A 72,089-nucleotide genomic window follows, 5' to 3' on the forward strand; every position below is an offset into this window, starting at 1 on the left:
TTGTCCAAGAATGGAGTCATGGAGATTTGCAAAGTTTTGTGAAAAAACTCCAAGAATCCACAAAATCATGGAATTGTTCTTGAGTTATGTTTTTGTGTGCATCCCAGATATAGCAAATAGGAATGAATTAACTTCAGATTATTCACTATTGCTGAATATTGGTATTTGTTTACATGCCTCCACGGAAAAACATGATTTTGCACCATGTGGTTTGTTCATCATGTGTAGCTTGCCAGCCATGTGTTTCTTGTTCTTGTCATTTTACATTTCACTCATGTGACCATTTTAACCCACAGAGTATGAGCTTTTGGATGTTTAACCCACAGAGTATGAGCTTTACTGGATGAGCCAATAAAGTTGGCTACTGTATGACACTTTAGTCTGCCTTATTTATGGGATTAATTCTCCCAGATCCCCCTGCCTCCAGAGCAGTAAACAGAATTCCAAGTTTATTGGCAGGGGTGGGGAATGCTCTTTGTTTTATTTTGTTTGATTTTAGGGTTTTTTTATTGGGTTGTTTGTTTGTTTTGACATTGTTTTCTAAGGCTTTTTTGATGTTTTGGTTTAGACATATACTTTAGACTGACAGACATGCAAACAGATTGATGGATAGGAACCAAAAGGAAAGGAAAGAGAAAGTAAGAAAAGAAAAAAGGAAAGTAAAAGGAAAAAGAATATGAAGAATATGGGGAGATGTGAAGGTTAGGGGATTATGGGAGGAGTTAGAAGGGAGGAAGCAATCAAACTACAGTTTGCAAAAACACTTATTTAAGAGAAATAGTGATAGAGAGGTACTTTAACAATTCATCATAGAAGACTAGGCCATAAAACAGTTGTTCTTTTTCTGTTGCTCAGAAAGTACGCTGATAAATGATCTCAAGCTCTCTCTCCCCCACATATCATCAGAAAGAGAATTTAGAGTAATGAAAATAATCTTAGCCATTCTGACTGGTGTAAGATGAAATCTTAGGGTTGTTTTGATTTGCATTTCCCTAATGACTAATGAAGTTGAGCATTTTTTAAGATGCTTCTCCGCCATCCGAAGTTCTTCAGGTGAGAATTCTTTGTTTAACTCTGTACCCCATTTTTTAATAGGGTTGTTTGGTTTTCTGGAGTCTAACTTCTTGAGTTCTTTATATATATTGGATATTAGCCCTCTATCTGATGTAGGATTGGTGAAGATCTTTTCCCAATTTGTTGGTTGCCGATTTGTCCTCTTGATGGTGTCCTTTGCCTTACAGAAACTTTGTAATTTTATGAGGTCCCATTTGTCAATTCTTGCTCTTAGAGCATACGCTATTGGTGTTCTTTCTGTTCAGAAACTTTCTCCCTGTACCGATGTCCTCAAGGGTCTTCCCCAGTTTCTTTTCTATTAGCTTCAGAGTGTCTGGCTTTATGTGGAGGTCCTTGATCCATTTGGATTTGAGCTTAGTACAAGGAGACAAGGATGGATCAATTTGCATTCTTCTGCATGCTGACCTCCAGTTGAACCAGCACCATTTGTTGAAAAGGCTATCTTTTTTCCATTGGATGTTTTCAGCTTCTTTCTCGAGGATCAAGTGGCCATAGGTGTGTGGGTTCATTTCTGGATCTTCAATCCTGTTCCATTGATCCTCCTGCCTGTCACTGTACCAATACCATGCAGTTTTTAACACTATTGCTCTGTAGTATTGCTTGAGGTCAGGGATACTGATTCCCCCAGATTTCCTTTTGTTGCTGAGAATAGTTTTAGCTATCCTGGGTTTTTTGTTGTTCCAGATGAATTTGATAATTGCTCTTTCTAACTCTGTGAAGAATTGAGTTGGGATTTTGATGGGTATTGCATTGAATCTGTATAGTGCTTTAGGCAAAATGGTCATTTTAACTATATTGATTCTACCGATCCATGAGCATGGGAGGTTTTCCCATTTTTTGAGGTCTTCTTCCATTTCCTTCTTCAGAGTCTTGAAGTTCTTGTCATACAGATCTTTCACATGTTTGGTAAGAGTCACCCAGACAGCAGGTGTTGGAGAGGGTGTGGAGAAAGAGGAACACTCCTCCACTGCTGGTGGGGTTGCAAATTGGTACAACCACTCTGGAAATCAGTCTGGCGGTTCCTCCAAAAACTGGGCACCTTACTTCCAGAAGATCCTGCTATACCACTCCTGGGCATATACCCAGAAGACTCCCCACCATGTAATAAGGATACATGTTCTACTATGTTCATAGCAGCCCTATTTGTAATTGCCAGATGCTGGAAAGAACCCAGGTATCCCTCAACAGAAGAGTGGATGCAAAAAATGTGGTATATCTACACAATGGAGTACTATTCAGCCATTAGAAACAATGAATTCATGAAATTCTTAGGCAAATGGATGGAGCTAGAGAATATCATACTAAGTGAGGTAACCCAGACTCAAAAGGTGAATCATGGTATGCACTCACTAATAAGTGGATATTAACCTAGAAAACTGGAATACCCAAAACATAATCCACACATCAAATGAGGTACAAGAAGAAAGGAGGAGTGGCCCCTGGTTCTGGAAAGACTCAGTGAAACAGTATTCAGCAAAACCAGAACAGGGAAGTGGGAAGGGGTGGGTGGGAGGTAAGGGGAAGAGAAGGGGGCTTACGGGACTTTCGGGGAGTGGGGGGGCTAGAAAAGGGGAAATCATTTGAAATGTAAATAAATTATATCGAATAATGAAAAAAAAGAAAAAGAAAATAATCCAATGTAGGACTGAAATTTAATATAAAATTTCTTAATGGTTATAAAACTATCTACTTCCAGATTATTCTCAGAAATATGACACACAGTATAAATACTTCAGTATTTATAAGGTCATCTCATAGAATCAATAGTTCATATTAAATGCTGTCACTTTAGACATCAAAAAAGCAATCTAAAAACCTTTCACCAAATGTTCATACTTCTGAATCCAAAGCCATAACATTGTTTTGTAGTGAATCAGAAATTTTCCAAATAAACTTAAAACAAGCAAAAAATATGTGCAGTGTTAGCACATATCTTGAATCCTTTGAGAGACAGAAGTATCTGGATTTCTATGAGGTCAAGGCCAACCTGGCCTACAGAGTGAGTTCAGGACACACATGCATATATAGAGAAACCAACTCTAGAAAATTTAATTAATTAACTAATTAATTAATTAGGTAATTAATTAATTAAACAGCAGTTATTTTCCACTGCTTATTCAAATATCTGATACATTGGCAGAAGAAAGAAGGGCTTGTGTTTGCAAATAAATCTAACAGCATGGTTTTAAGGTTTTTCTATTTCTAGGTTAATGGCTTATGTTTCCAAAATAAACTTAGTTTAATTTGTTCTTGGTAGATAAAATATCTGTAGGATTTGAGGGTCTGCATAATCTCATAAATATTCTTCCATTGTCTGACAATAAGATGCAAACATACATACATACATACATACATACATACATACATACATACACATATATCTATACATATCTCCAACTCCAGGCAAGTTTGTGAAATAGGACAAGTATATCTGGGATGTTTCATTCTCCTTAACTTACCACTTTCATAACCCTGTACCGTGGAAGTTTGGTCTGGTTCTTCCTTTCAGCCCCATGCTCCTAGAAATAAGACTCAGACTCAAACTATATTTACAAAAACCTTGGGCATACAGACAGGCTCTTTTCTGACTAGATGATAACTACCAATAACCCATTTTTTCATTCTACTTTCTGCCACATGGATAGTTACCTGTACTCAGGTACCATTCATATGTCTTTTCACATATTCTGGGACAAATCTCCTTGTTTCTTGCTCTATCCTAGAATTCTTTTTTACTTCCCAGATATCTCACCTTCTAATTTACTCTTCTCTGCAGGCCATCCTAATTTACTTGAAAGGTTCTACATCCAAACAGGCACAAGTTATTCTCTCCATAATTCTGCTTTTTAGTCCAATAAAAGGGGTTTTCTTTCAAATATAAATAATATAATAATAATAATTATTAAGGCTATCATATATGCCTTACATTATAAAGTCTAGTACATAGTATTTAGCAATTTGGAGACGATATTGTACCATGTATCCTATCTTGATGAGTTAGAGTTTTGTATATAAATAATTTTATATCCTAACTTATCATCCTACAAGTATCTTCTTAGACATAAAAATATATTAATTCCCAAGCAACTTAAGTTGTATTGTGAGACTATAACTTTCTCGTCTTCAACCAAATCAGAGACCTGATAAGGAATAAATGTTATTTGAGTAGGCAGGGAATACAAAGGAAGCATCTTCCAAGACTATGTATTGACAGACAGTGATTGTCTTGACAGCTAACCAGAAGTCTCTATAAAATTGGAGCATCCATCTTCAGCCTCCTGCAGCAGAATATGTGACAGAAATATTTGTGAAGCAGGAATTATGAAGGAGTTGCTTATGCTGTTTATTCAGAATTTGACAGTCGACTTCCCAGCATCTATTTGTACTCCCATAAAGTTATTTTGTCTGTAGTTGAAGCATGGGCATTTTCTCAGCCCAGTGGCTAGTTTACCACAATGAACCAACTCCATATGGAGGTACTGATGCTCATCATCTTCTTTGAAATAGAATGGAGGTTCTGTCAGCAGCTGACCTGTCTCAATGTCAAAAACAAGCCTTAATTAATAAAAAACATTTTAAAATACCATATTCTGAGAGTCTCTGAGGTTTTGAAGACCTTCTGTCTATTTATATATTATCTGAAAAAGCAAACATTGCCTGATTCATATTTCCATAATAATCCAGACTAGTATCTGACATAATAGTGAGTTTGAAAGGTGTGTAGGTGAACTGATGTCTCCCTCCTTCCTCGGGATTAACCTCATTGAAAGTAAGTTACAAATAAAATAATTAGAGGAATATTTTATGTATTCTTTCTCATTCTAAAAAATGTTTTCTTGGTAAGATTATACTGAGGTTTTCTACTGAGTTAAATAAAGATGATATAAGTGTCAAAGAACTGTGATGGTCAGACTTATGAAGATGTCTAGTTGTTCGTATGATTCACTAATTCAAATCTTTTATTAGTAGTTTTCTATATTTATGTTTGAGTTGTTTTTCTTTAGTCCCTTGTAAGAAACACAGGATAAGATTAATATGCATAATTCCCCTAAAACTCTATACAATGCAAACAATAATACCAACAATATCACTAACTCTATCAAGCAATCTAAAATGAAACAACATTTAGAGGATATAGCACAAAGATGTTTTAAGAAACTCAGTGCAGTGATAACAAATATAAAAACACTAAAGATGTCTAAGATAAAAAAAGATCAGGTGACAGCATATGTTGGCAAGAATATGGAGAAAAAGGAGCACTTCTTTATTGCTGGTGGGACTGAAAACTGGTACAACCCCTCTGGAAATCAATCTGGAGGTCCCTTAGAAAATTGGAAATAGATCTACTTGAAGACCCAGCTGTACAACTCTTGGGAATATACCCAAAATATGCCCTACCATGCCACAAGGGCATATGCTCTATGTTCATAGTAGCCTTATTTGTGATAGCCAGAAGCTGGAAACAACCCAGATGTCCCACAACAGAAGAATGGATACAGAAAATGTGGTTCATTTATACAATGGAATACTACTAAGCCATTAAGAATGAGAAGATCCTGAGTTTTGCAGGCAAATGGATGGAACTAGAAATATCATCCTGAGTGAGGTATCCCAGACACAAAAGAACACACATGATATGTACTCGCTGAATAGTGGATATTAGCCCAAAAACTCGCAATGCCCCTTGTCTTAGTCAGAGTTTCTATTCCTGAACAAACATCATGACCAAGAAGCAGCTTGGGGAGGAAAGGGTTTATTGAGCTTACACTTCCACATTGCAGTTCATCACTAAAGGAAGTCAGGACTGGAACTCAAGCAGGTCAGGAAGCAGGAGCTGATACAGAGGCCATGGAGGGATGTTTCTTACTGGCTTGCTATCCCTGGCTTGCTCAGCCTGCTCTCTTATAGAACCCAAGAGCACCAGCCCAAAGATGGTTCCACCCACAAGGGGCCCTCCCCACTTGATCACTAATTGAGAAAATGCCCCACGACTGGATCTCATGGAGGCACTTCCCAACTGAAACTCCTTTCTCTGTTATAACTCCAGCCTGTGTCAAGTTGACACACGAAACTAGCCAGTACACCCATGATACAAACCACAGACCATATGGAGATTATGAGGAAGGAAGACCAGGGTATGGATTTTGCAGTCTTGCATTGAGGGGAACAGGGTGATTGAGGGAGGTAGAGGGAGAGGGGGAACTGGGAGGGAGAGAGGATAGGAAGTAAATAAAGGAGGAAAATAGGGAGTAAATAAAGTATCAGACACTGGGGATGGGAGAGAGGTGCACAGGGTCAGAAAATAGCATAGAAATATATATAGCTGAGGGTGATGAGGAACTGGGCATAAGTCACTGGAGGGTCCCTGATAGCAGGGAAACTAGAGACTTCCAGGACCAACAGAAATGACTAGCTGAAATGCACAGAGAAGGAGAGATAGAACCAGTAGAGGCCACCTCCAGTAGATAGGCATCACCAGTAGAGTGATGGGTCCATCCACCCATTTCAAAGATTTAACCAAGAAATGTTCCTGTCCAAAGGAAGAACAGGGACAAAAAATGGTGCAGAGACTGAAGGAAGGGCCATTCAGGAAGTACCCCACCTGGGGATCCATCATGTCTGCAGATACCAAACCTGACACTGTTGCAGTGGTCAAGAGGCGCTCACTGACAGAGAACCTTGTGTGGCAATTGCTTGGAGACAGCCATCAGACTGACCTCAGAGAACCTGGTGGAGGAACTGGTGGAAGGCCTGAAGGAGCAGAAGGGAATTGCAACCCCATAGTCATAGGAAGAATAACATCTGCTGGCTGGACATCTTAGTGCTCCCAAAGACTAGACCACAAACCAAGGAGTGTACCTGGAGGGCTGCAGATACATATGTAACAGAGGCTCGTCTTACCTGGCAGCAAAGGGAGAGGAGGCACTTGGTCATGTGGAGGTTTGATGCTCTAAAGTGGGGGGGAGGTGGTGCTGGAGCAGTGGGGCAGGAGAGGGTGAGTGGGTAGGGGAGCACTATCATAGAAGAAAGAAGGTGGGGGGTGGGGAGAGGGCGGATATGGATTGGGTGTTTATGGGGTAGTTGGGAAGTAGGATATCATTTGAGATGTAAATGAATGGAATGATTAATAATTTAAAAAAAAGAAGGGAAAAAGTTGTCTACAATGTCTACAAATCTTTCTGTGAAATCACACTCCTGTGGATGCTGCTTACCCACAGCTGGAAACTGACTCAGTGCAGCAGTATAGGGCAAAACCAGAACAGGGAAGTGGGAAGGGGTGGATGGGAGAACAGGGGGAGGGAAGGGGGCTTATGTGACTTTCGGGGAGTGGGGGGGCCTGAAAAGGGAAAATCATTTGAAATGTAAATAAAAAATATATCGAATAAAGAAAAAGAAGTTGAGAAACTTGCATGTATTGAATGACATGATGTTCTGAAAAGATAGTAAATGCCATATAAGATGTAAATATAAAAGTTCAAAAATAATCTTTGTTTATATGTAGTAGATGCAAGTATATTTCCGTGGAAATGAAGCTTTCTCTTATCTGGACTTGCAGGCAGCAGCCCATGTCAGCTCCTGCATTCAGCCTACTTGCATATTGGTGAGTGAGTGCATATAAGGGCAGGAACTTAACTATTAGCAAGGTCTTCTGTGTTTTCACCTTAACAATTTCAGGGGAAATTCCCAGTGCTGCTTTAAATACTTTGCTTTGCAACAACTCCAAGCCAAGATGTATAATTTTCAGATTTTACTGTCGAAAAAGTGCTTTCTTTTATTTTTATTTTGTTCTTGTTATGTTTTGCTTTGTTTTTATACACTTGACCAAAACAACCTACAGTTAACAGGATCTTTTATGAAATTATGAAACCAGTCTTGATTAAATATTATTTTCTATGACTGTTTTAAAATTATAGGTAGTCATTGCTAAAAATGTTCAATAGAACAAAAATGAATTAAAATAATAAAAGTTAAATTCTTCATAAAAATGAGAAACTACAAAATAAGTATTATTTGATAGATATTTAAGTAAGCATTTAATCAGCCATTAACATAGTAAAACAAATATAAAAAATATAATTCTCAAATGTGAAATGAATAAGTAAATAAGCTTTTTAAACTACTAAAAATGAAATAAATAAGGTATGAATGTTGAAACAAGGATTTTTGTTCACAGTGCTAGGAAGTAAGTCCCATTCAAGTTCAAGGGACCTTAATCTTATGAGTGGGTCTTTTAGTGTTTCCTTAATATTGTCTTTTGTATATAAGTTTCTGCTTTGCAAAGTTAAATGCAATAAAGAGCCACAAACTTAATTCTGAAGTTGCTTACTGACTATAAAGTTTCATATACAGAAAAATAGTAAAATTCAGACATATACACAGTATCAGGTACATATTGTAATTTTTGATTATGTATTTTTATTATATAATAAAATTGCATTGAAACTAATCTCAAACTAAGTGTTCTTAACTTGCTGGAAAAAGAAAAAAAAGTCAAACATGTTAAGTACAGAATTAAAATAATGCCTAAAAATTATTGTTTTCTCAATTATAATTTTTAAATTAACTATTTTATACATGTACCCAATACACTGGAATTATATCATGCATACCTCTCTTACCCCACCCTGGACCCCTGCCAGCCCCTTCTAGCAAATTCTGCTCTGCATCCCTGTAACATTTTGTGTGCAGATCTTGTACAGGACATCAGAGCAGCTGTTTGATCTTCTTTGCTGTGGCCATTACATATGCAATTGTGTCCCTGCCTCCAGGATTAAAGGCATGTTTAGATGCTGTGAAATTTCTACCTAAAATAAACTTTTATGAAGAATGGACATGCTGACACTCAAGCATGCACATTCTATAGTCCAGTCAGAAGGCTTGATACATATTCAGAATCAGGACCCAAAATGGGCAAAATGAATCTAAAAGTGTGTCCACAGGAAGACACAGCTAGCTGACCTTTAATTTTTTTCCTACAAGTGTGATTAATTGTTTGATGTAGAAATAGTATCAGCTGAGGAATCTGAAATGAGACTATTTTAAAACAATTTTTTTGTTGTTGTTGTCCATAATTCCTCGAAACAGCAAGAATCGCTGCCACTACTGTTCTTGCAAGTGTTTTGTTTGGTTTCCTTTGATGTGCTTGGGGCAGAGACATCATATTTACCCTACAACAGATTTAAAGTTTAAATATAAACATGGCTACCTCTGGTCACTAAAATGTTATGTCAGTGTGACATGTAAAGATACTGAAGGAGCTAAAGGGGTTTGCAACCCATAGGAAGAACAACAATATCAACTAATCAGACCCCAAGAGCTCCCAGTGACTAAATCACCAACCAAAGAGTACATATGGCTCCAGCCACATATGTAGCAGAGGATAAACTTGTTGGACTTCAATGGGAGGAGAAGCCCTTATTCCTAGGAAGGCTCAATGCCCCAGTGTAGGAGAATGCCAGGACAGAGAAGCAGGAATGGGTGGGTGGATGGGGGAAAAGCCTCATGGAAGCAAAGGAGGGAGATAGGGAATTTCCAAAGGGTAAACAGAGGAGGGGGATAACATTTTAAATGTAAGTAAATAAAATATCCAAGAAAAAAGAAAAAAAGTCTAAAATGATTAGTATACTTAACATGATTTTAGGATTTTTTAATGCTTTTTACTAATTCCTTGAGAACTTCATACAATGAATTTTGATCATATTCAGCACTCCCCCTCCCCCTCTCCCTCCCATATCCACCCTTATCAACCAACTTCCCGTTCTCTGCCCCTTAGAAGTTCAATTAAAATATAATTGTATCATTCCTCCTTTCTCTGTCATCCCTCCCACCTATCTGAGTCCCTCCAAAAGGTGCATTGTAAAAAAACAAAACATGAATTAGTCAGCATATATATATAGAGATGATATAGATAGATATAGATATAGATATGGATATGGATATGGATATGGATATGGATATGGAGACGGAGACGGAGACGGAGACGGAGACGGAGACGGAGACGGAGACGGAGACGGAGACAGAGACAGAGATAGAGATAAATATAGATAGATAGGACCTGCTAAATCCCTTGAGTGTGGTTGCATGCAGTGTTCCTAAGGCTAATAGCTCAGCACTACATATGGAACAAGAAGGTCAGGTTCTCTGCAGGCCCACCATATGTTATGGTAATTCTTCCAGTTGTGTTTGAACAGCTGTTTTGCTATGATCTCTTTTTTTTTTACTTTCTTTCTTTTTTACTTTTTCTTTTTACTTTCTTTTTTGCTTTCTTTCTTCTTTCTTCTTCCTTTCTTCCTTCCTTCCTTTCTATCTTTCTTCTTTCTTTCTTTCTTTCTTTCTTTCTCTTTCTTTTTTTCTTTCTTTCTTTCTTTCTTTCTTTCTTTCTTTCTTTCTTTCTTTCTTTCTTTCTTTCTTTCTTTCTTTCTTTGGAATGTTTAAAAATGCTTACGATATCAATTCCTATCTGAATGAATCCCGAGGACTAGAGAATAACAATGCTGTTTTACCATGTGTCTTTCTTCAGAAGAGTAAACTGAAGGAGGATATCTACTCCAGACTGTTCCCCAGGATGTGATATTTGTCCCATTTTGGAGTTGCTAGAGGTTAGTATGCAGTGTTGCAAATGGATAACTTGGGGGTAGAAAAATAATTTTAATTAAAATAACATTTCTATGACACTGAATGATTGCTTACACTGTAATAAATGGATTAAGCACTGACTGGTCCAGGAGGAGTGGGGGCAAAGAGCTGTTCCCTCTTCCCAAAACTTGGAGTATGTTTGGCTACTATTCTACTGTAACTAAACAGTAACTGCTGAATATGCAAAAACAGTAAATAGTTATCAGGATTTAATGATTTAGGTCAATAAAACTAAGGGCCTATGCAGGTTGTCCTTCCATGATGAAGTCCCTAAATCTGTATTTCTATGGGTTAACTGAATGATCCAGCAATAACTGAACTCCTGTTGTCCCATTTTCCTTAAATTTTGCACTTAGCTATCCTACATTTGACCCATTTAATTGAGTATTAGTGGTGAAATTGCAGATGTAATTTTGGTTGGAGTAGATAACTTGGCCTCAATAGCACAAATCTAGCTGTCTTGCTGTTCAGGCAGAGGGAATAATCATTAATCAGGGCAACATCTGAGACACCTGGCAATAAATCTTCTTCTGCCCTTGTTATGGTTTATTAAAAAACATACACCTTTTTGTTTTATTAAAAATATCATGCATTCCAATTTGAGTTACTCAGCTATTCTTGGGTATGTTGCTTGTCCTCAAATTCAGTTGACCTACCAAGAGTAACATTAAAGAAAGCTGACTTTTCCTCTGTCATCATCTATTAAGTACCTGAAGAAAACCTAAGACAGACCTAGTACAAAAGAAAAAGAAACACAAAAACAAAAAACAAAACAATGAAGACTGGTTTTTCCACTTCTCTTTATCTCTCCCCCTTTCAATTTTGAATAGTTTAAAAGTTAAAGAATATTTTCTATAAATTCTAACTAAAGAATACACATGGATGGACCCATGGTTCCAGCTACATATGTATCAGTGGATGGCATTATCTGGCATCAATGGAGGGGGAGGCCTTTGTTCCTATAAAGGCTTGATGCCCCAGCATAGGGGGATGCTAGGTTGGTGAGGCAGAAGTGGATGGGCCCATGGGGAAGCACCCTCATAGAAGAGGGGGTAGGGGAGGGATTAGGGGGTTTGCAGAGGGGAAACCAGATGGGGTTTAACATTTGAAATGTAAATAAATAAAATAACCAATAAACACTTTAAAAAATATTAACAATGTAACTTTTTGTTATTAGATATTTTCTTTATTTACATTTCAAATACTATCCCCTTTCCTGACTTCCCCTCCAAAAACTCCTGTCCCATCCCCATCCCCCTGCTCACAAACCTACCCATTCCTAATTTTCTGTCCTGGCATTCCTTTATCCTGGGGCATCCAGCCTGCTCAGGACCAAAGGCCTCTCCTCCCTTTGATGTCCAACAAGGCCATCCTCTGCTCCATATGCATCTGGAGCCATGGATCCTTCCATATGTACTCTTTGGTTGGTGGTTTAATCCCGGAGCTCCTGGGGATACTGGTTGGTTCACAGTGTTGTTCCTCCCAAGGGACTACAAGCCCCTTCAGTTCTTTCTCTAGCTCATCCATTGGGGACCTTGTGCTCAGTCCAATGATTGGCTGAGAACAGCCACCTCTGTATCTGTCAGGTGCTGGCAGTGCCTCCCAGGAGACAGCCATATCAGACTCCTGTCAGCAAGTTCTTGTGGGCATCCACAATAGTGTCCAGGTTTGGTGACTGTATATGGGATGGATCCCCAGGAGGGGCAGCCTCTGGGCAGTCTTTCAGAAGCATCTAAAGGAACATTCAACATCCTTAGTCATCAGGAAAATGCAAATCAAAACAACCCTGAGATTCCACCTCACACCAGTCAGAATGGCTAAGATCAAAAACTCCTGAGACAGCAGGTGCTGGTGGGGATGTGGAGAAAGAGGAACACTCCTCTACTGCTGGTAGAATTGCAAGCTGATAAATCACTCTGGAAATCAGTCTGGCAGTTCTTAACAATATAACTTAAGCCTGAAACTATTTCCATCAAATGGCACCAGTCCTATAACTCAGTTGTCAAGATCTAAACTATTAACTCTGTATCTGCTGGAAACTTTCAATTGACCATGGATTTCAGTCAACAAAGTATCAAGGGACTGGAGCCTATACACTGTTCTGCATATGGTATGACAAGAAGCTCACTATAATTAGTAGATCAGTTGCAAGAGGCAGATGAACAAGTAGAAGTCATCAGAGAATGTGCATCACTGAGAGGCAGGAAAATATGCAAAATGGTTTAGCCTAGTTTTATAGTGTCAAACTGCTTTGGGCACTGTAAGGTTATATACAGTTTTTGTTGTTGATTGCTGGTTGTTTTTGTTGCTGTGTTGTTGTGCTTGATTAATAACAATTCTAGTATTGTGTACTTCATCTAAAAACATGAAACTCTGTATTGGATAATTACCATGTGGTAATAAAACTTTTAGTGAAAACTGTTTGTGTTTTCTTTGATTTTCATATAGTTCTAAATTTTCATTTTGGTATCCTCAAAGCCTAAAACTTGAAATAATAACCTTTCTAATTTCCTAAGTGGGACTGTCATTTCATTGTTTATCCCTTTCTTCCAGGCCCTTTCCCAGCCTTCTTTACTTCCCATTTGCTGCACAGTGATGATTCTATTTTCTAAACCACTTCCCTGTATTATTGTAGAGGTGTAACCCATAAAAATTGGGTATTTTGCTTATATGTCATTTTCAATAAATTTTATTGTGCTATATATTTTGAACTATTAACTATTATTTTTTAGCAGTTCTATGCTGACAATCATTATGCCCAATTTCTCACTTACATTCTTTCTTTGCACAGTAATTCTTTGAAATGCACAACTGTTCATTGCATATTGACATACAATTTCCAGTATATGGTGCCATGATAAATTTGTCAGAAAATATCACCTAGAATTGTTGTCTGTGCAAACATCTTAGATGATTTCCAAGAAACGAAAGCCCACAGCTCAGTACATGGATTTCCAACAGTTAACAAGGATTTTGTGCATTCACTGCAGCAGAGAGTATTTGGGTAGCACTCCACCAGGTGTCATAATCAGGTCTTCTCTATCTTTGATAATATTCACTGTTAACCATTTCCCTATCATTGCTCCATATGGTAACTATTAGTAGTATTTCTCTTTTCCTATAATTCAAAACATCTTTTCATATACTTCTTAAGTATGCAGCTTCTAGTATGTAGATAATTTGTTATGCATATGCCAAGTGTTGCTTAGTTTTTCATCCTATTTTTTGATTTTTTTGTTTGTTATACTTTGTATTTAGCTCCTCTGTTCCTAAATATAAATTAACAAGCTGGGAGTAGTGGCATAAATCAGAAGTCTCAGCTGCTCAGGTATCTGAGGCAAGTGGGTCACCAGAGTCATGTAGTGCTGTGGGAAATATTAGAAAAGAGGGACCATCTTGGCTAGCCCTATTTGGTGGTTTTCCCTGCTCCAGTTTGACTGCCTCAGAGCTGCCTGTCCCTTCTCAGCCATCTACCCCCTTGGGCTACTTGTCACAAAACCCCTTAACCCAGTAAATCAAAACTCTAGAAGCTTATAATTCATCAGTCAAATTTATATATTAATAAATTCTCAATTCACAAGATATGCACACAATAATCTCAGAGCCATTGATAATTGTATAAATTGCTCACCTAGATAAGACAAATTGTCCTGTAATTATCCCTTCCTCATAAGATATTCATAGCTACTTGTGGGTATTTAAAGCCATACAGAATCTGTATCCTCTTTTCCTTCCTCCATCTTCCTCCCTTCTCCTCTGTCTTCTCTGTTCCCTCCTCTGCTCCCCCAAGCTTTTCAGCTCCACCTTCCCTTCCACTGTCCAACCACTCGCTCTAGCCTTTATTTTACAAGTTAAGGTGGGAAGAAGATTCAAAAGAAGTCACCTGTGTACCTTGTCCATCCAAAGCCCCTCCTGGAATAGTGGAATTAGCATCAAAATACAAACAGCACCAGGAGTATCCACAACAACATAGGAGTTTAAAACTCCTCTGTGGTGTGTGTGTGTGTGTGTGTGTGTGTGTGTGTGTGTGTGTGTGTAAAAGAGAGATAAAAACATAACCTGCAGACTTTCTTATCATTTCATACTTTTCCCCTCTGTGATTTGTGTATTTTGCATCTTGCTTAGGAATTCTCCCTATGACAACCATGAAAATTAAATTATGAATTTTCATATACTCTTTCTTTACCTAACTCTATTATAGTGTCTTTAATTCATTTGTTTACAAACATTTTTATAATTGAACCCAGAACAATGCTAATAATTTAAGTGAATTTACTTACTCTTTGATTTGTGTCTACTAAACAAATATTTAAGAAAGAGTCATTTTCTTTAACTTGTATTTAATTCATCACAAAGTTGCTCTAGTTTAAAAGGGTGTTACTTTTATTACAGAACTGACACTAAAACAAAGAAAAAATTGTGGTGTTTTTTAGAGGAGGTCATTTGCAAAAGGGGAGACTCCAATTCAGTGAGACTTGAATTTATGTGAAGCAGGGTATATTTTCTGCATTTGATGTAACAGCAAGTCTGCTAGATATTTTTACATTCAAAAATATTTTAGATTCTCCAAATAGTCATATTATATTACATCTATTATTGAAGAACAATTTTAATTCAACAATATGTCTGCTTTGGCAAAGAATCATATTCAAAGACCTTCTAGGTCTGTTTAATCCAGATGGAATACAAACATGACACACACTTTTATCACTTCTGGCTGGAATATAGATTAAGAGTCTTAGTCATACATTTAATTCCAAAATGACATCTAATTGAGGGATGAAGTGAGAAATCAATGAAAGATTTGACAGAATGTGTTAGAAATAGGATATACCCAATTCTTGTGAGAACAGCAGAGTAAGAGAGTTGACTTTGGAAAGCAGCAGCAACAGAGAGAGAGGAGGGAAGGGAGAGGGAGCAGGACCAGAAGTGGGAGCAGGAGCAAGATAGGAAGAGAGATAAAAGGAGAGATAAAAGGAGAGAGAGAGGGGGGGAGGGAGTGAGGGAGAGAGAGAGAGAGGGAGAGAGAGAGGGAAAGGGAGAGAAGAACAGGAAGAGAGAGATAGAGGCAGAGAGGGAGAGTTTTATGAGCCAAAGAATGAGAAGAAGCCTGAAGATTAGAACAGATTAAAAGAGTTAGTTTAAGGCCAATCAGAACAATTCAGACAGAAACCAAGAGAAGCCAGTCTGAATCAGTTAGCCCAGAGAGGCATTTGAGCCAGGAAAGCTGAGTTTAACCACCTTGCCAGACTTCAGAAAGAACTAGAAAGTTTGAACTTATTCAACAGTATGTCTCTGAGGTTACAATTACATCAAGAGAATAAAATTTACATTTATCTTTTATAATTTTCTGATTTCTTTCAATGTCTAATCGAAGTAGCAATTTTTCTATTAGTGTTAATAGATTATTTAGCCACATAGTACCAAGACTAAATGTGATAAAAAAAAAAGCACATTGTTTTTTCACTTTTTTTTATTCGATATAATTTATTTACATTTCAAATGATTTCCCCTTTTCTAGCCCCCCACTCCCCGAAAGTCCCATAAGCCCCCTTCTCTCCCCCTGTCCTCCCACCCACCCCTTCCCACTTCCCCGTTCTGGTTTTGCCGAATACTGCCTCACTGAGTCTTTCCAGAATCAGGGGCCACTCCTCCTTTCTTCTTATACCTCATTTGATGTGTGGATTATGTTTTGGGTATTCCAGTTTTCTAGGTTAATAACCACTTATTAGTGAGTGCATACCATGATTGATCTTTTGAGTCTGGGTTACCTCACTTAGTATGATGTTCTCTAGCTCCATCCATTTGCCTAAGAATTTCATGAATTCATTGTTTCTAATGGCTGAATAGTACTCCATTGTGTAGATATACCACATTTTTTGCATCCACTTTTCTGTTGAGAGATACCTGGGTTCTTTCCAGCATCTGGCAATTATAAATAAGGCTGCTATGAACATAGTAGAGCATGTATCCTTATTACATGGTGGGGAATCCTCTGGGTATATTCCCAGGAGTGGTATAGCAGGATCTTCTGGAAGTGAGGTGCCCAGTTTTCAGAGGAATCGCCAGACTGAATTCCAGAGTGGTTGTACCAATTTGCACCCCCACCAGCAGTGGAGGAGTGTTCCTCTTTCTCCACACCCTCTCCAACACCTGCTGTCTCCTGAATTTTTAATCTTAGCCATTCTGATTGGTGTAAGATGAAATCTTAGGGTTGTTTTGATTTGCATTTCCCTAATGATTAATGAAGTTGAGCATTTTTTAAGATGCTTCTCTGCCATCCGAATCTTTTCAGGTGAGAATTCCTTGTTTAACTCTGTACCCCATTTTTTAATAGGGTTGTTTGGTTTTCTGGAGTCTAACTTCTCGAGTTCTTTATATATATTGGATATTAGCCCTCTATCTGATGTAGGATTGGTGAAGATCTTTTCCCAATTTGTTGGTTGCCGATTTGTCCTCTTGATGGTGTCCTTTGCCTTACAGAAACTTTGTAATTTTATGAGGTCCCATTTGTCAATTCCTGCTCTTAGAGCATACGCTATTGGTGTTCTGTTCAGAAACTTTCTCTCTGTACCGATGTCCTCAAGGGTCTTCCCCAGTTTCTTTTCTATTAGCTTCAGAGTGTCTGGCTTTATGTGGAGGTCCTTGATCCATTTGGATTTGAGCTTAGTACAAGGAGACAAGGATGGATCAATTCGCATTCTTCTGCATGCTGACCTCCAGTTGAACCAGCACCATTTGTTAAAAAGGCTATCTTTTTTCCATTGGATGTTTTTAGCCTCTTTCTCGAGGATCAAGTGGCCATAGGTGTGTGGGTTCATTTCTGGATCTTCAATCCTGTTCCATTGATCCTCCTGCCTGTCACTGTACCAATACCATGCAGTTTTTAACACTATTGCTCTGTAGTATTGAAAAAGCACATTTTTATAATCTAACCTTTTATTTTGATTTGTATAGGACAGCGGTTTTGATGGGGTTCTGACAGATTTTTGCCACTAAGAGATTTTTACTTCAAGTAAAGGCTCCAATATAGAAGTTAGATTTGCTTCCAAAATACATTAAAAAAAAAAAAAAGCTAAGAGAAGTGGGATGTGAAAATTCTGGAAAGAGGGAAAACTTGCATTTTCTTTTTCTTTAATTTTGTAAAATTATAATATAATTGCATCATTTCCCCCTTCCTCCTCCAACTAAACCTTCCCATATACAGTGCCTTCACTTTGCTAAATTTTCACATTTTTTACATATATGTGTAGATGTTTTCTCTCCAATTTTTTATTGTTCCATTTATGTGTGTTTAGCATCCTAAATTCTCTTACAGTTGATCTCATTACCACTTGTACATGTATGTCACTGCTTTTTTTGTTTCTTTAACTCCAGCATTTCTCAGAAAACTCACCTTGATGATATCAATTCATTGAAAAATCTGTCTCTGTGCCAAACCCTGTACACACATTGCCTGAGATTTGATAGCCACACTCATTCCATTTTATATCTCTTCTTTAAAAAAGAAAGTATGGAATAGAATACAGTCCAAGATCATATGGGTGTACTAGAGACATAAATTATTTTTCTGATTATAAATCTCTGCTGATTTGGGGGCTATTATTTTTACCTTCTGACTCATCCCTGGATTTCTCTTTTTTCTTTCTTTCTTCCTTCCTTCCTTCCTTCCTTACTTTCTTTCTTTCTTTCTTTCTTTCTTTCTTTCTTTCTTTCTTTCTTTCTTTCTTTCTTTCTTTCTTTCTTTCTTTCTTTTTTGATCTTTACAGAAAAATTCCCATACTAATCAAAATAGACTTTATTTTAATTTAACTCAACTAATGATGTTCTTTGATTGTCTTACAAATGGTTTGAACTTAATTTAAGTGTCTTAAAATATGGCTTGTTTTGGACACAATAGTTTTGCTATATCTCTAACAAGTGTCTTTCAATTTTTAATTTTTCCAGTTGTTTAGGTGGAGAAAGCATTGTTTTGTTTATTTGTTTACTTGTAAGTAAAGCTTATCCTATCTAATTTTCAGGTCAAAATGTTTTTCACTGAAATATTTATAACTTTTTAAAAGTGAATATCTACTCAGTAGATATTATCTAACCTCTTAGGCAATCACTATATAGTAGGAAAATTGTATTTGCACTGGCCAAACAGAATAAGTTGCTTTTCAAATCATACTACTGATATCTTGGTTACATTTTGCATTCTTCATGGCTTTGTGCTGGTATCTTCTGAGACAATGAATATTTCCCTTCTTTTATTATGTTATTTCCCAGAATATATATAGATCATGCACATGCTCATTTCAGTTTTCTTTCATAGAGTACATACTATTTTCATTTCTGTTTTTCATCAGTTTTCTCTATTGTAAAGCCTTTCTGTACTCTTACATTTTCTCAAAGGCTTCAAAATGCCTCACAAATATCTCAGAACAAAATATATGAAGATTAAAAGTGCTGTTTCAATAAAATCCATTTCTTTCCCAAGATTATATTATCAGGTGAGATATGCAGATTGAATTCCTGCATATGTCTCTAGCATTTGTGGCCAAATAACTAGGATTTATTCTATAAATTTAGTCCATTTGTATATGTATATTTCAATCTGAGGTATAAAGCTCCACCAGAACATGAATGTTCTAATAACTTGCTCCTGTTAGAATAATCAGTCCTAAAATTCTTGACATGATAGAGAATTGTAAGATTTAAGAGTAAAATTATTCTTTTGTATAACTATATTTTAAGCCCAGTACTTCCATTTCTTTTTTCTGCTTTTTATATTTTCCTAGCCTGTTTAACTACTGCAATTACTTGGGATACTGGCTATGATATAGCATATCCAAAAATTAGAAGAACCAGGAAATTCATATCAGTCTGAGAAAACAGCATACTTTTAAGTTCCAATGTATTTTAGAGTGTGAAAAGCAGTACTATATCTAACCATATACAGAAATCTTAAAGTAAGCCCATTGACTAGTTGAAAATAAACAAAGCAACATATGACATTTGAAACAGAAATGAGAGAAAGAGCAGGATGGTCAGCAGGCAGATATATAAGGTTCTCATCTTCTGACCACAAGATGAAGAGATTTCCCAATAGGTTTTTTCCAAAAAAATTGAATTTTATGTAATAAACTATTTTTTCCTGTCCTGAGTCATATCTTCTGTTTTCTTCAAGATGAAGAATAGGAATCAAGTTCGTGACCTAGAAACATAGACATTTTGCTCATTTTTCATTTAGTAAAGTCTTAGTGAAGTTGATGAATGCTTCACCTAAGAAACTGGAACACAAGAATTTTCCACCTGGTCAACATCCAACTTTGCTCTCTCAATCCTATATCCCAATCAAAGCATAGATTCAGTTCATTTAAAACCTCCAATCTTCAATGCTGTCACTTTGCAGAATGCAGCCCTTTGTCTTAACAACCTCCTGAATTATTTGGGTATTTCCTTCCAACCACCTTTGGCTAACAACTCAATTGAATGCAAGCAATTTCTATCACTAAGAAATCTTGCCTGGGTATAAGAGATGGGAGTTAAGATTCCATATTCCCCCTTACTAGAAATCATCATTAAGATCACTTTCATAGATTACAAGAAGTTCTACTGGACTAGGATTCCACACCTTGCCAATGCCTCCTCCCATAATCCCTGCTATCCCTTACAACACTTTTTTTTCCAACCCATCTCTTCAGATCTGGTCCTCCTAGTGCACTTCTCACCTTCTCCAAGTTTGTTCATAAAATCTATTCTATTTCACATTATGAGATAAATCCAAATGTCTACCTTAGACCATTCCACTTTATATAACATCTCTGGGTCTGTACATTGTCTTTTGATTATCATTTATTTAATAGCAAAGTCCCACTTATAACTGAATACATATCCTCCTTATCTTTCTGAGCTTGATTTACTTAACTCACATTTTTTTTTCTATTACGTCCATTTGCCTGCAAACTTCACGATGTTATTTTTTTAACAGATGAGTAATGCTCCATTGTGTAAATGGGCTACATTTTCTTTATGCATTCTTCTTTTGTGGAATATCTTGGCTATTTCTCAGTTTTAGCTATTAGAAATTAAATACCAACAAACATGGTTGACCAAGTATTCTTGCTATATCTTGGGTATATGTCCAAGGATGATATATTTTGGTATTGAGGTAGACCATTTCCCATTTTTTTCAGGAATTGTTATATTTATTTCCACAGCAGCTGCATAAGTTTACAGTATTCCTTGCAATAGCAGTGTAGGGGGGCATGCCTTAACTGAGTGGTTCCATCTTGCTTTCAACACATCTCCTATTTTACTCCAGTTATTTTCTAAAACTGAAGGTGTTACTTAATAACTTTTCCAAAATCTCTTGCTCATTCCTTTCAACTATACCAGGGTCTTCTGCCTTATTATTACATATGTGGATCTTTCCAAGAAGTTAAATTTCCAGGATAATGGTATGCTACTGTTATCATGAAAGCATTGGCAAATCATAAACCACATGCAGGGGTTTTGATTAACTTTCTGGTAACACCCCAATTGATTAATAAAATCTTACTATCTAGAATAATATTTTATCTTCTATATCTGGATATATTATTTATCCTATAGATTTTTTTTGTTTTTTGGGGTTTTTTGTTTTGTTTTGTTTTTTGGATTTGTTTTTTTCGAGACAGGGTTTCTCTGTGTAGCCCTGGCTGTCCTGGAACTCACTCTGTAGACCAGGCTGGCCTTGAACTCAGAGATCCGCCTGCCTCTGCCTCCCAGAGTGCTAGGATTACAGGCATGCTCCACCACTGCCCGGCCCTATAGATATTCTTAATGTTACCTATTTGTTAAAATTCATTTATCAGCAATGGAGGAGTGTTCCTCTTTCTCCACATCCTCACCACCATATGCTGTTACTTGAGTATTTTATCTTATCCATTCTGATTGGTGTAAGGTGGAATCTCAGGGTCATTTTGATTTGCACTTCCTGGATTACTAAGAATGTTGAGCATTTCTTTAAGTGGTTCTCAGCCATTTGAGATTCCTCTCTGGAAAAGTCCCACTTTCGTTCTATGCCACATTTTATTATTAGGTCATTTGGGTTTTTTGGAATCTAACTTTTTGAGTTCTTTATATATTTTGGTTATTAGCCCTCTATTGAATATAGGGTCAGTGAAGATCTTTTCCCAATCTGTAGGCTGCTGTTTTGTCCTATTGACAGTATTTTTTGCCTCCTTTGCTGGCGGAATTGCATACTTGTAAAACTATGCTGGGAATCAATCTGGTGGTTTATCAGAATATTGGAAATAGTTATATCTGAGATTCAGCTATATATGGTGGACAGATGCTCCACCATACCACAATAATTTGTGCTCAACTATGTTCATAGCAGCTTTACTTGTAATAGCCAGAAACTGGAAGCAACCTAGATGTTCCACAACAGAAGAATGAATATAGAAAATGTGGTTCATTTACACAATATTAAATTTAATAGTATTAAACTATCCAGCTACTAAAATGGGGACATCCTGAATTTTGCAGGCAAATGAATGGAAGTAGAAAATATCCTCTTGAGTGTGGTAACTCCAACCCAAAAGGATATACATAGTATGTACTCACTGATTATTGGATGTTAGTCAAAAAGTATAGATTATATATGATCCATCCCACAGACCCTAAGAAGTTAAACAGGTAAGGCCCAAGTGAGTATGCTTAAATCCCACTTAGAAGGGGGAGCCAAATAATCATGGGAGGCAAAGGGAGGGAGAAAGGCAGGGATGTGGGTAGAAAAGGGAAGAGGTAGGGGAAAGGGAATCAGGATCAGGTGTGTGTGGAGACAGGACAAAAGTTCAGAGTTCCAGGAGAATGAATGGAAATATGCAGTTGACTGGGGTGAGGGGAAACACTAGAAAGTTCCAAAGTCCTAGGATGGGGGACCCTTCCAGGACTCAATGCAAATGACCTTATCTGAAATTCTAAACAGTAGGAATATTGAACCTGAAGAGTTCCCATTCAGTACTCAGACTCAATCTTCCAGTGGAGGATTGGGAACACCAATCCACCTATAGAACTTCTGACCCAAAATGGCTCCTGTCTAAAACACTTGAAGGGACAAAATGGGAGAAGAAATTTAAGGAATAGCCTACCAGTGACACTCCCAACTTGGGAATCATCCCATGGGCAGGCACCAAATTCTGATACTATTGCTAATGCTATGTTGTGCTTGCAGAGATGCTGTGCGACCTCCCATGGCTGCCCTCTGAGAGGCTCTGCCAGAAGCTGACTGAGATAGATGTAGATACTCACAGCCAACCATTGGAGGGAGATCAGAGACTCTGATGAAAGAGTTAGTGTAAGGATTGAAATAACAGAAGGGGACAGCAACTACATAGGAAGACCAACAGTAACAAGTAACCTGGATCTCTGGCAGCTTCCAGAGAGGGAGCCACCAACCAAAGAACATACTGAGGCTGGTCTGAGGCCTCTAGAACCTATGTGCCAGAAGGCTACCTTGTCAAGCTTCACTGGCAATTTTTGAGATGTAAATAAATAAAATAATTGATGCTCATCATAAATACATCTCTGTTTAGTTTTAATCCCCTTGGTTCTAATGTCATATTTGTAGGCTCTTTTCAGAACAATTATACTTAAACTTTAACTCTGCTTGTTAGTTTTCTCTTGGGAGCCTGATTGACTAAATGTTGAAATGAACCTTATTTCTTATTGTTTGCTCCACTGGATTTGATATCTGGGCAAAAGAGAAATATTGAAGATTAAATCATTGTAAACCCTTACAAAATTAAATACCCACATAAATGGATTTAAAAACAAAACGCACAATCATCTCAAGAGATACAGAAAAAGCCTTCAACAAACTTCAAATGGCTTCATAATGAAAGTCCTAGCGAATATAGGACTATAGAGATCATATATTAATGTAGCAAATTCTATATATGAGAGCCCGTAGCCAACATCTTTTTTATTCTTTGTTTTACTGGATCCTTTATTTATTTATGTTTCAGATGACATCTCCTTTTCCAATTCCCCCCCAAACCCCCTAACCCATCCCTCTCCTCTTGCTTCTATGAGGGTGCTTCCCCCTCACCCACTTGCATTCCCCTACACTGAGGCATCAAGCCTGTATGGGACCAAAGGCCTCTTCTCCCATTGATGCAGGACAAGGCTATCTTCTGCTACATATGTAGCTATAGTCATTGGTCCCTCCATGTGTACTCCTTTGTTGGTGGTTAAGAACCTGGGAGCTCTGGTTGGTTGGTATTGCTGTTCTTCCTATTTAATTGCAAACCCTTTCAGTTCCTATAGTTCTTTCTCTAACTCCACCATCAGGGACCCCATGATTAGTTCAATGGTTTATAGCCAACATCTTAAATGCAGAAAAGATAAAAGTAATTTCTACTAAAGTTAGAGATGAGAAAAGGATGTTCATCATCCCCATTCCTTTTTATTATTATGCTTGAAGTAGTACTTAAATCAGTAGGTTAAGAGAAGGAAATTAATAATAAAAATAAATAATGATAAAATTAAAACTATGGTAAAATAAATAATAATAAAAATAATAAAAATAATGATAAAACAGTAAAGTTATGCATCAAACTGTCCCTATTTGTAGATGACATGATATTACACATCAGAGAGACCAAGAATTCTACCAAAAAATTTTTATAAATATTAAATAAATTCAGAAACTTGGCAAGATACAGAACCAACATTCACAAATCAATAACTTTGTATGTACTACCAACAAATTTCCACAGAAAAAGATTGTGGACACACTGATATTTAAAATTGACTTAAAGAAATAAAATATCGGAAATAAAACAAGTAAGTAGATGAAGGTAAGAGAGTAGAACTATCATCTTACAGAAAACAATGACTTCATATAATTTGATAAAAAAACCTATCTCATTCTTCATAGTCATATAAAGAACTATCTAGCCACTTAAATGAAATCATAAAAGATATAAAATAGCCATCATAATCTTGGCAAAAAGAACAAACAATGCTGGTGGGATTACTATTCTTTATCTCAAGTGCCATACACTACAGTGCCATAGTGAAAACTTAATATATTAAAACAAAAATAGATATGCAAATGCATGAACAAATCTGAAGACCCAAATGTGAGTCTGAATAATTATAGTCATTTAATATTTAACAATGATCCCAAAAGTAAACTGGAGAAAAGAAAAAAAAAATACCTCTAACAAATTTTGCTGGAAAAACTGGATGTCCATATGCAGAAGAATAGACCAAAAACCTACAATATGAAATCTGAAACTTCTAGAAGCAACTTAGTACCCTCATGCTAAAGAAGCAGGAAAGGATTTTATAAAAAAAAAAAAAAAAAGACTATGTTTGTCCCATAATTAAAGCCAACTATTGACAAGTAGAACTTCAAAATTTGGAAAGCTTTTGCTAAGCTAAGAGAAAAATCAATGCAAAGAAGAAATTTGCAGAACGGGAGAGAATCTCTGCCAGCTATACACCTGAGAGAATTAATATAGAGAATATATAAAAAACTCAAATAACAAAGAGCCAATCCATTTCAAATAATGGGATTGAGATCTGAACAGAGCATTCTTTTTTATTCCCCACAAACAGGACTTTTTATTGTCATTATTAAAAATCGTGGTTCTAAACCAACTCTTGGACTGGTGGTTCATAGCCATCAGCTCGTTCCACCTTAGCACCTGTCACCAGCTGTTTTCCAAGAACTGCCACCTTCACCGTGGAGCTCTATGAGCTTTCCCAATTCAAACTTGGGTTTCTTCAACATTTTTACTTTTCTAATGAAGACATTATGAAGAGGATAAATGGACTCGCAAGTCTTTTCTGTCTTTCCCAATGCTGTCTGGAATCAGTTTATTAACTACTTTCTTCAAGTCATTTGTTTGCCCTTCTTAGGTCATGATTTCCATCATCTTCTTCCAGATATGGCAGACCTGCTGGTGCTGTACTTAGGATTTCTTTCACTTTTTAGTGAAACCAACACAGAAAAGTCAGAGCAAATACCTATTGGTTGTCTTGACATCAACATAAGCTTAATCATGGTCTGCCACTTTGAACATGGATTACATCTTGTCCCAAGTAAGATCCATGCCATGGGAGTTGTCAGACAGTTTTTTCAATGAACATCCTCAGTAATTAGCTTGAATTATCTAAATGCAACTTTATCATTCTGTAGATCAGAAGGCTCACTTCAAGCACATGACCCTTGAGGCCATCAGAGACAGTTTTGGTTCCTTGAGTCCTTGTGACTGGTGTTTTCCCAATGTTCCTAATATTGAACATTGCAGGAGCTTTCACATCATACCAGTCTTTCTTAGAAAATAGATCAACCACTTTCTTCTTCTCTCCCTTCTTGTCATCTTTCATCAGGTGCTTGTTTTTGCCAACCTCCATGGTCCAATCAAAGAGACAAAAGGATGAACAGAAAATTCTTAAAAGCAGAAAAAAATGGCTAAGAAATATCTCACAAATGTTCATTGACCCTAGTGATTAGGATTAGGGAATTGCAAATCAAAACAACTGAGATTTCATCTTACCGAAGTCATAATGGCAAAATCAACAAAACAAGCACAACATATGCTAGATGCAATGTGCAGAGAATGGGCACCGCATCCAGGGATGGAGGGATTCGAACTGCTCCAGCAATTATGAAAATTAGTGTGTAGAACCTGCCCAAAACTAAAACTAAATATACCATATGACACTGCTATATCACTCATTGTCACATGCCAAGAAGATTCCACATCTCACTCCAGGTAGTTGCTCAGCCTTCCTCATTGCCATTCCTTTTACAACAACTAGGAAGTCTAAACAACCTAGACTTGCTTTACTTGAAAGATGGGTAATGAAAAAGTGGCACATATACACTGTTAGATACTATTCATCTGGAAAGAAAAATGTAAGTGGAGGGTACTAGTAACAATCATATGGGTGCCCAGACCCATAAACACAAACGTTATTTCATTTTCTCTGAAATCCCATGTTCCAATTCTTTAGATATTATTACATATGCTGGAATAAATTCATGAAACAAGAAAAGTAAAAAAAAGAAAATTTTCAGATGAGTCAATAGAGGAAAGAATAGCAGGACACAAGTTAGCTACACATGCTAACATTGAAAGGAGGATGGACAGTCATAGGATTTTGTTCCAAAAAAAGAACTACAGGCAACCATGGAATTCTGGGAGTGAGAGAAATAATCTTTCATAGGAAAGAGAACACTACTTGGTTAACCAATATCATATTGTCAGACATTAAAAATGTACACACACAAGTAACATTATTATACAGACAAAAAATGTTGTATTTATGTATTTAATGTTTGTGTTTATATGTTTGTCTCTGTGTGTGTTTGTGTCAGGGGTGGGGAATGGTGGGCTCAGACCAGTTCATCTCTGCTGCCAGGTTGGTGGATCAGTGTCTGTGAACTCCCAGGGATCCAGTTAGTAGAGACTGCTGCTCTGGAGGAGTTTTCCTCTTTCTATACATCCTTGCCAACATCTGCTGTCACCTGAGGTTTTTTTTTTTTTTTTATCTTAGCCAGTCTGACCGATATAAGATAGAATTTCAGGGTACTTTTAATTTGCATTTCTCTGATAACTGAGAACTTTGAACATTTCTTTAAGTACTTCTCTGCCATTCAAGATTCCTTCATTGTGAACTCTCTGCTTAGATATGTATCAGATATTTTAATTGGAACATTTGTTTTTTTGGAGTTTAGTTTCTTGAGTTCTTTATATATTTTGGATATTAGCCCTCTATTGTATGTGAGGTTGGCACAGATCTTTTCCCAATCTGCAGTTTGTAAATTTGTTCTATTTACTGTGTCTTTGGCCTTATTGAAACTTTTCCATGCCATGAGGTCCCATTTACCAATTCTTTATCTTAGAGTCTGAGCAACTGGAGTTATGTTTCAGAAATTTACCTCTGTGCTAATTAGTTTGAGACTCTTTCCTACTTTCTTTTCTATTAGATTCAGTCTATCTGGTTTTATGTTGAGGTCCTTATCCACTTGGACTTGAGCTTTGTGCTAGGTGATAAATATGGATTAATTTTCATTTTTCTATATATATAGACTACTAAGTAGACCATCAATTTTATTGAAGATGCTTTCTTTTTTCCATTGTATATTTTTGTCTTCTTTGTCAAATTTCAAGTGTCCGCAGGTGCATGGTTTCAGTTCTGGGTCTTCAATTCTATTTCATTGATTAAATTGTCTATCTCTGTACTAAGACAATGTGGGTCTTTTCATTATTTCTCTGTAGTACAGATTAAGGTCAGGGATTGTGATTCCCCCAGAAATTCTTTTATTGTTAAAAATTGTTTTCACTCTTCTGGTTTTTGTTTTTCCAAATGAAGTTGAGGATTGCTCTTTCCATATCTGTGAAGAATTGTGTTACAATTTTGAGGAAATTAAAGACTTTCTAAAGTTCATTAAAAATGAAGACACAGCACACCCAATGGGATACAATGAAAGCCAGGCTAAGTGGAAAATTCATAGCACAAATTTCCCTCAAAAGGAAACTGGAGAACTACTACACTAGCAAATTAACAGCACACCTGAAAGCCTTAGAAAGAAAAAGACGCAAACACACCTACTACAAGTAGGTAGCAATAAATAATCAAATGCAGGCTGAAATTAACCAATTAGAAAAAAAGAGAATACAAAGAATCAATAAAACCAAAAGCTGTTTTTTTTTTGAGAGAATCAACAAGTAGATAAACCCTTAGCCAAACTAATAAAAGGATCAGAAATGAAAACAGAGACATAAGAACAGAAACTGAGGAAATTCAAAATAAAATATATCTTACCATAAAAGTCATTACTCAATAAAACGGGAAACTCTAGATGAAAGAAGAGCTAATACCAGCACTTCTCAAACTATTCTATATAATAGAAACAGAAGCAACACTACCCAATTCATTCTATGAGTCCAATTTGTCTTATACCTAAACCACATAAAGACTCAACAAAAAAAGTTCAGACCAATTTCAATTATGAATATCAATGTAAAAATATTCAATAAAATTCTCATTGATGCAGAACTTGTTCAATATACAAAAACTCATTAATGTAATCAACTATATTAACACACTCAAAAAAATTCACATGATATCTCATTAGATGCTGAAAAAGCATTTGACAAAATACAATACCTCTTCATTTTAAAAGTGTTGGAGATATCATAGATATAAGGCCCATACATAAGCATAATAAAAACAATATATAGCAAACCAATAGCCAATATCAAATTAAATGGAGAGATACTCGAAATAATTCCTCTAAAATCAGGGGCAAGACAAGGCTTCCCATTCTTCCTGTATCCATTCAATATAGTACTACAAGTTCTAGCTAGGAGCAATAAGCCAAAAAAAAAAAAAAAAAAAAAAGCACGCAGTCAAGTAGATCTAGTCAGAAAAGAAGATGTCAAGGCAACACTATTTTCTGATGGCATGATAGTATGCATAAATGACCCCCAAAATTCTACCAGAGTACTTTAATAGCTGATAAAACAACTTCAATAATGTCACTGGATATAAAATTAACTCAAACAAATAAGTAGCCTTTCTTTTTAAAAATTATAGACAAGCTAAGAACAAAAATAGGGAAACACCAACCTTCACAATAGTCACAAATTATAAAAACTATCTTGGTGTAACTCTAAACAAAAAAGTGAAATATCTGTATGACAACAACTTCACATCTCTCAAGAAAGAAATTGAAAAGGAGCTCAGAAAATAGAAATATCACCCATGTTAATGGACTGGTAAAATTAACATAGTAAAAATTGTCATCCTATCAAAAGCAATCTACATATTCAACACAATCTCCCTCAAAATATTAGCTCTCTAACATGATTAATTGAGCTGTTGAAAGGATTAAGTAGTAGAGGTGCATACCTCTAAGACTGAGAAGCTAAGTTCTACACTTTATCATCATAGTTCAACGTGCACATGTACCTAAGTACATACTCAGATACACAATGAATCTACAAACTCAGGTTACTATAAGGAACAATACCTGTAATTCTAAGGAAAGTATACTTTGCTTATACATTTTGTAAGAGTCATTGAAAGGTGTCCTGTTTTTTTTTTTTTTTTCTACTGCTAGGATAATGAACATGACCAAAAGAAACTTTGGGAATTTGATGTCTACTATGAATGGTCAACCTCACTTTCTATAGAATAAACTAATACCCAATCTTGTTGGCAGATCTCAGAAGGAATCTCATGAGTAGATCATTTGAAGTAAGAAGACCTACCTGAATCTTGTCCGAACTTTCTGAGGAAAAGCAAGCTTTTTTGCCTTTTGCCTGTTTGTCATCACTCATGATGACAAGTTAATCTCTGCTATATTCCCTGCTTGGTGTTAGAACCTAGTTCTAAAAGATATTATCATAGGCTGAAGGCCAACTGGGATATGCAGTTTCAAGGAATGGACCAGATTTCTGGACTTTCTACAAAAAGACAGCATTGTTTATATATATATTCAGTATATTTTTCTATATTAGTCCATTTTCTCTTTTAACAGATTCCCTGACTAATACAGAGAAGGATGTTTTTATTTAGTTTGCACATCCCATCACAGTCCATCTTAGAGGGAAGCCAAAGCAAGAACTGAAGCAGAGAATGTGGGGAAAACTGGCTTTATCCCCATGGCTTATTTAAATTGCTTTTATATGTAGCTCAGGATCCTCTGCCCAGTTTTAGGGATCTGGGCCCTCCCACATCTATTTAATCATTAATCAGTAAAATGTCCCTACAGATGAGCTTACAATCCAATCAGATAAGGACTGTTTTCTTAATTGTTCTTCCATATTCCCAGATATCTCAAGTTTAAGTACACTTGACAATAAAATAACCAACAAAGAATATTTGGTGAATAACAAGAGTTTAAAAAATAACTACAATTAAATGGAAGATGTGCTGAAAGCAAGTAAGACAAAAGCCTTTCTTAAACCTGTGCCTATGTCTCTGGCTTCTTCTTTGTCCTGTTGGTGATTAAGAAATTGCTAATATATGATCAAGTATTTGTATAGTAACTGTTATGGCACCTCAAAATGGTGACATTGAAGTTGAAAGAAACCACTACATATATTAATGAAGATAAGAGCTGCTAATTGTTAGAGGTAAGAAAAACTATTCTTTGATGTCTGGTTTAGAAGTACATGCTCTAATCATTCCCTTTGCACAGTTACCATCTTTCCTTTAATCGTCTTTGTTAAGGCTGAAGAAACCTAAAATTCTCTTGTGTTCACACAGATGCTTCCCCAACCCCAAGCTTGACAGCCAATTCAATGTGTTTGGTTTTGATTTTACTCAGAACTCAACGGAACAAAAATTATAAAGGAATAAATGATACCACCTAAATAACCAAAACATAAGAAAGGTTGGTTTTAAAGAAACAGGACTGATGTCTGCAAAAGGTATAAGTTGTAACCCTAGGTTCAAAGTCTTTGATCATGACAAGAGCATTCATTCTTTTATTCACTCATTAAGTCACTATTTGTTAGCCATAGCCCACAAATCTTTGCTCATTTTAATGCCCAATTAAAAAAATTCTTTCTATTCCTTTACTATTTCAGAAAATATATTGTTTTTCACTTTTCAATGAAGCTTTTTTTCTAAAACTCTAGATTTCTAAATATGAGTATCCCTGAAACATCACAATTTTTTCTTAAATGCCTGTTTTCCATTTATTAGTGTCTTATAAGCATAAATTCTTCATATAGTTCATATAACCATATTAAGGATACTGGGTTTCAATTTTCAGTGCTTTTTTTTTTGTAAATGGATGCTATATATTTGAACTCTCATAATTAGAAACACATTTCCCTGATACAAGACACTTGAACATAAAAGCTGATAAACAAATCAAGTCCAAAAAACTAACTTGAGCTGTTCTTTGGAAAATGAGAACACTGAAGTCCATTTCAACTAACAGGCAGCTTTGGCTTCCAAACTGCCATTCTCCACGTTCTATACTGCTCTCAAAAGAAAAGGGGAAATCATTTGAAATGTAAATAAAAAAATTATATCGAATAAAAAAATTAACACATATGCAAATTTAAAAAAAAGAAATTTCAGAGCCCTCAGAATTGCAGGATAGGAACTGGGGCGAGACTGCAAACTATAAGATCACTTCCTCCATTAAGGCTCCTCCTCCCTAAGGATGCTTTACATCATCACCAATATAGCACAACCATGTCATCTTCTGAGCCTTTATTGGATATTTCACACTTAAATCATAATATATACATATATGCTTAGGTATATATGTATACATACATATATTTTGATATATATTCCCATTGTGAGGCTAATCAATGTTATTACAAAAAAGCAACTCTTTCTGGTTATAATAAAAAATATTCTACCTTAAGAATAATCATCAAGTATTTGCATACGGTTGTGTTCTTTTCAGCTGTTGACTATTATGAGTAATTATGCTATAAATTATGCTGTGCTTTTCTCTTGGAGCACATTTGTGCTGTATTTGCTTGAGAATGTACTAAAGATGCAATGGTGTGTGACAAAGCATAGTGTGCTCAGCTTCGGTAAACACGATGAGCCTCCCAAATCACTTGTGCAAATAAATGCTCCCTGACCAGTTTGCAAGATTCCAGCTGTGCTTAGGACCTCCTTCTGCCTCAATATCTACTGTTTTAATGAGAGATTCTTTTGGCAATGCACTCATCTTTGCATTGTGAATTTGGTTTATATTTCTTTGGATGAATGATGAAGCCAATATCATTTTCATTAAAAGTTTTATCTTTAATTAGAAATAGAATTTATATATATATATATATACATTCTGATTATGATTTTTCTTCTCTTTACTCCTCCCAGTTCCTCTCAACATCCCATCTCATCTAGATCTACTCCCATTTCATCTCTCATAAAAAACAAATAGGCCTCTAAGAAATAATAATAAAATATTATATGTTAATATCAAACAAATCCTATCACACCAGAGTTGGACAAAGCAAACAGAAGTAGAAACAAATCCAAAAGAAGATACAAGAAATAGAGACTCACACTTTCACACATTCAGAGACTCTCAAGACTCAAAGGGAGGGACCTTAGATGAAATGCCTGACAGTAGGGAGTGGGAACTTAAAGAGACTACCTTCAGCAGGAAGACAGCATCAAATGAGGGAGGGGGCATACGACAGTCACAAACCGGAGCCATAATTAATTGTTCCTGTCTGAAAGAATTACAGAGATGGAAATGGAGAGGAGCCTAAGGTCCAGCAACAGACCCAAAGTGGGATCCAGCTCAAGGGGAGGTCCCAAGGCCTGACACTACTACTTAGGCTATGGAGTGCTCACAAAAAGGTACCTACTCTGGAAAATGTTACAAGCAATGTCAGATGTAGATATTTGCACCCAACCAATGGACAGAGGCAGCTGAATCCTGTTGTTGAATTAGGGGAGGGTTAATGAAGCTGAGGAGAAGGGCAATCCTGTACGAGGACCAGCAGTCTCAATTAATCTGGAACCCTGATATCTCTCAAACACTGGTCCACCAAACAAAGAGCATACACCAACTGATATGAGCCCCCCAGCTGACATACAGTAGAGGACTGCCAGTTCTGTATTCATTTAGAGATGATGTATCTAACCCTCAAGAGACTGGAGGCCCCAGGGAATTTAGAGGTCAGATGGAGTAGGGGGGGAGGGTAGGGACTTCCATGTGGAGGCAGAGGTATGAGGAGAAGGTATGGGACAGTTGGAGGGGGGATGGGGGAAGAAAATATGGAGTGCAAAAAAGTAAATTATTTTAAAAATCCACTAAACTGGAATTTATAACACATACAGAAAGGACCTGTAAGGTATAAAAAAATAGCAATAAGCAAAGAATATATATCTAAAATAAAGTAAAAATAAAAAATAACCAGAGAGATGTTAATATCTGGATTAGGGACGGGGACTTGTTTCTACTTCTTTGAGCTTTAGGACCCCATCTGGTCCAGACGCATGCGGGCTCTGAAATGCTGCAACACTTTGTTAATATGTTTGTCCATCATGTTGATTTGAGGATATTGTATTCTTGGTGTCCTCCATCCTCTTCAGCCTTTATATACTTTCTACTTTCTCTCTATATGGTTATCTGAGCCCTGGGTGGAAATAGTTAATAGATACCTCATTTATGGCTGAGTGTTTCAAGGTATCTCATACCGTATAGTGTCTGGCTGTGGATGTTTTTATTTGTTCCCATTTGCTTCAAAGTGATGCTTCACGGATGATGGCTGATCAAAATTCCACCACTGAGTATATAGGAATGCCATGGGGAATAATTCTGTTGTTATTTTATCAATCCATCTCTTAATCTGACTCTGACTCTCTGTATATTATCTTTTTATTTATCTATTTATCTATCTACCAATTTATTTTAGAACATTAGTATCTGGATTTACCCTACATCCTTGGGCTACCTACACTCAAGATCTTAGTTTCCCAAGCAATGTCAGGTATTAGTTCCATCAAGAATATATTGGTATATTTTGTAAGAGACAATTTTGTAACTTTATTTGAAAAATCTCTATTTAAATATTTCCTTATGTGTTTTAGTGGGACCTTTCTCTCTTTTTTCTTCCTTTCTTCTTTGTTTGCTTGTTGTTATTGTTGTTCTACTGCATGTTTCATATATTTGTGCCTCTCAAATGTGAATTGTTTTACTCCAAAGCATATTCAGAAGTGTATGAGAATGTTTCTGTTTGTCCCAAATACAAGATTGCCATTGGCAACCACGGGGCAGTCCAAGATGTTGTTGAACATCCTACATTATCCAGGATAGACTTTCATCTTTAACGTCTGGATTTGGCACATGGGGCAGCAGTGCTGAGACTGACACATTACACTGTCTCAGTGGATAATTAATATACAGTCTTCATTATGTTAAGCTTAATAAAGTATACATTACTTCCCTCTGTATCTTACTTTTCTAATTGTTTCTTTAATGAATAGAAAATCTTAAATCTTATATAGAAATCTTTAATCATAATGTCTTTATTTAATGTCAATATCTATATTGTTGAAAATACATTTGCCTCCTTTAAATCACAGAAATGCTGTATCATTCAAATCTTAGTTAACATTGCCCATCAGATGAGCTCAGAGCTCCTAAGTTCTTGAAATATGACTGGTAAAGTCTGAGAAGTGCTATAAGCATAGAAAACAGATTATACATCAAGAAAAACATATTGGAAAACACATATGTGACATACAGCATTGTTTTCATATTGACTATGTGCTAAAATGATAACATGAATATATGTGAAAAATAAAACATTAAAAATCAATTCAATACATGGCTCTCATATCTCTGTTGGACAGAGCTTCCTATGAGGTCTGTTGTTTTACACTTCACCCTTGGATTCACAGTTCAGTTCACATGGAATACATTTTTGTGTAATTCTCTATCTTCCAGATGTGCAATTAGCCCATATGGTAAAAATACAGTCTCTTGCTTCAGCACTGTAATGTTTTGTATGTCTTTATTTAAATGATCTTCACATAAGAAGGTCAGGTTGAACTCCTTGTTCTAATCCAATAAGTAGTTATTTACTTTTATAACAACAGTACACTATTTTACCAGTTATTAATATGTCTAATATTGCCTAAATCATCCCTTTTCAGTACTTTGTGATATTTTTTCATTTGCATAATTTTTTAAAAATCAATTTTGCCCAAATTTCTGTATAAATACCTAGTAGAATCCAAATTAATACATAAATTATATGAAAAAAGGTGACAATATAACCAATTGAATCTTCTGCAATAAATTTGGTTATGCTCTCCCACACACACTTATTTCATTCATCTCCCATTTTCATTGATATTGATATAGTACTTACAATTTACTCCTTGTATCAGATGAACTTGCTAAATTAATTCAATCTAATTTTTATGTATCTAGATTCCTTGTGACTTTCTTGACAGATATGTATGTATGCCTGTTGTATCTAGCAACTATTTCTTGTTTATGTGCTTCTTATTGCAGATCTCACAGCTTGAACATGAATATAAGTTTTAAAAAGAGTGATAGCTATCATTGCTTCTTTGCTGTTTGTTGGTTTATTTTTCATTTAGTTTCAGTGTATATGCTTTTCTTGTGGTGGTGTTTGATCCACTTGCACTTGTGTTTTGTACAAGGAGTTAAGACTGGATCAATTTGCATTCTTCTACATGCTGACTGCCAATTGAACCAGCACCATTTGTTGAAAATGCTCTCCCTTTTCCACTGGATGGTTTTAGCTCCTTTGTCAAAGATCAAGTGACCATAGGTGTATGGGTTCATCAATTTTTGATGTCTCTTTGCTCTGTTATCCCTTCACTTGTTGGAGGGGCAAAGTACTATTCTAACTTTGCATTATCATTTTTTACTTTAATTTTCAAATACAAAATCCAGAAGTGCAATCATTTATTGGTTTTTTTCTTCATTGAAATCTTACTTACTACAGATTTGTAATACAGATGACACACATTTTCTGCCAGTGTTTACTCCACACTGGCACTGTTGTCATCATTGTATTCTACCTGTGAGTTTGTATGGTTCCAAAGACTTCTTTTTTATAAACTTACTTGTTACCTGTGGAAATCTTAGCCCTGTCCTAGTTTTGTCTAATGCCTGTAACATGCATTCATACTCTCATTCCAGATTTAAATGTGACTCTTATGTTTCCTTGTTTACTGTAGGGAACTCAAACCATTTTATTTATTTTTTTAAATATTTTTATTTTCTATATTCTTTGTTTACATTCCAAATGATTTCCCCATTCCCAGATCCCCCCTCCCCATATATCCCATAAACCTTCTTCTCTCCATCCATTCTCTGATCACCTCCCTCCTTTTTCTCTGTCCTTATATTCCCCTCCAATGCTAGATCAATCCTTTCCAGGATCAGAACCCTATCCATACTTCTTCATGGGAGTCATTTGTTATGCAGTTTGAGCCTTGGGTATTCAGAGCTTCTGGGCTAAATAATATCCACTTATCATAGATTGCATTCCATGTGTATTCTTTTGTGATTGGGTTACCTCACTTAGGATGATGATATTTTCCAGATCAAACCAAAAATTTTGTGAATTCATTGTTTCTAATTGCTGAGTAGTATTCCACTGTGTAAATATACCACATTTTCTGTATCCATTCCTCCTTTGAGGGACATCTGGGTTCTTTCCAGCTTCTGTCTATTATAAATAAGGCTGCTATGAACATAATGGAGCATGTGTCTTTATTGCATGCCGGGGAATCCTTTGGGTATATGCCCAGGAGAGGTATAGCAGGGTCCTCCGGAAGTGTCATGTCCAGTTTTCTGAGGAACCTCCAGACTGATTTCCAAAGTGGTTGTACCATCTTAAAGCCCCACCAGCAGTTCCTCTTTCTCCACATCCTCGCCAATACCTGCTGTCTCCTGAGTTTTTGACCTTAGCCATTCTGACTGGTGTAAGGTGAAATCTCAGGTTCTTTTGATTTGCATTTCCCTAATGACTAATGATGTTGAGCACTTCTTAAGGTGCCTCTCAGCCATCCGAATTTCTTCAGGTGAAAATTCTTTGTTTAGATCTGTACCCCATTTTTAATAGGGTTATTTGGTTCCCTGAGGTCTAACTTCTTGAGTTCTTTGTATATATTGGATATTAGCCCTCTATCAGATGTAGGGTTAGTAAATATCCTTTCCCAACTTGATGGTTACTGTTTTGTCCTTTTAACCGTGTCCTTTGCTTACAAAAACTTTGTAATTTTATGAGCTCCTTTGTCAAAGATCAAGTGACCATAGGTGTGTGGATTCATTTCTGGATCTTCAATACTATTCCATTGGTCCACTTGTCTGTCACTGTGCCAATACCATGCAGTTTTTAACACTATTGCTCTGTAGTATTGCTTGAAGTCAGGGATACTGATTCCCCCAGAATTTCTTTTGTTGTTGAGAGTAGTTTTAGCTATCCTGGGTCTTTTGTTATTCCAGATGATTTTGAGAATTGCTTTTTCTACCTCTGTGAAGAACTGAGTTGGGATTTTGATGGGGATTGCATTGAATCTATATATTGCTTTTCGCAAGATGGCCATTTTAACTATATTAATCCTGCCAATCCACGAGCATGGAGATTTTTTCCATTTTCTGAGGTCTTCTTCGATTTCCTTCTTCAGAGACCTGAAGTTCTTGTCATATAGATCTTTCGCTTGTTTGGTTACAGTCACACCAAGATACATTATATTGTTTGTGGCTATTGTGAAGGGTGTCATTTCCCTAACTTCTTTCTCAGCCTGCTTATCCTTTGAGTATAGAAAGGCAACTGATTTGCTTGAGTTGATTTTATAACCAGCCACTTTGCTGAAGTTGTTTATCAGCTGTAGGAGTTCTCTGGTGGAGGTTTTCGGGTCACATAATTAAACTATCATGTCATCTGCAAATAGTGATAATTTGACTTCTTCCTTTCCAATTTGTATCCACTTGACCTCCTTATGTTGTCTAATTGCTCTAGCTAGAACTTCAAGTACTATATTGAAAAGATATGGAGAGAGAGGACAGCCTTGTCTAGTCCCTGATTTTAGTGGGATTGCTTTAAGTTTCTCTCCATTTAGTTTGATGTTGGCTACCAGTATGCTGTATATTGCTTTAATGATGTTTAGGCATGGGCCTTGAATTCCTGCTCTTTCCAAGACTTTTAGAATGAAAGGATGCTGAATTTTGTCAAATGCTTTTTCTGCATCTAATGAGATGATCATATGGTTTTTTTCTTTAAGTTTGTTTATGTAGTGGATAGCATTGATGGATTTCCTTATATTGAACCATCCCTGCATCCCTGGGATGAAGTCCACTTGATCATGGTGGATGATCATTTTGATGTGTTCTTGGATTCAGTTGGCAAGAATTTTATGGAGTATTTTTGCATCAATATTCATAAGAGAAATTGGCCTGAAGTTCTCTTTCTTTGTTGTATCTTTGTGCAGTTTTGGTATCAGCATAATTGTGGCTTCATAGAAAGAGTTGGGTAGAGTTCCTTCTGTTTCTATTTTGTGGAATAGTTTGAAGAGTATTGGTGTTAGGTCTTCTATGAAGGTCTGATAAAATTCTGCACTGAAGCCATCTGGTCCTGTGCTTTTTTTGGTTGGGAGACTTTCTATGACCTTTTTATTTCTTCAGGTATTATGGGACTGTTTAGATGATCTATTTGATCCTGATTTAGTTTTGGTGTCAGATATATGTCTAGAAAACTGTCCATTTCCTCCAGATTCTCCAGTTGTGTTGAGTATAGGCTTTTGTAGTAGGATCTAATTATTTTATGAATTTCCTCAATTTCTGTTGTTATATCTCCCTTCTCATTTCTAAGTTTGTTAATCTGTATACTGTCTCTGTGCCCTTTGGTTAGTCTTGCTAAGGGTTTATCTATCTTGTTGATTTTCTCAAGGAACCAGTTCCTGGTTTTGTTGATTCTTTGTATGGTTCTCTTTGTTTCTACTTGATTGATTTTGGCCCTGAGTTTGATGATTTCCTGCCTTCTACTCCTCCTGGGTGAAATAGCTTCCTTTTGTTCCAGGGCTTTCAGGTGTGTCATTAAGCTGTTAGTGTATGCTCTCTTCAATTTCTTTTTGGAGGCACTCAGGGCTATGAGGTTTCCTCTTAGTACTGCTTTCATTGTGTCCCATAGATTTGGGTATGTTGTGTCTTCATTTTCATTAAGTTCTAAAAAGTCTTTGATTTCTTTCTTTATTTCTTCCCTGACCAATATATCATTGAGTAGAATATTGTTCAGTTTCCACATGTATGTGGGTTTTCTGTTGTTTTTGTTGCTATTGAAGACCACTTTTACTCCATAGTGATCCCAAAGAAGGCATGGGATTATTTCGGTCTTCTTATATTTGTTGAAGTCTGTCTTGTGACCAATTATATGGTCGATTTTGGAGAAGGTACCATGAGGTGCTGAGAAAAAGGTATATACTTTTGCTTTAGGATAGAATGTTCTATACATATCTGTTAAATTGAATTGGTCCAAAGCTTCAATTAGTTTCACTGTGTCCCTGTTCAGTTTCTGTTTTCCTGATGGGTCCTTTGAGGAAAGTGCAGTGTTGAAGCTACCCACAATTATTGTGTTAGGTGCAATGTGTGCTTTGAGCTTTAATAAAGTTTCTTTTATGAATGAGGGTGCCCTTGCATTTGGCGCATAGATGTTCAGGATTGAGAGTTCTTCTTGTTGTATTTTTCCTTTGAAAATGTCCCTCAAGCAAAAAGTGTCCCTCAGAGTCTCTTTTGATGACTTTGGGTTGAAAGTCAATTTTATCTGATATTCAATGGCTACTCCAGCTTGTTTCCTGAGACCATTTGCTTGTAAAATCCTCTTCCAGCCTTTTACTCTAAGGTAGTGTTTGTCTTTGACCCTGAGGTGTGTTTCCTGTATGCAGCAAAATGTAGGGTCCTGTTTACGTATCCAGTCAGTTAGTCTGTCTTTTTATTGGGGCATGGAGTCCATTGATGTTAAGAGATATTAAGGAATAGTGATTGTTACTTCCTGTCATTTTTGACATTATTTTTAAAATTTGATTGGTTAACTTCTTTTGAATTTGATGAGAGAAGTTTACTATCTTGCTTTTTCCAGGGTGAAGTTTCCCTCCTTGTATTCGTGTTTTCCTCCTATTATCCTTTGTATGGCTGGGTTTGTGGATAGATATTGGGTAAACTTGGTTTTGATTTTAGTTTGTCCATCTATGGTGATTGAGAGTTTTGCTGGATATAGTAGTTTTGGCTGGCATTTGTGTTCTCTTAGAGTCTGCATGAGATCTGCCTAGGATCTTCAACTTTCATAGTCTCAGGTAAGAAGTCTGGTGTGATTCTGATAGGTCTTCCTTTATATGTTACTTGCCCTTTTTCTCTTACTGCCTTTAATATTCTTTGTTTGTTTAGTACATTTGTTGTTTTGATTATTATGTGATGGAAGGTAGTTGTGTTCTGGTCCAGTCTGTTTGGAGTTCTGTAGGCTTCATGTATATTCATGAATATTCATGGGCATCTCTCTCTTTAGGTTAGGGAAGTTTTCTTCCATAATTTTATTGAAGATATTTGCTGGCCCTTTAAGTTGTAAATCTTCACTCTCATCTATGCCTATAATCCTTAGGTTTGGTCTTCTCATTGTGTCCTGGATTTCCTGGATGTTTTGGGTTACAAGCTTTTTGCATTTTGCATTTTCTTTAACTGTTGAGTCCATGGTTTCTATGGTATCTTCAGCATCTGAGATTCTTTCTTCTATCTCTTGTATTCTGTTGTTGATATTTGCATCTCTGTCCCCTGATTTCTTCCCAAGGCTTTCTATCTCCAAAGTTGTCTCCCTTTGAGTTTTCTTAGTTGTTTCTACTTCTGATTTTAGATCCTGGGTGGTTTTGCTTAGCTCCTTCACTTTCTTGTTTGTATTTTCCTGTAATTCTTTAAGAGATTTTTGTGTTTCCTCTTTCCTGACCTCAGCCTGTTGACCAAAGTTCTCCTGTATTTCTTTAAGAGATTTTTGCATTTCCTCCTTATTGGCTTTTGTATTCCCTTGAACTTCTTTCAATGATTTTTGTGTTTCCCTTGTAAGAGCTTCTAATTTTGCTCCATTTTCTCCTGAATTTCTTCATGTGTTCCTGTACTAGTATCACGACCAGTGATTTTAAATCCAAATCTTGTTTATCTGGTGTGATGGGGTATCTAGGACGTGCTGTTAAAGGAGGATTGGGTTTAGATGCTGCCATATTGCCTTGATTTCTGTTAGTGACATTCCTGCATTTGCCTTTTGCCATCTAGTTCTCACTGGTGTTAGTTGGTCTTGTTGTCAATGCTGGACTCACCAGTGCAAGCTGCCTCTTCCCAGCGGGCCTCTGGTGTACAGCTGACCTCCTGCACTGCCTGGAGACAGGGTGCGGTGGCCCAGGCTCTTCAGATACAAAAGCAGACACATGATGGCTCCCGCCCAGGGCCTACTGGACTCACCAGAGCACACTGACTCCTCCAAGCCGCCCTTCTGGGTTCCCCTCTGGCCTCTTGCAGGGCCTGGAGATGTGGTGTTGTAGCCCAGGCTGTTCTGGATTCCAAAGCGGAGATCTGAAGGCTCCTGCCAGAGGCCTCAGGACTGGAACCTAAGCTCTGTGGGGCTGACCCACCGAAGCAAGCTGGTTGTGTCCTCCCAGTCTGCTTCTGGATGCACACCAGGCTTCTTGCACTTCCTGGAGGCCAAGTGCTGTGGCCCAAGCTGTTCAGATCCCAAAGCAGACACCTGAAGGCTCCTGCCAGGGGCCTGCTGGACTCACCAGAGCACATCGACTCCTCCCAGCCAGCCTCTGGGGTGCCCTTCTCGCCTCTTGCAGGGCCTGGAGATGTGGTATTGTAGCCCAGGCTGTTCTGGATCCTGAAGTGTAGATCTGAAGGCTCCCGCCAGAGGCCTCAGGATTGGAACCGAAGCTCTGTGGGCGGGACCTCAAATCTTTAATGTCATTTCCTCTTTTCTGATTTTTGTAAGTTCTTTTCTGTGTATTCATATGTTCACCATGTAATTCACCATGTAAATTTAATTTTCCATCTGGCCTCATTTATCATCCTGGACAACTTAATAATGCTTCTTCTAGTATAGGTCTGCTGAAAACAAATATCACCAGATTTTGTTTGTCCAATAATTGGCTTTAGTTAATTTGGATGCAGAATGTAAGTGAGTGGACCTTTCTGTCATTCAAGTATCTCTTCAATAATACCCTACAATGTCTTTGGTCAGATGCCTCATAAGCCTGTGATGTCTTCCTATCTTATGTATTTAAGGCATCTATTGTTTTTGTCTAATCTTGTTCCATATATTCTTATTACACAATTGTGCAATACAGAATGGTTGGCTTAGATTCACTCTGGAAACATTATACAAAATATAGTTGTGCATAAAAAGGATGATGTTCTTTGAAATAGCCTTCATCAAGATATATTTTTCTTAATATTTTAAAAAGTAGTAAGAGGAAGTACATTATAACTTCCTTAGTTCAATAAGGGATACTGTCAAACTAGCTTGAGTATTTTGCAGGACAACAAATCATAAATTTCTCCATATTTGTATCATTTCTGTTTCCTGAGCACTGAGCATATTTACAGTCTCTTTAGCTAGTGAAATTTCTACCAGACTTAACTACCCTTTCAGTCTTTAGAAGAACATGAAATTATCACTAACTATAACCTGAGAATTTTATCAATAGCTATCTGATGGCTTTTTTCTATTGCTCAACTTGCTTTCCTTATAGACAGGTCTTAGGAATCAATTCTATGCTAGAGTTCCTTTTTAAGCTACCCTGCTCTGCAAAGTAGATATCCTTCATGTCTGTGCTGGTAGCCCTGGGTCTTCCTTTTAATCTTGTCTGCCCAAGCAGATTGAAAAGGTTTCTTCTCCCGGCTGCATAGCCTTATTTCCAGAGTCGTCTTTTACCTAATGCCTCCTTTTGGACTCAGGAACAGCATAGCAAACACACATACACACACGGGTATGCATGTATGTGCACATGCACTCAGAAAATAAAATATGTTCTCCTTCAGCTCTATTAAACTTGAACTTTCATTGCAATTGAAGCCTGTTTTGACTCAAAAATGCTTCATTTTTATGACTTAATGTGACAATATTTTATTTTAGTACCTCTGAGTTATTTTAAATGCATTAACCAACTTAAAAGATTTCAAACAAATTTTTTAGAGGGGAGAATATGTCTGTATTCACTTTAAGCCTCACTTTCAAAAATATTAATTAATTTAAAATGTCCATTTAAAAAATAAATAGGTGAGAGGTGTGCATTTTGTCAAATTACCATTGGTTTATATTGAGAGTAGTGAAAGATTTTGCTGGAGAAAAATCTCACTGTTCTGTGGAAGTAGTCAGATACAAGTAAACTCACACAGTTGATAAAAACTTCTTTTGAATTTACCAATGATCATTTTATATGGTAATGCTTTAAATACAAAAATTGAAATATTCTTCTTTATTTTGCATCAGACTACAGATTGTATAAGATCCTAGAGTTCTCTCATGTATCCCTGGATCATATGAAAGTTCTTCAAAACAAAAGAGGTAGAAAAGACAAACAGAATAAAAAAGACTAGTGGTCAAGTTTTCTCATGTATTTATTTATTTTCTTTATAATGTTTAGAAAGTATAACACAATTTTTCTTTAGTTTTGTTATATATTCATGTATATACTTTAATAAGACCTACAAATGCAGTTGAATTCTCATTTTTACACTAATATTATTTATTTTAAAAGAGAAAGGTGATATAGAGAGATGGGAAGAGAGGATGAAGGGAAGTTTGGGTATCAGGGTAACTATGGCCTTATAAAATGAATTTGGCAATATTTCTTATGTTTCTATTTGTATAATATTTAGGACTTTTGCCATTAATTCTTCTTCACAAGTCTGGTAGAATTCTTTGCTAAATTCATCTTGTTCTAAGCTCTTGGGGACATTTGGAAGACTTTTAATACTGCTATTTAACTGTGCTTTAATTGTCTATTTAAACTGTTTATCTGATCCTTAATGTGGGTAGGTGGTATATTTAAAGAAAATTATACATTTATTTAGAATTTATAATTTGATGGAGTAGATTTTTAAAGTAAATCCTAATGATTTTCTGGATTTCCTCAGTGTCTTATATTATGCTCCCCTTTCTCATTTTTAATTTTGTTAATTGGATTGTCTCTCTTCCCCTTATAATTAATTTGTATAAGAGCTTGTTGATTTTACTAATTTTCTCCAAAAGTAAACATTATTTCATTGCTACTTTGTATTATTTTTGTTTGTTGTTTTTTTTTATTTATTTTGGCTCCAAGTTTGATTATTTCTTGCCACCTACTCCTCTTGGGTGTAATTTATTCTTTCTATTCTAGAGCTTTCAGATATTTGGTTAATTTGCTATTTAGAGATAAAACTATTTTTTTCTGTAGGCATAAAAAGGCCTAACAAAGAAAAATAATTACAGACCAATTTTCTTAAAGCATTTCCACTGATATAAGGAAGAAAACAAGATAGTCCACTCTCTCTGGGCCCACTCAATACTTGATGTCTTAGATGGAGCAATGAGGTAACTGAAGTAGATCAATGAGATGCAAGTTGGAAAAGAAGCTATCATCAGAAAAGCACCCCTTTATTAAGGAAATTGGTATAAATGTAGAGACACATAGCCAAACATTATACATAGACAGAAAGATATCTTGAAATATTCTTCCCTTAATGGAATGTTTCAACCAAATCTCTCCCCTTAAAGCGCTGGAAACGCCTTGGAAGAGGAGATGTAGAGTGTAAGAGCCAGACAGGTTGGAGGCACCAAGGATAGACAAGGCACCAAGACTCTCTAAATCAATATAAGCAAAGCTCATTTGAACTTACAGAAACTGCAGCATGACCAGGGTCTTCAGGGGGTATGAACCAGGTCCTCTGCATATATATTATGTCCTGGTTAATGCTTTTTACAGAAATCCTGAGCATGTAAAAATAAAGATGTCTCTGATTCTTGTGCATTCTCTTGGGTTTCCTTCTGTTGATTTGTCTTGTACAATTTTGATGTGATAATTTTTGTTTTATTTTAGTATAAATTGATGATGGATGGATAGATGGATGGATGGATGGATGGGTGAATGGTAATAGTTATACTTCCTTTCTCTTCTCTCTCTAGTTTTCAAAAAATTATACAGGATTTGTCATATGGTAAGGACTCAAATAATATTTATTAATAAATATGTAGAATGACACTGAATTCCAAAATTTCACAAGGTATTTCAATGTTAAGACAAAAAGATTTATAAGGTAAATATCACCTAAGTGAATCAGCAAAAGGGGAGAGAAAAAGAGGCAGAGACAAAAAAAGAGGAAGACAGGGATGGAGACAGGATGACAGAGACACATACAAAGAGAAGAAACTTTCTCAAAGTAAGACAAACCATCACTCATCAGAGGAAGAACACTCTCCATCAAAGGAAACCTTCATTAGGACACATATCCTAAAATGCATGTGTGTTTTACCATAGACAAAAAATTACAACACAAGTAAAAAACAATTACAATTATACAAAAGTATTTTCAAAGAAAAGTCAATATCTCTTTCATTTCTTCCCAAACTCTGGGTGTGGTGAGGAACAGCCTTTTATGACTCGGGCACCTACCAAATAGAGTTGAAAGTTACAATTATATATGTATTTAAAAACTGCCTTTAACAGTTCATGGACATGCTCATTCCCTGCTTCTTCCAATCTTTGTATTCTTTAAACTAGAAAAAGAAATTCTGTTTCTTTCTGACACCCCTTCAAAGAAACCTTGTAAACATGAGAGATGCCAGGCTGTGCAAAGCAAACCTGTCCTCCTTGGCTGAATGATCTTTAGAAACTGTTCAACTAAAGCCTGAAGTCCTTTGCAGGGCTGAAAAGTTCTGAATAACAAAAATGCATTTGAAATAAAGGAGCACAGCTTATCTGTAAATCGGTCTTCCTCAAAAAGGAACATTCTGCAATGTTTGTAAATGTGTCTTGAGCCTTTCTTTCATAAAGTTATTTCATTTTGTCCAGAATCCCCAGGTAAGGGCATAAAATCCTCTTCCTTATCCTTTTCTTCTTCTCAATAACTTCTGAAAATTCTCTACTATTGCTACTTGCAGCCCAAAGGCAAACTTTTAGATTTTCCAAAATTGGTTTTTAGTTGAGACAAATGTTTAAGAAGAAAATATAATCTCAAAATGAAGGAAACAAAACAAACTTTAAAAATCAAGAGGCATGTGCTTGGTAACTATAACAATTTGGCTGCCAAGTCCCTCATTGTTAATAACTCGTGACAAGATGCAAACACTCTGTAGCTGAATGCTGTGGTTGCATTTTTGTGCTTTAGGGTTTTTGTTCTTTGCTGATTGCTTTTCATTTCATTCATGTCTGACATGTAGTTTTATTTCTGTACAATTTGTTATTAAATTGGCACTTAAAGGTAGCTGAAGTTAGCTGACACAAATCTACTGGCTTAAAAAGATAATTTAAAATTAAGTAAATTTGTTCTGACTGTCCAAATAGCACTGCAGAAGCAATTTAGGCTACAATAAAATATTGCTGTTTTTTCCTCACCTGTGCCAGTCCTAAAGTACAGTTCCCATTCTACCCTTGTCTTAGAGATTTAAGCAGACTTGCAGACAGGAACACTAAGAAATGGCCAAAGGCACAGTGGATTCCAGACAGTGTCTGGGCACTTGCTTTCATTCTTCAACGTTATTCACTACCTCTACAAGCTGGATCACCAAGAATGCTCTGTTCTCCTGAATAGTGGCAGTGCTATTGCTTCAGGGCAAAAGAAACCAACTCCCATTCTAGATAGAATAAAAAACTAAGAGTTTCATATTTAACAGAGATGTAAATGATTTAAAGATAGAATATTGTGCTGCCAATAGAAAATTAGACTTTTTATCTTTTATTTATTAGTCATTTTATTTGTGTGCATTTCAATTATTGTCCCACTTCCTGATCTCCCCTTCACAAACATCCCACCCTATCCCCCTCCCCTTTGCCTCTAAGACGGTGCTCCCACACACAACCAATTACTCCTGCATCACCCCTCTAGCATCCACCTTCTCTGGGGCATCAAACCTCCACAGGACCAAGCACTTCCCCTCCCACTGATGCCAGATAAGGCAGTCCTCTGTCACATATGTAGTAGGAGCCATATATACTCTTTGGTTGGTGGTTTCGTTCTGGGAAGCTCTGAGAGGTCTAGTTAGTTAATACTGTTGTTCTTTCTAGAGGGTTGCAATCTCCTTCAGTTCTTTCAGCCCTTTCCCTGACTCTTCCTTTGGGTTCAGTAAGATAGTATCTGTATCTGTCTCAGTCAGGTGCTGGCAAAGCCTTTGGGAGGACAACCATACCAGGCTTCTGCCTGCTAGCACATCTTGGCCTCAGCAATAGTGTCAGAGTTTGGTGTCTGCAGAAGGAATGGATCACAGGGAAGGGTGTTCTCAGGATGACCTTTCTTACAGCCTCTTCTTCATTTTTTTCTCTCCATTTCCTTTACACGGGGACAATTCTCAGTTAAAAATTTTGAGATGAGTGGGTGGCACCACACCTCCATGGGGGTCCATGTCTATCTAATGGAGGTGGTCTCTTCAGATCATATCTCCCTGCTATTGTGTATTTCTGCTATTGTCACCTCCATTGAATCCTGGAAGCCTCTCACATCCCTGGCTTCTGGGACTTTCTTTTTTTCTTAATTTATTTTCTATATTCTTTGTTTACATTTCAAAAACTTTCCTTTTTCTAGTGGGTCCACTAGTCCCCAAACTCTCAGTGCTACTTATTTCTATTTGTTCTCCTGGCCCTCCAGACTTCTTTCCTGTCTCTTCCAATATCTGGCCCTGACCTACCTTTCTTTTCCTCCCCATCCCCTTCTCTTACCCAAGTCCCTCCCTTGCTCTGCCTCCGGTGATTACTTTGCTCCTTCTTCTAAGTGGATTTGAAACATCCAAAATTTGGCTTTTCTTCTTTGGAAGTTTCATATGGTCTGTAAGTTGTATCATTGATATTCTTAGCTTTTGGGCTAATATCTATTTATCAGTGAGTATATACCATTTATGTCTTTTGGGGTCTGGGTTACCTCACCCAGGATAATATTTTGAGTTCCATCTATTTACATACAGAATTCATGATATCATTTAAAATAGCTGAGTAGTATTCCATTGTATAAACTTATCACATTTTCTGTATCTATTCTTTCATTGAGGGACATCTGGGTTTATTCTAGCTTCTGGTTATTATAAATAAATGTGCTATGAACACAGTGGAGCACATGTGCTTGTTATATAATGGAATATCTTTTGGGTATATGCCCAGTAGTGCTAGAGCTGGGTTTTCAGGTTGAACTATTTCCAATTTTCTGAGGCACCAACAGATTGATTTACAAGGTGGCTGCACTAGCTTGCAATCCTACCTGCAATAAAAGAGTGTTCCTCTTTCTCCACATCATTACCAGCATGTGATACCACCTGAGTTTTCGATCTTGGCCATTGTGATTGGTGTAATTTGGAATCTCAGGGTTGTTTTGATTTGCAATTCCCTGATGACTAAGAATATTGAACATATCTTTATGTTCTTCCTGGCCATTTGAGTTTACTCAGTTGAGAATTGTTTGTTTAATTCTGTATGCCATTTTTAGTTGAGTTATTTGGTTTTTCTGGAGTCTAACTTCTTGAGTACTTTTTATGTTTTGGGTGTTAGTCCTCTATCAGATGTTGAGTTGATAAAGACTGTTTCCAAATCTGAAGGACACCATTTTTTCCCATTGACAGTGTCCTTTGCCTTACCGTTTCTTTTCAGTTTCATGAGATCCCATTTGTCAACTGTTGACCTTAGAGCCTGAGCCATTGATGTTCTTCTATGCTCAGGAAATTTCCCCAATTTTCCCAATTTTAAAACTAATGGTTTCAAGGCTCTTTCTCACATTTTCTTCTATTTGATTCAGCATATCTGGTTTTATGTGGAGCTTCTTGATCTACTTGGACTTGAACTTTGTTAAAAGAATAAAAATAGATCAATTTACATTCTTCTACATACAGATCACCAGTTAGTTAGTCCAGCACCATTCATTGAAAATGATTTCTTTTTCCACTATATGTTTTTTGGCTTCCATTGCAAAGATCAATTGGCCATAGGCATATGGGTTTGTTTTTGGATCTTCAATTCTGTTGTATTGACTGTTCTGTCTCTTTGCCAATGCCATGCACTTTTTATCACTATTGCTCTGTAGTACATCTTGAGGTCAGAAATGGTGATTCCCCCAGAAGTTCTTTTATTTTTGAGAATTGCTTTTGCAATCATAGGTTTTTGTTATCCCTGATGATGTTAAGAAATGCTCTTTCTTTCCCTTTGAAGAATTGACTTGGAATTTTGATGAGGATTGCATTGCATCTATAATTTGTCTTTGGTAGGATGGCCATTTGTACTATGTTAATCCTACTGATACTTAATCATAGAAGATCTTTCATTCTCCTGAGGTCTTCTTCTATTTCTTTCTTTAGAGCCCTGAAGTTCTCATCAAATATTTCACTTTTTTGGTTAGAGTTACACCATGCTATTTTATATTGTTTGCGACTATTGTGAAGGTGTTGTTCCCTAATTTTTTTCCCAGCCTATTTACCCTTTACGTAGAGGAAGGCTACTGATTTGTTCAAGTTAATTATCAGGTAGATTTTTTTGGGTAAAATTGCATTCATGGATTTTCAGATATTGGACTATTCCTGCATCTGTGGGATGAAACATACTGGATAGCGGTGAACGATTGTTTTGATATGTTCTTGAATTTGGTTTTTAACAATTTTATTGAGTATTTTTGTATCTGCAAATAATGATACTTTAATGTTTTCCTTTCTGTCACTGGAACTTCTATTTGTTATCTAATTGCTCTAGGTAGAACTTCAAGTATTATATAGAATAGATACTGGAAGAGTGGGCAGACTTGTCTTGTCCCTGATTTTAGTGGGATTTTTTCAGTTTTCTCTTTATTTAATTTGCTGTTCACTGTTGGTTTGCTATTATTATGTTTATGTATGTGCCATGAATTCCTGATCTCTCCAATACTTTGACCATGAGGTGGTATTTTATTTTGTCAAAGGCCTTTTCAGCATCTGAAGATATGATTATATGAATATTTTCTTTGAGTTTGTTTATATAGTAGAGTACATTAAAGGACTTTCATATATTGGGATGAAACCCATGGGTTGAAACTTGCTTGATAGTGGTGAATTATGGCTTTGATGTGTTCTTGAATTTGGTTTGTAAGAATTTTATTGAGTATTTTTGTTTGGATATTCACAAGCAAATTGGTCTGAAGGTCTCTATTTTTGTGGGGGTCTTTGTATGGTTTAGGTATTAGTCTAACTGTGGCTTCATAGATTGAATTAGGTAGTATTCTTTCTGTTTTTTATTTTGTGAAATAGTTTGAGAAGTATTTGTAGTATGTCTTCTTTGAAGGTCTGATATAATTTTGCACTAAAACCATCTGGCCTTGGACTTTTTTGGGGATGTAGGAATATTTAAATGACTTCTTCTACTTCCTTATGGGTTTTGAGAATTTTTAGATAATTTATCCGGTTCGGATTTAACTTTGATAACTGGTATCTGTCTAGAAAACCATCCATTTCATCTAGATTTTCCAGTGGGTTGAGTACAAGCTTTTGTAGTAGAATTTGATGATTTTTTTTGAATTTCCTCAGTTTCTGTTGTTATGTTTCCATTTGCATTTCTAATTCTGCTAATTTGGATACTGTCTCTGAGCCCTTTAGTTAGTTTGTTTTGGGGATTATCCATATTGTTGATTTTCTCGATGAAGCAGCTCTTACTTTTGTTGACTCTTCATATGTTTCTCTTTGTTTCTAATTGGTTGATTTCAACTTTGAGTTTAATTATTTCCTCCCTTCTACTCCTCTTGGGTGTATGTGCTTCTTTTTGTTCTAGAACTTTCAGATGTACTCTTAAAGTTGCTAGTATATATCTCCAATTTTATTTTATTTTATTTTATTTTATTCGATGTATTCTTTATTTACATTTCAAATGATTTCCTTTTTTCTGGGTCCCCACTCCCTACAAGTCCCATAAGCCCTCTTCCCTCCCCCTGTTCCTCCATCTACTCCTTTCCACTTCCCTGTTCTGGTATTTACCTATACTGTTGCACTGAGTCTTTCCAGAGCCAGGGGCCACTCCTCCGTTCTTTTTGGACATCATTTAATATGTGGATTATGTCCTGGGTATTCCAAGTTTCTAGGTTAATACCCACTTATCAGTGAGTGCGTATCATGATTGATCTTTTGAGACTGGGTTACCTCACTTAGCTCCATCTGTTTGTCTAAGAATTTCATGAATTCATTGTTTCTAATGGCTGAATAGTACTCCATTGTGTAAATATACCACATTTTTTGTATCCATCCCTCCACTGAGGGACACCTGGGTTCTTTCCAGCTTCTGGGTACTACAAATAGGGCTGCTATGAACATAGTGGAGGATGTGTCCTTATTGCATGCTGGGGAATCCTGTAGGTATATGCCCAGGAGTGGTATAGCAGGGTCCTCTGGAAGTGCCATGCCCAGTTTTCTGAGGAACCTCCAGACAGATTTCCAAAGTGGTTGCACCATCTTACAATCCCACCAGCAGTGGAGGAGTGTTCCTCTTTCTCCATATCCTTGCCAGCACCTGCTGTCTCCTGAGTTTTTGACCTTAGTCATTCTGACTGGAGTGAGGTGAAATCTCAGGGTTCTTTTGATTGGCATTTCCCTAATGATTAATGATGTTGATCATTTCTTAAAGTGTTTCTCAGCCCTCCGAAGTTCTTCCTGTGAAAATTCTTTGTTTAGCTCTGTACCCCACTTTTTAATGGGGTTATTTGGTTCTCTGTGTTCTACCTTCTTGAATTCTTTGCATATATTAGATATTAGCCCTCTGTAAGATTTAGGGTTGGTGAAGATCCTTTCCCAATCTGTTGGTTGATGTTTTGTCCTTTTGACAGTGTCCTTTGCCTTACAGAAACTTTGTAGTTTTATGAGGTCCCATTTGTCAATTCTTGATCTTAGAGCATAAGCTGTTGGTATTCTATTCAGGAACTTTCCCCCAGTGCCCATGTCCTCATGGGTCTTGGTATTCAGTGCTATGAATTTTCTTCTTAGTACATGGAGTCCCATATGTTTGAATATGCTGTGCCTTCATTTTTACTAAATTCCAAAAATTCTTTAGTTTCTTTATTTCTTCCCTCATCATGTTATCATTGAGCAGAGAGTTGTTCAGTTTCCTTGAGTATGTGTGCTTTCTGTTGTTTTTGTTGTTAATGAAGTCTAACCTTAGTCTGTGGTTATCTAATAGAATGCATTGGATTATTTCAATCTTCTTGTATCTATTGAGGCTTCTTTTGTGTCTAATTATATGGTCAGTTTTGGACAATGTACCTTGAGGAGCTGAGAAAAAGGCATATTCTTTTGTTCTAGGATGATTCTACAGAAACTGTTAAATACATTTGTTCAAAATTTCTGTTACTTTCACTGTGTCTCAGTTTAGTTTCTGTTTTCATGATCTGTTTATTTGCAAGAGTGAGTTATTTATGTCTCCTACTGTTATTGTATGAGGATCAATATAAGCTTTAGTGAGGTTCTTTTACAATTGTGGGTGCCCTAGCTTTGGGGTGCAGATATTCTGATTTGAGAGTTTATCCTGGTGGATTTTTCCTTTGAGGAATATGTAGTATCCTTCCCCATGTCTTTTGATAACTTTTGGCTGAAAGTCTATTTTATTGGTATTAGAATGGCTACACCAGCTTGTTTCTTGGGACCATTTGCTTGGAAAAATTTTTTAGCCTTTTAGTCTGAGGCTGTGTCCGTCTTTGTCACTGAGGTGTGTTTCCTGTATGCAGTAAAATGCTGAGTCCTGTTTTCATATCCAGCCTGCAAGTCTGTCTTGCTGTTGGGGAAATGAGAACATTGATTTTGAGAGATCTTAAGGACCAATGATTGTTGCTTCCTGTGTATTGTTGTTGTTGTTGTTGTTGTTAATGGTAGAATTATGTTTGTGTGATTCTCTTCTTTTCCATTTGTTATGAAATGATTAATTTCTTGTTTTTTTTCATTTCATTTACTTTCCCTTGTTGAGTTGGAGTTTTCCTTCTACTATCCTCTGTAGGGTTGACTATGTTGATTTAGAGTTTTGCTGGATCTAGTAGCCTGGGCTGGCATTAGTGTTCTCTTAGGGTCTGCACTACATCTGTCCAAGATCTGGTTTTTAGTGTCTCTATAAGTCTTATGTAATTCTGATATGTCTGCCTTTTTATGTTACTTGACCTTTTTCCCTCACCAGTTTTAATATCCTGTCTTTGTTCTCTGTATTTAATATTTTGATTATTGTATGGCAGGAGGAATTTATTTACTGTTACAATATATTGATGTCATGTAGGTTTCTTGTACATTTATGACTGTCTCTTTCTTTAGGTTAGGAAAGTTTTCTTCTATGATTTTGCTGAAAATATTTCCTGGCCCTTTACATTGGGAATATTCTCTCTTTTCTATTCCTACTATTATTAACTTTGGTCTTTCATTGTGTCCTTAATTTTCTGGATGTTTTGAATTAGGTGCTTTTTGCACTTTGTGTTTACTTTGAGTGTTTTTGTTAGTTAGTTTGTTTGTTTTTTCAGTATATTCTATGGTATCTTCTATGCCTGAGATTCTATCTTCTAGCTCTTGTATTCCATTGAAGATGATTGCATCTGTAACTCCTGACCTCTTTCCTAGGTGTCCCATCTCCAGGGTTGCCTTGCTCTGTGATTTCTTTATTGTTTCTATTTCCAATTTTAGATCCTGAAGTTTTTGTTCAATTCATTGATCTGTTTGACTGTGCTTTCCTGTATTTCTTAAGATATTTGTGTGTTTACTCTTTAAGGGCTCTCCTGGTTTACCTATGTTTTCCTATATTTCGTTAAGCAAGTTATTTATGTCATTCTTCAGGTACTTTATCATCATCATGAGATAGACTTTTAAGTCAGAAACTTGCTTTACATATGTGTTAGGATAGCCATGGCTTGCTGTGTGGAAGATTTGCATTCTGATGGTGCCAAGTGTCAATTATTTCTGTTGCCTATGTTCTTGTGCTTGCCTCTCCCCATCTGGTTATCTCAAGTGATAACTGTCCTTGCTGTCTCTTACTGGATCCTGTCCCTCCTGTAATCCTGATTGTGAAGGTCCTCTTGGAAGTTAATCTGTCTCTAAGTGTGGGAAGAGGTCTGGATTGCTATCTGTTACCCTGGCAGAGTTGTGAGAGAAAATAAGATATTGAAGGCATACTTGTGTGTGCATTTTTGTCCAATTATAATGATAATATTATTAAATGATACTTGAATTTGTTCAGTTGAAGAACAGTAAATGCCTAACAAGTATAATCTTTCCTGTACTTAAATTTCTTATGTTATAAGTAGTTTTAAAGAATAAAGTTATTGATTTTTAGAATATCACCATGCATAAGAAGGAATTTTATTTCCACCAGTCCAGAAATTTAAACTAATATACAGCTAGAACAACAACAACAATAAAAATAGAATATTTTGGAATTTAGGGCAGCTGAAGCTTCCTTCCAGGAACTATATTTTAAATACATTTGATTTAATAATGCAAAAATATAGATATTAGAATTGATGATTGATGAGAACAGACTGTTCTCTACTCTTAAGTTATTCCTTGTTGTATAAACTGTTCTTTTCAGGCTATCTCTTATACTAAGAGACTCTATTTAGAAGTACCATCTTACCCATTTTGAGAGAAATAAGGAGTAAATCCCATGAGTTTTCTCATCTTTCAAGCACTGTCAACCCAGAACTGACTGAGAAGTGACTTTTGATTGGGATAGGAAGCAGGAGTGGGTAGGTTGGTCAGCAGGGGGAGGGGGAATGAATAGGAGGTTTTCAGATGGGAAACCAGGAAGGGGGAAAACTTTTGAAATGTAAATAAAGAAAATATCTAATAAAAGAGAGAGAGAGAGAGAGAGAGAGAGAGAGAGAGAGAGAGAGAGAGAGAGAGAGAGAGAAAACTACCCTATCAGTTTATCTGATATATTGAGATGTGAGAGGCACACGGGTATATGAAAATAACATCAGACATGCTAGAGTGTCACTCCCTCATCTGGATCTAACAATGTAGCAGCATGGTCCCATAGCAACCTATCATTTGAAACTACATGTGTGTTTTGAGGACTGATAAGAAAGGGCTCCTCAACTCAGATTTTTCATTTATCTTAATACCAGCTGTTAATATAGTCTACTTAAATGGCTCCTTGTCCCTGTGTTCACCAGACTGGACCTGGACCAAAATGTGCTATTTTCTGCACATGGACTCTGGCTCACCCTTTCACCTCACAGCTGGAACAGCTTCACTTGCTTATCTTCACTCTAGCAGCTCCCTCCAGCTTTCTGCTTTGTTATCTTATCAATATAGAAAGTCTCTCCACTCATTTCTAAAAGCTACAGCAGTCTCTAACTTGTGTCTATTCTGTAAACCATATATGCATAAATATATGTATGCATATTTATGTGCTGTGTGATATAAGTTAATCTTAGTAATTTAGATTTGAATTAAAGAACCTGAATTCACATTGGCCGTGATGCCAAAGTAGGTATGATTACATTATTAGTTGCAGTCATTTAAATCACTAAATTTCAGAAATGTATCCCTATCCAATAAATCCTGACATTATGAAGATTCTAACGTATTTTTCTATATTTCTACCATAGCATACTGATGAGAATGCCCAAGCCTACTATGTCACCTAATAAATTATTTGACTTTAGCCTTTTCACAGGACAAACCTTTTCCAGGCCCTAAAATAGAAAGGAATTTTCACACAAGGCCTATCTCTATGTAAGTTCTTTTATCTGCATATTGACTTGTCTCTTTTCAAACATCTCCAAAAGCTATAAAAATTATCAGTCTTAAAATTTTTTATCCAATAGAGTTTTTACACACATAGAAAATTACTATTTAAATAATTGCATATTATTTTTAAAGTAAAAATATTTTTTTGTGAATTTCATTATTCATGAAAAGTGTGTGACCATTAACTTATTGAACATTTTTAATTAAGAATAAGTTATCTTTTATTGTATAACTCTTAAAGTAACTGGTAACTTAATCATGGTATGGCAAATTAGTAAAATCTAGAAATCTAGAATCACTTACTTGTTTATGTTGGCCTTATGAAATTTCATTTTAGCATGTCATGTCTTTGGCATCTTGTAGAGAGATCACTTAATTAATAGCTGAGTAGCTGACCCTATAGTTACCCAGGGTAACTTCTAATTTGCTTTCTTGTTAGAAGGATTCACTCCTAAACATAAATAATCTCCAATTCATGCTAGGCCTGCTAGATGCTTTTCTGTTCAGGATGATTTATGATCATTTATTTAAATAATTACATCAGAATTGTTGTTCTAATATTTCATCACAGCTCGCAATAAGATACATGAAGATGAAGGAATTCCAAATTCATATCTCTTCAAGTAATTTTCTGTAGTAGAAATTGTACATTTCTTCAATAAAAGACATCAATTCTCTCCCAACCAGAATTTAGAGATGCAGTCTACAATAGTCTATCACTTTGTGTTTATAACAAAAACAGATCCAGAGCTAATGTTTTATAACTACATTCTATTAAGTATAAATTTGAATATATTTTACATAAAGGGAGAAAACTGAACTTTGCCTCTTTACAGAGGAAATTTTTAACAAAGGGGTCATAAGAAATTGCTTTGGCAATCAAAATAATGAAATGGATATTTTAAAAAGAGATTAGAGATTAAATGTGTTGTAATGTGGCACTTTTTTTTCCCAGGCATAACAAGATCACCATTTTGGACTAGAGATTATCATGGCCTGGTAGCCATGGCAACTAATTGAGCAGAACAGCATAGTGAAATGTATCTAGGTCTTTGGCAATGGGAATGGTAGTAAGATAAGAAGGCCTAGCAGAAGGAAGAAGGGAGAGTCACAGGACCCTTTCTGGGATTTGATGAATATCTAAAGATTGAGGGGGTATAAGGCATACCCCCAGTAACCTGTTAAATTGAACGCCATATTTTTAATCATGGATTACTGGTTGTTGCTGAGTGCCATTCTACCTTGTTGGGAAGAAAACTGCTAGGCAGTGTGTGAGTAATCCTACAGTTTTGGAATGTCCTTACATTCCAGGTATTAAGCATCTAAAGTCCTCCAAGAAATCCTAACTGTTTGTTATGCAAAGATCTCTAGTTAAGCACAAACTGCCTGTACAAGCAAAATCCATTTAAATTCTAAGATATTATCCCAATAGCATAAATTAAGGAGGGAGAGTAAATGACCCTAAGTGAAGAAGCAGTCCTTTCTAGTCTGTCTATAGTATCTGTAGGATAGGGTGCAGCACTATGCAGTCATATTTCTATGACTTTAGGAATGTCAACAAAGCTTTTTCAGGTTCTCAAATTTATGAAACTTTACAGAGTGTTATACTTAAATGATACCTTTGTGGTGTTCCTTTACTCCCTGATTTTTGGTACCTGTTTGTATTTGAACAAGGGAAGCAAACCACTGTAGCTCATTAACATTATAGTTGTACTGTCCCTCCTTGAAGATAAAGGAGCAGTCCCTTCCTTTCTGCTAGAGCATTGCAAAACTTTCTTAGAGACTAATTCGCTACAGAAAGATACTTTAAAATATGTTTGGTATTTTAATATGCAACCCTACCAGAGAAAGTCCAAAATAAAACAGACTCTCAAGACTACTTGGTGTCCTAGGAAAATGCCCAGATAACTGAACAAGAAGTAAATATTAGAGATATATTTGATTATTAAAGTACAACTGTCTCCAACTCAAATTAAAGCCACAATTGACATTGTTTGACAGAAGAGACAATTTTGATCCATTAGGAAGACTGCCACATTTTTTTTAAACCTGGATTCTCAATTCCAGGTTTATAGAAAATTCTTTCATTGAGCTCAACAAGTTCCAGACTCATAGCTACTGAACTAGGATGCTTATCTGGAGCAATTCTAACCAGCTATCACAGAAGCCAATAATTATGAATGCCTAATCTCCTAAACCTTTTCCTGTTCTGTGTGGCACAAAATGAATCCTTGCAGTTTGGATATTGGCTCTAGAAACATGGTCAAGTCATCTACCAAAATCTAAACAAAATATGAGTTGTAGTATTTTGTATTTGTATTATGCTGTTACTCTTTCCATATGGGAGCAATACTATTCTTTAATTGTCTGTCTCAGCAGTCTTGTGAAAAAAAACTTCTATGCTTTCTTTGGGGAAACTATTAAAGTTCCTTATGCCCCATGAGCACTCTGTACTCGCACCTATGATTAGCTGCAAGTAAATTAACACAATATCTGACAATTCTTCTAGGCAATTCAGAGGTAATGATCAAAATCTATGACAGCCTAACTTCTGCCTCAATTATGTCCACATAAACTTCCTCAGATCTGGTACACTTGTGGTGGTTTGTATAAGAATGGCCCAATGGCCTCATATATTTTAGTATGTTTGAGTGTTCATTCTCTAGTTAGTGGAACTGTTTTGGGAATTGGATGTTGCTTTCTTGGAGGAGTTATATCACTAGGTGTATGCTTTAGGTTTCAAAAGTCCAAGCCAAACCCAGTTTCTTCTCTCTCTCTTCTCTTCTCTTCTCTTCTCTTCTCTTCTCTTCTCTTCTCTTCTCTTCTCTTCTCTTCTCTTCTCTTCTCTTCTCTTCTCTTCTCTTCTCTTCCCTTCCCTTCCCTTCCCTCCCCTCCCCTCCCCTCCCTCCCCTCCCCTCCCCTCCCTCCCCTCCCCTCCCCTCTTCTCTTCTCTTCTCTTCTCTTCTCTTCTCTCTCAATCTCTCTCTCTCTCTCTCTCTCTCTCTCTCTCTCTCTCTCTGTCTCTCTCTCTCTGTCCCCCTTCCCCCCTCTCTCTTCTCTCTCTCTCTCCCTGTCTTGCAGATAAGATCTAAGGTCTCAGCTTACTTGCATCAACACCATGCCTTCCTGTTGTTACTCTTCCCATCATAATGGTCATGGACTTACACTCTAAAAGTGGAAGGAAGCCAAAAATTACATATTTTCTTTTATAAATTGCCTAATGGTGTCTCCACACAATAATATAAAAGTCACTAAGACACTTGTATACTGAGAACATCTTCAACCTGTTCCAGTCAGGCTAACTTGTGTCAGCACTTCTTAGATAAATAAGATGTATGGTTTGCTGATGTGAACAGCTATGTTAGTATATAAATGTAACAAAGGAAACACAATGGTCAGCCAGAAAGAGTAACCAAGCCTTCAAATTCCCACTTCTACCTTGGCACAAATGGTTGTACTAAATGCTCAAAAAAAGGGATTCATTCTGGACAAATGAAAAAAAATATTAATATCTATACTACTTTTTTCTTGTCACTAATTTTGAGATTGTAATTACCTTTCATCTTTCCCTCTCTTCCTTTGAAACCTACCACAAACCCATCGGTCATAGTTAGGATCTACATTGCTGTGAAGAGCCAACATGACCAAGACAACTCTTATAAAGGACAACATTTAATTGGAACTGTCCAACAGGTTAAGAAGTTCAGTGCATTATCATCAATGTGGGAGCATGGCAGCATCCAAGCAGGGCATGGCACTGGAGCAGCTGAGAGTTCTTCATTTTGTTCCAAAGGCAAACAGAATACTATTGTCCAGGCAGCCAGGAGGAAAGTTTCTCAATGACCAACCCCACAGTGACACACTTCTTCCAACAAGCTCACATCTCCTGGTAGTGAGCTACTAATAGTGCCACTCTCTGGTCCAAGCATATTCAAATCACCACACCCTCTCACTTTCCTTCAAATTATAACTTCCTTTCTACTAATTATTATTGCATGCATATATGTTTAGACATATATATTTTGGAATATAACCTCTTCAGTCTGAATATTGCTACTTATATGTATATTTTCAGGCTGACCATTTAACACTGATCACCCAGTTGGTGTGTTCTTTCCTGGTGAAGACCTAGCTACACTATTTAAAGTATTCCTTCATCTTCATGATCTTTCATGACCATCATGAAAGAAGATCTATCAACAGTGAGCACATTTCTTATAAAGTATAAATAGGTGATTCAAAATCTATTAGAAGTTATCCAGTTCTCAATCAAGTATTAGTCATCCACATCAAATGTCATCAAAAAGATATTCATAATGTTTGTAATGAAATTGGCTTGCAGAAAGGCAAAGGCAGACTTACAGATACCCATGGAATTAACACTGTTTCCAGTCAGGACAAATATTCTAGAGCTAAAGTATATACCCCAGGAGAATGAATGGTCTCTATAACAAGAAGGTAACTAAAGAAAATCATGGATCTATGAGGAAAATAGTGTGTATTTTTCCTGTGGAAGAGAGTTAAGAGAATTCATTATTCATTCCACTTGGGGAGATATCTGCCCCACCCCAGAATCTCCAGAAATGATAATATGACTGTTATAGGACATGGATTAACCATCACAGTAGATAACACGTGTTTGGCCTATACTGGCATATAGCAAGTATGGCCAGTCTCCTCCTCTCCATTCCTGGAAATAGTCCAGAATAGAGGCATTTATTTAGGTGAGGACTGACAAAGAGACTTTACTCATATGTCTGCATTGGCTTCAAATATTTGATGATTTTAGACACTACATATAGTCACTGTCTCAATAGAGGTATTTCTCCATAACTCTAATGAGGCCACTGGGTGAGAAAAGACCATATATAAATAAATATGCTCAAGTCTTACCTCACAAACTTCTTACAGAGTGTACTGGCTGGTTTTGTGTATCAACTTGACATAGGCTGGAGTTATACAGAGAAAGGAGTTTCAGTTGGGGAAGTGACTCCTTGAGATCCAACTGTGAGGCATTTTTACAATTAGTGATCAAAGGGAGGGTCCCTTGTGGGTAGTACCATCCCTGGGCTGGTATTCTTGGGTTCTATAAGAGAGCAGGCTGAGCAAGCCAGGGGAAGCAAGTCACATCTCTCCATGGCCTCTGCATCAGTTCCTGCTTCCTAACCTGCTTCAGTTACAATCCTGACTTCCTTTTTTGATGAACAGCAATACAGAAGTGTAAGCTGAATAAACCTTTTCCTCCTGAACCTGCTTCTTGGTTATGATATTTGCGCAGCAATAGAAATCCTAAGACAGAGTGGACCCAATATATGACTAAAGTTCTAAGAATGAAATGCTCCCTGTATTCTGCTTTGAGACCACAGACATTGGACACTTGGGAAAGGATGGACCCAACTATTATGGTCATAATAATATTTTGTCAAGAGAACTGTGGAAAATGCCTAACTTAAATTGTCATTTGTCATCTCAATTCTAGTCAAAAGAGCTCCAAAATCTAACACCAAACATATGTGTGTATATGAAAGGCCCTCTTCAAACTAGATGTTGCCTTGAAGTAAGAGGTCTTTCAGATGAATCCCCATATATAGTGAATTCCAAAAAGTGCCACAAGAAAATAGGAGAAAGGTTATATCATGGAGTTCAAATGATATGTTAGCAAAGATAGTAGCCTCTGGAAACCATGTCCTTCTAAGGTCTGGAAAAGAGAAGAGTTTCTACCTGGGATCCTGAGTATCATCAAGGCTGCCAAATGGCTGGGAGTTGACAGTTGATTCATATCTCCAGGTAAAAACCTGAAACCATAAACCAAAGAACTCTACTAGAGGAAAACACATCTGTTACTGGGTAGGATTCCTCAAAATTTTCTTTAAAAACATGATAAATGGCACTATAGTACAGTTGACTTGGATGTCTTGAAATGCTCACTGCTATGGCTTCCTGTGGCTCACAAGGAAGCATGATCCTAAGCCTTAATTGTATTTCTTTTGCTTTTATTTTCCCTATTGTAAAGGAACAAGGCTTCTCCTGATTCTGATTTTAAACAAAGGCAGACTGCACCAATACCTGTGATGGCTGGCTTGATATTAAGTTACAATAACCACTTGAGGAACAACTGTCCCTTAAATGACTCCTGGTCCATATGGAGGAAATGGTCCTCCTTAAGGTACTATAAGTTTTGTTTTACACTGTATGTGGAACCATCTACAGCTTTGTGGGATGTGTCCCAAGGCTTGATTATCCAAACTGGAAGGCTCCTTTTATAGACCTCATCATTGAACCAGAGGGATACAAAAGGTCGAAAAAGATTAATGAGAACTCACACTTGAAATACTTCTTACAATCAACAGTAGTGGGGATAAGGTTTTTGCACACCTCTACCAAATAATGGCATTTTGTTAGCTTAGAGCCTCAACAAAGCCTACCTAAAGTGTTCTCCTCAATTTAGTCTCCTGACCTATATTTCTAATGATGTGAACTTTCAAGCTCCATAAAATATCACCATCTTTCTAGTATGCAAACAACACAATTACTTCCATGGAAACCATTTCTCTTCTATAAGGTTTGGAGACTATAGAACTCATTTTTTCACCCCCACAGACTTTATATATATATTTATGTCTGGGGCCACCTACAGGACACTGCTTAAAGGACTCCAGATTCTTCTTGTGTGCAACATTAAAATTTCCTTTCAGGTTCTAAAGAGGGTAAGGTATTTACTGTACATATAACTTCCACACTTATTGTAAATTATACCAAAGAAAAATTTTGAATTTCTGGATGCCTCATCAATTTCAGGTCTTTTCCTAAATCTTCCTTGCCACATTCTCTATATAAAAAAAGGGATATTTGACTCCAGATATACCTGATATTACTAAGTTTGGAATCTTAAATGCTCACAACCAGCATTAAAATAAATATGACTGGGTAGGAACATATCTGAGTTTTACTTTATATGAACTTTTAACATTTAAATGGACAACTACACCCAGTGTTTTGTACTACTCTACACACAAGAGAACCCTAGAGTTGTTATCAAGTACAAGAGTAAAGTTTTGGTTCTCTGATACAAAAATGTGGCAAGACAGGATGTGGAATGCTTACAAAAATCATGTTGTTTTTGGATTAATAAAACACACAAATTAAACAAAGTTTAATAAAATTAAAGGAGATGGTTAAAGTAATTCAAATCTATACTCTAAGATGTGTCAAGGACAAAACTAGGTCCTCGCTTTGAATACATGAGAAGCTGGCTTTGGAGAATAAAATCCCTTGTCTCTAGAAGTCAAAAGTTTATACTTTTGATTCTTGATTGTACTTTGATCCCTAGTATTCTAAATGTAAAATTTGTTTGCTAAAGTAAACTGGAAACCATTGTTGTAGGTTGTTTGAAGCACCAAGGTTTACAACAAGGTGCAGGCCTAAAGATCTATACTTAAAATGGAGACTTCTCTCCAACCTCTTGACTGAAGAACAATTTTTGGTGACATTTAGGCAGGGTTAATGCCCTTAAATAATATGGAAGAATCTATAGAAGACAGACTATCATCTTTTACATCTCAAAGAAGTTTCAGGTAGTACAGTAGGAGATTGTGGTAGGAGGGTGATAAATGGGATGAATTTTAGAGACTAACACATTAAAGAAAGTAGTATCAATGGAAAATAAAACAAAACAAAGTCTTCCCAAATGGCTAGTGTCATGGGAGAGAGAGAACCTACACAAAAAAACTTATAATATATAAAGTATCAATAACAGAACCATATCCCAGCTCTGTGATAAGTCCATGCTCAGTTATTTTAATCTTTAAAAACCAATCTCTGCCTGTAACTATCTACTTACTTACTATTTTGTAGTAGTAATGAACAGCCTAGGAATTCCAGCCATGCTCTCTGAACTCATAATTACATCTGTCACAATTCTCTTTTTTAATTATTTTCATTTTGTAGTCATATATCAAAAAAATTGGCTTCAGTAAAAAGTGAAGTAAAAAGTGAAGTGGCACCTTGTTCTGGAAAGACTCAGTGAAGCAGTATAGGACAAAACCAGAACGGGGAAGTGGGAAGGGGTGGGTGGGAGGACAGGGGACAGAAGGGGGCTTATGGGATTTTCGAGGAGTGGGAGGCATAGAAAAGGGGAAACCACTGGAAATGTAAATAAAACTATATCAAATAAAAGAAGGATATAATTTAAAAAAAAAGAATTGCCTTAAAAAAAAGTGAAGTATGAGTGCAGCAGTGGCTGGTCCAGCTGAAGGGCCATCAACAGTGGAACCAAGGCGACACAGGGTCCAGTTAGGCTCTGCGCCCACCACCACTGACCTTCGCTGACCAGCCAGGCTGCAAGCAGCTGCGGTTTTCCGGCGCCAGCAAGGAAGCCACTTCAGAACTCGGCCTCCTGCCAGTCAGGAGAGGCTCACGTCCATCTTGGTTTCGGACTCCAGAGATCGAACAGACTGAGATCAGCCTGGGCTGCAGCACCACATCTCCAGATCCTGCAAGAGGCTAGAGGGGCTTCCGGGCGGCCAGCTGGGAGAAGTCGGTGTGCTCGGTAAATCCAGCGGGACCCAGCAGGAGCCTTCGGGTGCCTGCTTCGGGATCTGAACAGCCTGGGCAGCAGCACCCTGTCTACAGGCAGTGCAGGAGGTAAGCTGTGCACCAGAGGCCAACTTGGAAGGGGCAGCTTGCACTGGTGAGTCCAGCACTGACAAGAAAAACTAACACCAGTGAGAAGTAGATGGCAAAAGGCAAACGCAGGAATGTCACTAACAGAAATCAAGGCAATATGGCAACATCTGAACCCAATTCACCTCTACCAACATGTCCTGGATACCCCATCACACCAGTAAAACAAGATTTGGATTTAAAATCACTGGTCATGATGCTGGTACAGGAACACATGCAGGACATACTTAAAGAAATTTAGGAGAAAATGGATCAAAAGTTAGAAGCCCTTGCAAGGGAAACAAAAAAAATCATTGAAAGAAATCCAGGAGAATACAAAAGCCAACAATGAGAAAACTCAAAAAACACTTAAAGAAATACAGGAGAACTTTGGTCAACAGGCTGAGGTCATGAAAGAGGAAATACAAAAATCTCTTAAAGAACTATAGGAAAGCACAAACAAGCAAGTGATAGAGCTAAGCAAAACCATCCAGGATCTAAAATCAGAAGTAGAAACAACTAAGAAAACTCAAAGGGAGACAACTTTGGAGATAGAAAGCCTTGGGAAGAAATCAGGGGACAGAGATGCAAATATCAACAACAGAGTACAAGAGATAGAAGAAAGAATCTCAGATGCTGAAGATTCCATAGAAACCATGGACTCAACAGAAAAAGAAAATGCAAAATGCAAAAAGCTTGTAACCCACAATATCCAGAAAATCCAGGACACAATGAGAAGACCAAACCTAAGGATTATAGGCATAGATGAGAGTGAAGATTTACAACTTAAAGGGCCAGCAAATATCTTCAATAAAATTATGGAAGAAAACTTCCCTAACCTAAAGAGAGAGATGCCCATGAATATACAAGAAGCCTACAGAACTCCAAACAGACTGGACCAGAACAAAAATACTTCCTGTCACATAATAATCAAAACACCAAATGTTCTAAACAAAGAAAGAATATTAAAGGCAGTAAGAGAAAAAGGCCAAGTAACATATAAAGGAAGACCTATCAGAATCACAGCAGACTTTTCACCTGAGACTATGAAGGCTAGAAGGTCCTGGGCAGATCTCATGCAGACTCTAAGAGAACACAAATGCCAACCAAAACTACTATATCCAGCAAAACTCTCAATCACCGTAGATGGAGAAACTAAGATATTTCATGAAAAAACCAAGTTTACCCAATATCTATCCACAAACCCAGCCCTACAAAGGAAAATAGGAGGAAAACACCAAAACGAGGAGGGAAACTTCACCCTGGAAAAAGCAAGATAGTAAACTTTCATCAAACCCAAAAGAAGTTAAGCAATCAAATTTAAAAAAATAACGTCAAAAATGATAGGAAGTGACAATCACTATTCCTTAATATCTCTTAACATCAGTGGACTTAATGCCCCAATAAAAAGACACAGACTAACTGACTGGATACGCAAACAGGACCCTACATTTTGCTGCTTAAAGGAAACACACCTCAGGGTCAAAGACAAACACTACCTTAGAGTAAAAGGCTGGAAGACAATTTTACAAGCAAATGGTCTCAGGAAACAAGCTGGAGTAGCCATTTTAATATCAGATAAAATTGACTTTCAACCCAAAGTCATCAAAAGAGACTCTGAGGGACACTTCTTGCTGGTCAAAGGAAAAATACAACAAGAAGAACTCTCAATCCTGAACATCTATGCTCCAAATGCAAGGGCACCCTCTTTCGTAAAAGAAACTTTATTAAAACTCAAAGCACACATTGCACCTAACACAATAATTGTGGGTGACTTCAACACTGCACTTTCCTCAATGGACCGATCAGGAAAACAGAAACTAAACAGGGACACAATGAAACTAATTGAAGCTTTGGACCAATTAGATTTAACAGATATATATAGAGCATTCTATCCTAAAACAAAAGAATATACCTTTTTCTCAGCACCTCATGGTACCTTCTCCAAGATCGACCATATAATTGGTCACAAGACAGACCTCAGCAAATATAAGAAGATCGAACTAATCCCATGCCTCCTATCAGATCACTATGGAGTAAAAGTGGTCGTCAATAGCAAAAAAAAAAAAAAAAAAAAAAAAACAACAGAAAACCCACCATACATGTGGAAACTGATCAATATTCTACTCAATGATACCTTGGTCAAGAAGAAATAAAGAAAGAAATTAAAGACTTTTAGAACACAATGAAAATGAAAACACAACATACCCAAATCTATGGGACACAATGAAAGCAGTGCTAAGAGGAAAACTCATAGCCCTGAGTGCCTCCAAAAAGAAAATGGAGAGAGCATACATTACCAGCTTAATGACACACCTGAAAGCCCTGGAACAAAAAGAAGCTATTTCACCCAGGAGGAGTAGAAGGCAAGAAATCATCAAACTCAGGGCCAAAATCAATCAAGTAGAAACAAAGAGAACCATACAAAAAATCAACAAAACCAGGAGCTGGTTCTTTGAGAAAATCAACAAGATAGATAAACCCTTAGCCAGACTGACCAAAGGGCACAGAGAAAGTATCCAAATTAACAAACTTAGAAATGAAATGGGAAATATAACAACGGAAACTGAGGAAATCCAAAAAATCATCAGATCCTACTACAAGAGACTGTACTCCACACAACTGGAGAATCTGGAGGAAATGGACAATTTTCTTGACAGATACCAAATACCAAAATTAAATCAGGACCAACTAGACCATCTAAACAGTCCCATAATGCCTAAAGAAATAGAAGGAGTCATAGAAAGTCTTCCAACCAAAAAAAGCACAGGACCAGATGGTTTCAGTGCAGAATTCTATCAGACCTTCAAAGAAGAGTTAACACCAATACTCTTCAAACTATTCCACAAAATAGAAACAGAAGGAACACTACCCAATTCCTTCTAAGAAGCCACAATTACACTGATACCAAAGCCACACAAAGATCCAACAAAGAAAGAGAACTTCAAACCAATTTCCCTTTTGAACATCGATTCAAAAATACTCAATAAAATTCTTGCCAACCGAATCCAAGAACACATCAAAACGATCATCCACCATGATCAAGTAGGTGTTGTCTCGGGAATGCAGGGTTGGTTCAATATACGGAAATCCATCAATGCAATCCACTACATAAACAAACTCAAAGAACAAAACCACATGGTCATTTCATTGGATGCTGAAAAAGCATTTGAAAAAATTCAGCATCCTTTCATGCTTAAAGTCCTGGAGAGAACAGGAATTCAAGGCCCATACCTAAACTTAGTAAAAGCAATATACAGCAAACCGGTAGCCAGCATCAAACTAAATGGAGAGAAACTTGAAGCAATCCCACTGAAATCAGGGACCAAACAAGGCTGCCCCCTTTCTCCTTATCTTTTCAATATTGTACTTGATATACTAGCTAGGGCAATTTGACAACATAAGGAGGTCAAAGGGATACAAATTGGAAAGGAAGAAGTCAAACTATCATTATTTGCAGACGACATGATAGTCTACCTAAGTGACCAAAAAACTCCACTAGAGAGCTCCTACAGCTGATAAACAACTTCAGCAAAGTGGCAGGTTATAAAATCAACACAAGGAAATCAGTGGCCTTTCTATACTCAAAGGATAAGCAGGCTGAGAAAGAAATTAGGGTAATGACCCCCTTCACAATAGCCACAAACAGTATAAAGTATCTTGGGGTGACTCTTACCAAACATGCAAGATCTGTATGACAAGAACTTCAAGACTCTAAAGAAGGAAATGGAAGAAGACCTCAAAAAATGGGAAAACCTCCCATGCTCATGAATCGGTAGAATCAATATAGTTAAAATGGCCATTTTGCCAAAAGCAATATACATATTCAATGCAATACCCATCAAAATCCCAACTCAATTCTTCACAGAGTTAGAAAGAGCAATTATCAAATTCATCTGGAACAACAAAAAACCCAGGATAGCTAAAAATATTCTCAGCAACAAAAGAAAATCTGGGGGAATCAGTATCCCTGACCTCAAGCAATACTACAGAACAATAATGTTAAAAACTGCATGGTATTGGTACAGTGACAGGCAGGAGGATCAGTGGAACAGGATTGAAGATCCAGAAATGAACCCACACACCTATGGCCACTTGATCCTCGACAAAGAGGCTGAAAACATCCAATGGAAAAAAGATAGCCTTTTCAACAAATGGTGCTGGTTCAACTGGAGGTCAGCATGCAGAAGAATGCGAATTGATCCATCCTTGCCTCCTTGTACTAAGCTCAAATCCAAATGGATCAAGGACCTCCACATAAAGCCAGACACTCTGAAGCTAATAGAAAAGAAACTGGGGAAGACCCTTGAGGACATCGGTACAGGAAGAAAGTTTCTGAACAGAACACCAATAGCGTATGCTCTAAGAGCAAGAATTGACAAATGGGACCTCATAAAATTACAAAGTGGGGGACTTGAAAAGGGGAAATCATTTGACATGTAAATAAGTTACATTGAATAAAAAAAAGTCTTGATTAAAAAAAGTGAAGTATAATTTTTTTTGCTAAATTTTAGTTTACTGTTATTTTTCATGTTTACTCCATAAAGATACTTCAGTACAGGGGGAAAGGTTCTGAACAGATCACCAATAGCGTATGCTCTAAGATCAAGAATTGACAAACGGGACCTCATAAAATTACAAAGTTTCTGTAAGGCAAAGGACACCATCAAAAGGACAAATTGGCAACCAACAAATTGGGAAAAGATCTTCACCAACCCTACATCAGATAGAAGGCTAATATCAAATATATATAAAGAACTTAAGAAGTTAGACTACAGAAAACCAAATAACCCTATTAAAAAATGGGGTACAGAGTTAAACAAAGAATTTTCACCGAAAGAACTTTGGATGGTGGAGATGCATCTTTTTTTTTAATATTTTTATTTTCTATATTCTTTGTTTACATTCCAAAAGATTTCCCCTTTCCCGGATCCTCCCTCCCCATATGTCCCAAAAACTTTCTTCTCTCCATCCATTCTCCAATCACCTCCCTCTTTGTTTCTCTGTCCTTATATTCCCCTCCAATGCTAGATCAATCCTTTCCAGGATCAGGACAGTGGAGCAGCATCTTAAAAAATGCTCAACTTCATTAGTCATTAGGGAAATGCAAATCAAAACAACCCTGAGATTTCAAGTTACACCACTTAGAATGGCTAAGATTAAAAATTCAGGAGACAGCAGGTGTTGGAGAGGGTGTGGAGAAAGAGGAACACTCCTCCACTGCTGGTGGGGTTGAAAATTGGTACAACCACTCTGGAAATCAGTCTGGCGGTTCCTCAGAAAACTGGGCACCTCACTTCCAGAAGATCCTCCTATACCACTCCTGGGCATATACCCAGAGGATTCCCCAGCATGTTTTAAGGATACATGCTCCACTATGTTCATAGCAGCCCTATTTATAATTGCCAGAAGCTGGAAAGAACCCAGGTATCCCCCAACAGAAGAGTGGATGCAAAAAATGTGGTATATATACACAATGGAGTACTATTCAGCCATTAGAAACAATGAATACATGAAATTATTAGGCAAATGGATGGAGCTGGAGAAAATCATACTAAGTGAGGTAACCCAGTCTCAAAAGATGAATCATGGTATACACTCACTAATAAGTGGATATTAACCTAAAAAACTAGAATACCCAAAACATAATCCATACATCAAATGAGGTACAAGAAGAATGGAGGAGTGGCCCCTGGTTCTGGAAAGACTCAGTGCAGCAGTATAGTGCAAAACTAGAACAAGGAAGTGGGAATGGGTGGGTGGGAGAACAGGGGAAGGGAAGGGGACTTATGGGACTTACAGGGAATGGGGGACTAGAAAACGGGAAATCATTTGAACTGTAAATAAAATATATATCGAATAAAAAAAAAGAAAAAAAAAGATTAAACATGATATGCACTCAGGGATAAGTGGATATTAGCCTAGAAACTTGGAATACCCAAGACATAATCCACATATTAAATGATGTCCAAGAAGAACTGAGGAGTAGCCCCTGGTTCTGGAAAGGCTCAGTGCAGCAGTATAGGGCAATACCAGAACAGCGAAGTGGGAAGGGGCTGATGGGGGAACAGGGGGATGGAAGAGGGCTTATGGAACTTTCAGTGAGTGGGTAGCCAGAAAAGGGGAAATCATTTGAAATGTAAATGAAAAAATACATCGAAGAAAAAAAATCACACAAGCTAAAGCAAAATAACCCCATCAAAGTTGTAGAAGACAAAACAACAGAATAAAAAGAGCCCCAAAACTAGCAAAATAATCAGAGATCTTTTGACATGCATACTCAGGAATCCCATATAAATCTTAAACTTGAAGTCTTTATCTCTCTCTCTCTACACACACACACACACACACACATACACACACATACACACACACACACACAAACATACACACACACAAACACACACACATACACACCTGGAGTAGAGCAATGAGGCCTTGTGCCCTTTGATAATGTTGATTTTGAAGGCCTTTTTTTTTTCTTGGTGTCCTCTCTTCTTTCTGTCTCTTACAGTTTTAGAGAAAAACTCTTGTATACTGTATCGTTGCATCACTTGTCAATAAAAACACAACAAATACAACACATACACACACACACACAAACACACACACACACAAACACACACACATACACACCTGGAGTAGAGCAATGAGGCCTTGTGCCCTTTGATAATGTTGATTTTGAAGGCCTTTTTTTTTTTCTTGGTGTCCTCTCTCTGTCTCTTACAGTTTTAGAGAAAATCTCTTGTGTACTGTATCGTTGCATCACTTGTCAATAAAAACACAACAAATACAACACACACACACATACACACACACACACACACACACACACACACACACAGAAGCCTATGGCCTATAGGAAAGGTTATAATAGAAGGTGGGGAGTCCAGTAGACTAAAAGGATTCTGGGATTGAGCCAGGCATGGAGCTATCCAGGAATATGGACGACAACAGAAGCATGATAACTGAGATGAATTGTCCAGCCTTTTGGCAGAACTTAGCTTAGAATAAATAAAATATTAAATTATAATCTAATCAGGGAATATCCAAAGCTTATGTCCTATTTTTTAAAATATATTTGAGTCTCAGAGTAATTATTCTGGGAGTTTGGAGCCAGGAGGAAAAGCTTGGCTTTTATAAATTTTTATAGATGCTATTCAACATGGACAGTGTGTAACACAAACCTTTTAATTTTATATTTAGTTATTACACAGAGTCTCAAGTAAAAGGCAGGGAAAGGTTAACCTATCAGGGCAGGAAACCTGGTCTATTTTCAAAAGAGCAAAAGCAGACTAGAGACTAAGG

At 36.8% G+C, this 72,089-nt stretch overlaps 1 pseudogene; it reads right to left on the reverse strand.

Moving 5' to 3' along the window:
- Positions 1–25,338: 25,338 nt before the first annotated feature.
- On the reverse strand, positions 25,339–26,106 carry LOC127677493 (40S ribosomal protein S3a-like; annotated as a pseudogene).
- Between the last annotated feature and the right edge of the window lie 45,983 nt (positions 26,107–72,089).

The sequence above is a fragment of the Apodemus sylvaticus genome, chromosome 2, assembly GCF_947179515.1.
Source record: "Apodemus sylvaticus chromosome 2, mApoSyl1.1, whole genome shotgun sequence".
Classification (NCBI taxonomy): Eukaryota; Metazoa; Chordata; class Mammalia; order Rodentia; family Muridae; genus Apodemus; species Apodemus sylvaticus.